The sequence below is a fragment of the Mastigoproctus giganteus genome, chromosome 11 (genome assembly GCF_048544385.1).
Source record: "Mastigoproctus giganteus isolate SK-2022 chromosome 11, ASM4854438v1, whole genome shotgun sequence".
In the NCBI taxonomy this organism is placed as follows: domain Eukaryota; kingdom Metazoa; phylum Arthropoda; class Arachnida; order Uropygi; family Thelyphonidae; genus Mastigoproctus; species Mastigoproctus giganteus.
Window position 1 is genome coordinate 47,768,021 of NC_143585.1, and position 72,089 is coordinate 47,840,109.

Here is a 72,089-nt window from a genome sequence, read left to right on the forward strand (position 1 = left end):
CACCATATCGGCCACCAAGACCAAATCCATCTTACTTAAGGGCTACCTAACCCCAACTAGACCAAATAAGAATCAACAATAGAACAATTCAGCTAGCCACAGAACTAAAGTATCTGGGTGTTATCCTGGACCGTAATCTATCTTTCACCCCACATCTAAAATATATGCAGGCTAAGATGAAAAAATATGCTAGCATGCTTGAGAGAGTCACACGTCGCAACTGGGGCCTAAAAAGGCGCACCCTTGCGATCCTTTATAAAGCAGCCATTATTCCAGCAATCACATACGCCTCCCTCCGGTGTTTGGTTCCACAAAGCCTCAACAGTGGTAAACCGCAGACGACTGGATATTATACATAGACCCATCCTATTGACCCTCACCCGAGCATGCAAGACAGTCTCTACCCACGCACTACAAGTGATCACGGGTGCTCTCCCTCTTGATCTTGAGGTGACTCGCACCGGCATGCTTCAGCAACTCAGACGCGGCAAAGCCACAACCTTCCAGGACCACACCACGAACCCGGCAAATAATTGTAAAGCTGAGAAGTACAAGCTACAAACCTACTTAACATCAATATGGCAACAATGCTGGACGATGTCTGACAAAGGAGATGTCACCCGAAGGTTCCTCCCAAACTTGCAACGAATATACCCAAAATATCCCACATGGCTCTGCCCTGGTCTCCATGTCACCTACCTTCTCACTGGACATGGAGCCATCCGCTATAAGCTTAACCTCTTCGGACTAACAGATAACCCAGCATGTGCGTGTGGCTCCCTTGAAACCTGGAACCATCTGCTGCACGAGTGTGAATTGTATGAAGATCTTCGGGGTCACTTTATCACACGAGTCCGCTTCAACCCTAAACACCAAGAGCACCACCTACTAGAAGACGAGGCAACCTACAATGCCCTCACTAACTTTGCACAGTGCTTATTTGCAAGACGACACACCCTACCTATGCCACCAAACCCAGAACAACCATAATAAAACGGCATACATACTGAAACTGAATACTGATCCATGGATGGGACATTGATCCCATGAGAGAACTGAACCAACGAATGACATAACCTGCATGAACCCCCACCAAAATCCTGGCTGACTGTCCGGATTTCCTACTTGCCGATCTATGGACGGAGTCACCACCGACGAGGACAAACTCGCTGAACAACGGACGGGACTTGTATCCCATGAGTGAATACGTAACCAGAACTTAAATAAATCATTACCAAACTAGACCAAAACCTTGGATGGAAACACCCTCACTGGGTTCGCGGATGGCACAAACCTGTTGCCTCGGCACCTATCCTGTGGCCTCTTGCATCCATGCCCTATTGGCGATCTGGGACATTCCCCTTGACTGGCCTACTATTTTTCCCTCTCCCTGCGTGGGAGGGGGAGGAGATGGTTTTGCTCTCTCTTCTCCCTTCTTCCATCCCTTTTTCCCTCTGGTGGAGCATGGGCATGCCCTACTGTAAACTGGAGTTGCCTTCCCTATATACTAGTGGGTACCTGGTCTGCCTCCACGGGGCGAAAGTGGGGCAACGTCGGGCCTCAGTACGGGTCTGGCGGCTAAACGACCAGAAGAACAACGGTACACAACGCTACACATGTACAATATCCACACATCTCTGGCTTTTCCAGTCAACTGGTTCACCCACCATGTAAACTACGCGGAGATGGGGTGCCGCTTGACCCTAAACACCCTTTACACTTTACGCTTTACCTCATCAGAGGGCCACAGAGTTCTCACTCCTATTCCGATGCCTTGAGGATTCCAACACCATCAACAACAGCGGGAAAGAAACCAATCACAAAGAAACTGCTTCTACCAACGCCGAATATTGTGATATTCCGGCCAAAGGATACAGAAGAAACCTGTACTAGTGAGGACATAAAAAAACAAAATAATAGCCAACATGAAAGAGGACTTAAAGCAAACAAGAATTAAGGGAATTAGAAAGATGAGAAATGTGGGAGTGGTAATTGAAACAGAGAATGAAAAAGAAGTGCAAAGCATCATTAAAAATCCCAAGATTGCAACCCTTGGACTGAAAGCTGAGCCACCCAAAAGAAAGAGACCGTCCATAGCCATTTTTGAAGTCAGTAAAGAAATCTCACCACAACACCTAGCAGAAGAAATATATCAGAGGAATTTGCGAAACACACTTCCTGACACGGAATCGCACAATCTAGTAATACCAAGATACTCTACTAAATCCAGGAATGGCGCAAGTACAAACTGGATCGTGGAGCTCTCTCCGGAAGCATGGCAGATGATAAAAAATCAAGCCAGGATCTACATAGAATGGGGAAGCCACCGCTTCAGGGAGCATATAGCTGTGCCCAAATGCTTTGGGTGTTGCAAATACGGCCACACCTCCCACACATGCATGCAAACCACCCCACCTACGGTCACTGCTCTGAGAAAGGGCATGATTACAATGCTTGCCCCAACAAAGCCAAGGAGCCAGTTTGCATAAACTGCAAGTCACTGAGAATAGACTGCAACCATTCAATCAGGGATCCCAAGTGTCCAACCGACATGAAAGCCAGAAGTTTATACCAAGGACGAATCAATTATGGGGACACGTATTAAAAAGTTTAACACTGCTATGATTAAGTTCTTTCAAGTAAATGCGCAGAGGGCCAGAGCAGTGGCCGACCAAATCCGTGTCAAAGTGCACGAAGAAAATGCTGATATTGTCAGACTCCAGGAGCCATATTTGAACGCAAAAAGTGTTAGGGGATATCCCCTGAACTACAAGATAATTCATACGGATGTAGACACCCCCTGGGCGGCTATCTTAATCAGGAACCAACATATTACTGCTACCAGAATTACACAACTTTGTATGGATTGGGCTGCCTGTGCCCCCATTATTACAGCCCTGGACGCCTTTTACATTGTCGCACTATATTGTAGTCCCAGAGAAGAAATCACTTTTGCAATTAATTACTTACAACACCTCCTTGGTGTACTACCGAATCAAAAGATAATAATTGGTGCAGACGTAAACTGCCGCTCGCCAGCCTGGTTTAGCACAACACCGGACAGACGGGGCAACGGCCAACTTCTTGAGGAGTTCCTCATCGGCTCCCAGATCTCAGTCCTTAATCAGCCACACCAGCTCCCGACCTTTTGCAACACCCATTGGGAGTCCACGATTGACGTCTCTCTTGCTACAGGAAGTATTGCACCGTTCGTAACCAACTGGAGGGTGCAAGACTCATGGACAACATCAGATCACCGTGTCATAACCTTTCAAATTACCAGAACTCTAACAAGAACACCGCCAATCAAGCAACTCCATAACAGATTTGCCATAAGTAAAGCAGACTTGGAGCTCTTCAGGAACACCTTGACTGCAACGGTAGAAAATAACCAACAGATGCTGGACCAATGGAGTGATCCTGACCCATGCCAACGCAAGGTAACAGAAATTATTACAAGTGCCAGTGCAACAGCTATAAAAAGAAAAAAATCCACTGCCTGGTGCAGTTCCCTGGTGGACACCTGAGATTCAGCAGCTAAGGAGAGAAGTAATTAAAAGAGGGAAAGACTTCCAAAGAGCACGAAGGACCTGGCCAGCTGCAGAAGTTGAAGTGCTTAGGCAGCACTACAGAGATGTCAGGAATCGTTATACAGAAACTATCAAGAAAAGTAAAAAGAGATCATGGGAGGGCTTGCTCTATACAACAGGGAATGCTAATCCCTGGGGGGTGGTTTACAAAGTCACCATCAACAAACTCCCCAGAGGCGAAGTTTTTAACATCCACTCGGACACTGCAGGGTGTGCTCACCACAACGTGGGAGCAATCAATGGAAAATATTCTCGGCGTTATTTTCAAGGACCCAGCTATACCAATCCAACAAGAACAGCACCAATTGTGCCAAGAAAACCAAAATCACGACACATCACAGCAGGAGCCCCCTTTCTCACGGGAGGAGCTCCTAGTAGCCACCGTAGAGATCAAACCCAAGAAATGTCCAGGCTTAGATCTGATCGAGCCGGAAATTGATAAAAAGGTAACTGAATATGCACCGAAGCTTCTGCTGGATCTGTTTAACTGCTGTATGGAAGCAGGAAAATACCCAACTGAATGGAAGACAGCAAATATTAAGTTAATTTTGAAGAACCCAACCAAACAGCCAGAGAATCCAGACTCGTATAGACCCATTGCACTACTATCAGTGGTGAGTAAACTATACGAAAGATTGCTGCATAAAAGAATTTCCCAGCACTATGAAGCAGCAGGACTACCAGCGGTGAACCAATATGGGTTCAAACCAGATTCCTCCACGATAGATGCATTGAAAAACCTGCTCACTTCAGCGAGGGAATGCAGCAGGAAATACTTCCTCCTGATCTCCATCGACTTCGCCGGGGCATTTGACTCACTCTGGTGGCCCAGTGTCCTGGGTAGGCTGAGGGAGGCCAGGGTGCCAATAAATCTATTGAATACCATAAAAGATTACCTATCACAGAGAAAGGTCCAGATCAATACCCCGTACAAGAATATAGTAAAACAGATCTACATAGGCTGTCCGCAGGGGTCTGTGCCGGGCCCATTGCTCTGGAACATTGTCTTCGATCAGTTCTTGAGAATGGATCTGGGAAAAGTCAAATCCCACGGTTTTGCAGACGACCTCATCCTTACAGTGGAAGCAAACACAAGAGCTCAGCTTGAGACCCTGGCCAACCATGCCCATCGACTGCTTCAAATTTGGGCAGCAAAGAACTTTCTCACAATATCACCTGCCAAACCCTCATCCGTTCTCCTTAAAGGCTCTCTCGACCTACGTAGACCACCCCAAATTAAAATTGATGAGAGCACTATAAAATTGGCACAACAGCTGAAATATTTAGGCATTCTCCTAGACAGAAAACTATCCTTTCAGCCACACCTTAAATACATCAGAACGAAGATCAGGAACTACTCATCTCTGGTGGCCAGTGTCTCACGTAGAGACTGGGGCCTCAACAAGAGAACGCTGGCACTCTATTATAAGACAGTTTTCATCCCAGCAATCTCATATGCTTCGGCCATATGGTACGATAAGACCACACTAGTAGTGAATAGAAGAATGCTGGATTCTACCCAGCGATCCATCCTCCGCGCCTGCAGTACAGTGAGTACACCAGCCTTACAAGTAATAGCAGGAACGTTCCCATTAGACCTAGAAATCGTTAGAACTGGAATGCTCTATTACCTTTCCAAAGGAGTCCCAGTTACCTTCCTGAATTTTACAACTGATCCCACTAATAATAGGAAGGCAGAAAAAGTACGCTTACAGAACCACCTGCTACAGGAGTGGCAAAACAGATGGGCTGGTACCACCAAAGGAGAGCTCACCCGCAAGTTTTTTCCACACACAAATAGAGTATACCCGAAATCACCATCATGGTTCTTCCCAGGACTTCATACAACGTACTTAATAACAGGGCATGGCCCCTTCAATGCAAAGCTCGCTGGCTTCAGACTCACAGACAACCCAAATTGCACTTGTAGAGAAATAGAAGACTGGAACCATCTTATGTTTGACTGTCCCATATATGAAGACCTAAGATGTATTCTAATTGCAAAAGTGAGATATCTTCCAAGAGGACAAGAATTTCTCCTCCTTGAAACCGAAGAGGATTATGAAGCATTGTCACGATTCGCTCAGGACCTCTTCGCGAGAAGAAAGGTGCAAATTGCCATTCACTGAGGAAAAGAGGAAATGCCACTAACCATGACAACGAAAGACAAAACTTATCAAGACAAAACTTATCACCAACCAGCATTTCTCCTATTTAAATGAAAGAAGATTAAATCCGAAAAACTTGATGATAGACTTGATGCAAGCACAACCTCAACAACCTGAACTGCAAATACAGGACTTGTCCCAGGAAAGACCTACAACCCTAGAAGTTGACATCTCTTTAGAAGGAGTAGAACTCAAATAGAAGACCTACCATGGACTTTACCTCATTGCAGCTCTGCTGCCAACGCCACAGGCTATACCTGTGCTCTCTTGCACGGTACTTTCTTTCCACTTCCCTGGGGAGGGGAGGAGATGGTTTCACTGTCTCTTCCCCTCCTCGCCCTCCTTTTCTTCCTGGTGAGACATGGGCCTGCCCCACTGACCACAGGGGTCACCTCCTCTATCGACCCCTTACTTCCTATTTCCTCACCCTAGCCTTCAGTCTCTTCCCTACTCTGTTCAGTTTCACAGCGTAACCCCACATAGTCTAAATTTAAAACTTTGACCTGGGGTTGCCTTCCCTATTGGCTCCATATTTCTGACTCCCCCTCCCTGTCTTCGGTCTTCCCCCTACTCTGCCTAAACACTAGCGAATGCCCCATACGATGTAAAAATTTAAAAAAAAAAAAAAAAAAAAAAAATTGTCAAAATTCCAAATGCATACGAAAACCCCTTTCGGCCTACCTTTCAGTGACTACTTCCCAATACTATTAAATTATTTTATTTATTTATTTTTATTTTTTTATTTCATTTTATTTATTTATTGTTATTATTATTTTTTTATTTATTTATTATTATTATTTTTTATTTATTATTTTTTTTATTATTTTATTTATTTTTTTCCTTGCCACTGAAATCTTAGGAAATTAGGTGGCAGGACCTGCCAGAGTGAAAACTTAAAATTACTGGGTACCTGGTCTGCCTCCACGAGGCATAGTGTGGACAACGTTGGGCCCCAGCAAGGGTGTAGCGGCTAAATGGCCAGAAGAACAACGAAACACAACACTACACTTACAAAATCCATACACTTTTAAATCTCTGGCCTTCCCAGTGAACTGGTACACCTACAATGAAAGCAACGCGGAGATGGGGGAAACCCCTGGTGCCGTTAGACACGAACACACTATACACTATATACCCCATCAGAGGGCATACCCATACCCCGCTCTTGTGGAACCTGGTCCTAGACGAGTTCCTTAATTTGGATGTTCCAAATGTTAAAACCCAGGCATATGTGGATGACCTGGTTCTGGAGCTGCAGGCTGACAGCCGGGCACGAGTGGAGACCATAGCAAACCGGGCCACTAGCGACTTGCAAAATTGGGCTAGTACAAATCCTCTTACTATCTCCTCAGAAAAAACAAGTTCAATACTTCTCAAAGGATTCCTTTACCCTAGAAGCCCACCGCAGATTAAGATAAACGGGAAAACCATAAAGTTGCTAACAGAAATAAAATACCTCGGAGTGATACTTGACAGAAACCTTAGCTTCACACCACATCTCTGCTACCTGAGAACAAAAATAAGAAGATATGCGAGCCTACTGGCCAGAGTCACTAGGAAAGATTGGGGCCTGAAGAAGAGGGCCCTTGGCGTCCTCTATAAGGCATTCTTTATCCCAGCACTAGCCTATGCAGCTGGGGCCTGGTACACAAAGACTAGCACAGCTGTCAACAAGAAAAAACTGGAGATGACTCATCGGATATTGCTCATAATGACAAGAGCTTGCCGCACTGTGAGCATCCACGCGTTCCAGGTCCTGGTGGGATGCCTTCCCCTGGAGTTGGAGATTGCGTGCTGGGGGTTGCTGTACCAACATTCCAAAGGAAAAATAGTCTCCCATATAAGATGCACCACAGACCTAACAAACTCCAAAACCGTGGAGAACAGACGGATTTTGCAACACGTGAAATCACTATGGCAAAATCGCTGGAACCTCACTAACAAAGGCTCCATTACTAAGAAGTTTATACTGGATGTAGGACAAGTTTATCCACTCTCTCCAACCTGGTTTTGGCCCGGACTGAAAACTACCTACCTATTTATCGGACATGGCTCATATAGAAAGAGGCTATATGACTTTGGAATCGCAGCTATTCCGCGGTGCTCCTGTGGACAGGAGGAGTCCTGGGAGCACCTGGTATACGAGTGTGACCAATACGAGGACCGCAGATGTCAACTATACACCAAGATTCACTCGCTTCTTCGAAACCAGGAGGACATTGTTCTACAAGACGAAGAGACCTACAAAGCATTCACACTTTTTGCGCAAAATCTGTTCACAAGACAACGGACCCTACCCTCCCCTTGAGTGGAGGTGTTCCAAAAGTTCACAAATCACAAGACAACAGCCATCCCTCAATGGCCCAGAGTAATGGAAACACAACTAAGACTCTGACTCAATTTGTTCAAAGACACCATAGAAGGCCAGAAGAACCCCATCTTGCCCTGTTGGGCACCTGGACTAAAGGACATCCAAGGTTGTTGTCATATGACTCAACATACACTGTTTCTCTCTTGAACGGTGCTTTCTTTCCCTTCCCGTGGGGAGAGGGGACTTTGCCCCCACTCCTTCCCTTCCCCAAATATCTTCCCTCCGGTGGAGCACGGGCCTGCTCCACTGAAATCGCGGGATCATCCTCTCTATCGGCCCCATACTTCCTTTTCTTCCCTCCAGTCTTCACACCCCCTTTACTGTTGACTTTCACAGCATTTTTAGCCCTATTAGCCCTACGAGTCCAAATTTAACTACATCAAAATTTCCTGCCCGACCCATTTAGGCATATAGAAAATATTATTTCAGCGTATAGCCCCTCGCAAGCATCTGAATTATTCTAACAAATGCTAATAACTAACCTCGAACAGCACTTTTTTTTTTTTAAGGTTCTAGCCACTGAAATCCCAGGAAAGTAGGTGGCAGGACCTGCCAGAGTACTATATAGGTAAGCCCGGGCGGGCTCCCCGTGGCGAGGTATGGTAACCTCGGGTCCCATTAGGGGCCCGGCGGCTAACAGGCCGAATGAACAAGGGCACAACATGCTAAATACCACATTACCCATATACTTTAAATCCCTGGCTTGTCCGATACAGTGTACATATGCGGAGATGGGAGAAATCCCAGGGGCCGTTAGACCCAAATATATCTATATTTATCTGCACCCCATCAGAGGAGAAAGAGGTGTGGAAGGAGTGCGAGGAGACAGCAGGCCGTCTCCTCCCCCCCCCCTTGCCAGGGAAAGAGGAGTAAAAAGCAGCCTAGGCAGAGTGCCTAGCCGAGACGCCTTATGGCTGTATGGTATCATAAGATGCAATATTCACCTTGTGGTAGTCCAGTGGAGATCCGAGTGCAAGTTGCAATCTTCATCTTTGCGTTACTCTGGTGGAGGTCCAAGTCAGGAAGTCAGATCCAGTTCGTTACGTTCATGTGTTGTATCTACTTTAGATGGTCACTGGTTCACAGTTTTCTAGTCATTTCCGGTAGTCACGTCTGAGTTTTCATAGGTTAGTTATGACGTGGCAGTGATCTTTGTCTTTCAAAGACTTCGCGGGCAAAGTTGGTGAAAGCCCGGTAATTATCTTCTTCTTGCAATATTATTTCTTCTCGGTTCCTTAGCAAGGAGTTGATGTATGTGTATAGGTGATATCTGAGGTCCTTGTGGTTATCACAGTCGTGAATAAGGTGTTCCCAGGTTTCCTTCTGCACGCAGTTACAGCTCGGGTTGTCGGAGATTCCCAGCTCTTAGAGTTTCCTTCTGAAGGAGCCGTGTCCCGTTAGAAGGAAGGTGGTGTTCAAGCCAGGGGAAAACTAGGACGGAGAGATAGGATATACACTGTTGACATCGGGTATACATTTTTTGGTGACTTGCCCTTTTGTGGTGAGAGTCCATCTATTTTTCCAGATAGATTGCAGATATTCCCTTAACCTCTTAATTTCTGAGGATTTGCTTTTCTGTGGATCTGTTGTGTAATCTAGGTAAGTTGTGGTTCTTCCTTTCGAATGTTGGTGCAGCAGCCCACAGCGCACAATCTCCAGGTCCAGAGGAAAGAAGCCCGCCAGGACCTGGAGCGTATGGGTGCCCACCGTACAGCAGACTCTAGTTGTTGTAATTAGTATGGATCGATGGATCGACTCCAGCTTTTTCTTGTTGACTGCTGTGTTTACTTTCTGATACTAGGCGACTGCACCATAGGCCAGGAGGGGATGAAGAGAGCTTTGTATAGAAGGGAGCACGCCTTCTTCTTTAGTCTCCAGTCCGTCCTGGTGTTTTTGGTTATCAGGACAGAGAGCCTCTTTGTTTGGGTTCTGAGGTAACAGAGATGAGATGAAGTTTAAGTTCCGGTTTAGCATTATTCCTAAATATTTTAGTTTCTGTTTGTGTTTGATGGTCGCTCATTTATTTTGATTAGTGGAGGTCTACCAGGGTCAACAGTACCCCTGAGGGGTAATGAGTTAGTTTTTTCGGTTGAGATCGTTAGAATATTCCTCTTGGGCAAATCCTGTAGCATATGTGTGGTGATTGCCTATGCCCTCCAGTTGAGCTCTGCTGTCTGCTTGACGCATCATAATCAGATCATCAACATGTCCCTATGTAGTGACATTTGGAATATCCAGATTTAAAAACTTATCGAGCACCAGGTTCCAGAGGAGCGGCCCCAGGACGGGTCCCTAGTGGTAGCCCCTGTAAACCGGTCTGGATACAGAAGTAAAAGGAGTGCTGTCTGTGATTCATCGGTTTTCCAGGTAAGATTTAAGGCAGCTAAATATATTTGATGGGATTTGTCTCATAAACAGAGACTAAATGCGATCCATCTACTGGACCTGGCCCCACTTCCCGTGGTGTGGACGAGTATCTGGAAGCATTCTTCCCGGCGATCGCTGCTTCTAGGTAGCCAAAAGGGCAGCACATCATAACAACACAACATACATAAAATAGACAAACATGACTCTACTCCAAGTTTGGCCAAGTTTATAGAGTCTGGTAAAACCTACAGTAATGCTAGGCGGATTTAAACTGACATTCTAGGAGTCGCCCTAACAATAACACATGTCCACATTTCCAAGTACTTACAATATGTTTGCTAAGTATTTGACAATATCGTTAGTCTCCACATGAATAATAATGCTTTCTTGACTTCCCTCAATTGCTGCTGTCTGCAAACGCATCCTGGTTCTGGTCCACTTATCTTCCTTGCAAAAAAGTATTGCCCGTTTTCCGGAATAGTCTTCTACTAAATTTCTTTCAACAAGAGCTGTGTGCACTTTACTATTCTTTTCTGGGGACCCGATCGAAGGTATGTCACTTTGCAGGACACGAGATACTTGAGTCCTTGATGAGCTCACATGTACATTAGTTTGTAGGGCAAGCTCTCGTTTTTTCAGTGACTTTATTCAATTCTAGTATTGACAGTTAAAGTCAATACTTTGAATTTTTGGTTAGCTTATTTTTTTTATTTTTTATTTTTCTGTTAGTTGTTGAAGCATCGGCTTCTGTGGCCGTAATGCACCTCCCAAAGTTTTTGCATTTTGCTCTGATCCAAGCCCGAGGCGGGATTCGAACCCGCAACTTTTAGGTTGCCGGACAGGTACATTTCCCACCTGGCTAGCCCGGTCGGCGCTTAGCTTATGGAGAATAATGTAATTGGTAAGCAGAGAGAGAGCAAAAAAGCGATAAACGGTGTATCCGAAACTGAGACAACACCTGTAACTCCTCTCTTTAAAATATAATTTTTTATGGCTATTTTCACTAAGGACTGATTTTAAATTAATTATACTAGTACACCAAGATAAAACTAATTTATTCAAAAGCATATCGTTTCAGAATATATATCACGTAAATTTACCATAACGCAAAATTTAGAGTTAGAATACACCGACGCCTCATGGCCATTGTTTCTTTGGAGCTTACACAAGTGATTGAAATCTGATCGTCACAAACATGCAGCGCAGTTCGAAGGAATGGCGTGTTTCCAGTGAAACTAAGTTACGAAGACTATACATATTCAAGAGAAACATCGGGTCATGTGATAAAGTGCAAATATTGGCTGCACTCGAAATAGCTGCATATTTGTACAAATTTTGTATAGTTTGGCAAGACTTCGAGAGACACTCAGCATGCGCACCACACTGGAGTTTTCATTATAAGTGGGTGATTGATAACTACGTTTTGTTGAGGAAAATAAAATGAAAATATGCCGTATAATCACTCAACAAATAATGCATTTATTTATACAGGTTTTCACAGAATTTTTATTTTCTAATATGCTCAAAAATTACGATTGTTTCACTTAATACAGTAAATAAATCAAAATGTAGTTATTTATCGAATTTATAACGTCCGGATAACACATTCAGATATCAAACAATATGCTGGAAATTCGATTTCGAAACGAAAAATATATTCAAATTTTACCGACATTAGAGGCGTGGCAACAAAACACGACAGCGAAAAGGTGGGACTCGGCAGTTATACGAGGAAACGAGAAAGAAAGAATATGCATTTATATTTCCTATTCATGTAAACGTATGGCACTGCACCAGACCTTCCTGCTTCGCATTGGAATTCCTTTCTGAACTACACGACGCAACTGCAGAAGAACATAATTTAGAAATATTTTTGAACATTGATTTTTTAATGAAAAGAATGGATATGGAATATAGTTTATTGTTTTTTTTTAATTGAAAATCGATGTTTAATTATTTTTAATAAAACTGCATAACGTTCTGCTCCTTTCTAGAATGTCGATAATGGAGTAAATTATCACACCACTATCGGAATACCCTATAACTCCCTCCTAAAATACGGGATGTTCCATCTTCTCATAGAAGATATCATATTTTCACGCTCAGGAACCCTAGACATATTGTAAATTAGGTTTGTATCGACCTATAGGCATTAAATTCATTGGAAATCGATACAAAGACGTGATGTCATAAACTAGAAGGGGAATAAATAAAGAAGAATCGATAGACTTCTCATAGTGTATCTTACCTTGCTTAATATCCTCTGTGACTTAATACAGAGGAGATACTCATCATAGTTATTTTAAATACGACATTGTATAAAGTTGGGTATCATGGAAAAACCGCAACGAACCGCACTGAACCCTTCTTCACAAAGGACAATGACGGAGCGCTCAGTCGCAGAGAATGTAGAGTTTTTCTGAAACATTTCTAAATTCCACGCATCTTTGTAGTTTAGGCGATGCAAGTTCTAGATTAACTTCAACAAACATGTTCATTAAGGAATTGTACATGGACAATCGGGAATTAGTAGTAGACAGTTGAGAAGACAAATTTTTTTATGCAGGTCAAGATTCTTTCTCAAACTGGAAGGTGGATGATTGCAATGTGCTATCACCAGAAAAACTCTCGTTGGGTTTTCGATACATTGGAAGAAGGTCATTATATACAAGAGGAAAAGTGTGGTAGAAAGAACTGAAGCTTTGAGAACACCAGATTAGTGGAAAGGTTAGAAGAAATAGCCATCTACCATCACCCGCAGAGAGCGGTCAGCAAAAGACACTGAATACTCGATTTACCATTCTGAAGAGAGGCTTCTGACATTACTTAAATAATCTTCTGCACTCAGAATATGACTATTATGTGTACATTCTATCCAACTGCATGCTCTTTCCAACAGAGAAGCTATTCGTAAAATATCAAATTGAATCATTAACCAATACACGCTTAATGACGTTCTTTTGGTTGTTGGTGATTGCAGGTGATTGCAGGATAGGATCTCAGCATTAAAGCTGCTCTGTCAACCTTCACGGACAGCGCACCATGGGACCCAACAGAACGAATACTGCACAAAAAGTATTAAAGTTTTGTCTCTGCACAGAAAGCGAATTGAAAAGCCTATGAGCACTACCACCTCCTAAAAACTTCTTAAACAGTATATTAACTCTGCATTCGGACAACCTGAAAAATGAAAATTTTCAGCCTCCACTTATTCTCCATGGGATTGTTTATTGGAGTTTGGCTTATGGTTTGTCAAGCATATAGTAAGCCCTTGACCAACCAAGAGAGTAGCCGCAAAAACACTTAAGAGTCACCAGCAATTGGAAAGCATGGTGGACCCCATCTCTTAGTCAGTCTTCTAGAAAGCAAAACAAGCCCAGAGACACTTAATTTATTTTGCAATTTGTGTAGTTTAAAATTATTTTTTAAGCATTTTCCATTTGGGTTTCGCACAATGATACTGCTAAACGAAAGCAAATTATTTAACCTTCTCACAGATTAGTTTGATATTTTTCTTATTCTTATATATGTTTGAAATTTTGCAAATTTAATTCTCCATTTAGAGCAGAAATAAATTCATACCAAGTGCTTTTAACTAAACTTTACTTTCCACTTATTGTATTCAATTAACGGTAATTCTAAATAATAGAATTGTTATTATATATTTATCGGGTCAAGTACTTTTATACACTTTGCACGCAGTAAATATGTATTACCATGTACGAGGAACTCAGGACACTAGCAGAAGACATACATGAACACAGCTTAGAAATGTACGTACATCAGGAAAATTGCAAAGTTGATAATTTAGTTCCTGTACTCTCTGTATGATGAAAATCAGATGCGAGGTTTCGGAAACATCCGCTAAACTCCAATCTGTGCCTCCTATCTCTAGAAAGAATCATCAATTGCCTCCAATGGCGCATATATTAAATGTAAATAGTCGCAATAAAAGTTCATTTCCAATTCATGAAAGGCGTGTACAATTCAAATGAAGGATATCTTTTCATATCCACGAACGTCAAATACTTCCATTGTTTCTCCATGTATATGAACAGAACCAGTAAAATCAGAAATTTGAAGGATACATAGAAGGGTTATTCAAAAAATATTTCTTTTTTGAATAACCCTTGAAAAACTACAGAAAATATTATTCAAAATGGTACTGGTTTTCGATGCAATACTCATTTTCTTTTCAGTACAAGAGTTTCAACATTGTTGAAGAATTTGTTATAACTTGGACGAACTGTTTATATGTAAAGACAAGTTGAGCAGCTTCGGTCACGTCTTTGTTATGAAAGCGATCCCTTTCAAATGCTTTTTAAACTTTCAGGGTGTGAAAATCAACAGTTAGATCAAGCCATAATGTTCTAAGATTTCAAATATTACTTTTGCAATACTTTTTGCTGGTAAAATATTTTTATTTATTTATTTATTCAGTTTATTGCTTTTTACAAACACCCCTAGAAGAGCATGCAAGCTATAAAGGTGCAAAAAAAGGAACCAACATAAAATAATTACAATTAAAAAAATAATAATGACAGTATTGATCTGTAGAAATATGTACAATTGACATTTACATAAATATAAGGAATTGGACAAACTGAACTTTTGATAGGAGAGTTCACTGATTCCTCGGATCAAGGGAAAAAACACAGTTGGTTCTTTCATACCAGACATCTCCAAGGGGTTAAGGCGTGGCTCATGCTGGAATTATTTTGTTCAGGAAGGAAAGGTTGTTGGGTTTCATTCTTAATGGAAACTGAGAATTCTGTCTGTTTTTTATCGGGATCTGGGCTCACTTTGACAATGGACTCTTTTCCTTTCGAGAGGCAACTGCTAGAGGTCAGCAGCTGACATCCGGTACACAGCATTCCTGAGATGTATTATTAATTGGTCTGAACCTTTCTTTTACCAATATCGATCTGGTAGGTATTGCGCAGGATGGTGTACACGCAATGCACAATCTCAATCTGGTTGTTCTTTTCTTCATGAAATCGGCCACAAATGTCCTTTGTGAGGAACATACCTATGGTATTGGAAGGAAACATCCGGTCAACAGATTTTATCTTGTTCCTGGGTGGCTGCATTGTAGTTTGGATATGTCGACGGGGTCTGCTACAATTTGTGTGGTGAAAGACAATCTCAGCTATGCTAGGGATTTCCATCTTTTTGCTGATGAGTTTTGAGAGGGTAGAAATGTTCACTTTCAATAGACTCAGTTGTCAGGGCACCCAATCTAGAATTTCTTGAAGGGTATTTCTAGAGGTGGTAAACGTGTTTCCCTGGTAGCGGTTAAGCCACCTCATGATCCAATATTCCACAGTCAGGAACCTCCTGAGATTTTCAACTGGCGCGGAAGACCGAACAGGGAAGGCATAAAGGGCGATGGGAGAGACACATCTCACTACATAGCGTGTTACGAGAGTAGAACTTCGAATCCCTTTCAGTTCCTGTTTAACACGCCACAGAGTCCCAAGGGTTTTCTTTCTTGTCTCTGCGAGGTGAGGGGCAAAGGTGAGTTTTTCATCCCATATCATACCAAGGTTCCTTTGTATTGTTGCACACTCTGAACAGGATGCCCATTGAAGAAAATACTGATATCATTCTTCAGCCTCTTCATAGTGAATGACATTTGAGCGATCTTTTTCGGGTTTAGGGCAAGTCCAATGTCATTTAGGAACATGGCAAAGTCTTCAAGTTGTCTGGTAGCAGCAGCATTTGCAATTAACTGTGAATTGCGACCATCATTGGAAGGAATGAACATCTTGAGGTCGTCTGCATACGATAGGAAATTGTCATGTCGTGCCAGAGAGGGGTCAATGGCAACAGCAAAACGTAAAGCAGAAACGATTCCACCCTGAGGGAGTCCTCTGTTCAGGGTGTATGATGGGACTGTATTGTCATGCAAAACTTGTGTTTGCCTGCTGGTGAGAAGAGCTGCAACTGTATCAAGAAGGGGGCTTCTGATCATGTGATAGTGATGCAAGATTTTTAGAAGGGCTTTGATGGGGAGTCTGTCAAATGCACAAGAAATATCCATAAAAATTACATCTAGTTGATCTCCACTATTCAGAGCGCGTTGTATTCTACCAAATGTTTGAAGGAGTTCGGTTGTGGTTGAACCCCCATTATGTGTTGAATGAAAGTATGCTGGGTGATGCCCAAAGCAGTGGGAGCCAATAACAAAAGGTGAATGGTCCGAAGAGTTTTTTGTTTGGGAGGGAGCACTGATCACTCCGACAATGTTCTGAAATAAGAGGTCTAGCCGCTGGGATCCTCTTGTTGGTGATGTTTCAAGTTCTTTCAGACCAATTCCTGATAACAGGTTCGTGAGCTCTTCCTTCTCATTACTGAACTCGGGGAGGGGCAAATTGAAGTCGCCCAAAATGATGATAGGTGAAGTGACTTTATTGTGAGTCATGATCCAATAGTACAGCTCTACTCTATCTTCTGAGCTGTGATCTCGGGGCATGTAGATTACCACAAGCTGCACCTGGTATTCTGGATATTGACTACTTTTATCTAATATTGAGATGCTCAAGGCCTCAAAATGTTTTGAGTCGCTCCTCCACGCATGGGTGATATGAAGCCGCTTGCGGACACATAATATCACCCCACCACCACCTTTCTTGTGGGTTCAGTAATTTGTTATGATATTATATTTATGTGCTATGGAAAGTTAGGCAATTTGTTTGGCTGCATGTAGCCATGTTTCAGATAGGCACAAAGCAATGTATTCTTCAGCTATAAGGAGGGACTGTAAGGTATGCAGCATATTGGCTATACTTCGAACGTTCTGGTAGAATATAACAGCAGGATCAAGTTTCATCAAGATCTGCTCTGTTGAAAGTTCTGAATTTAATTGCTACTTGTCGCTTCTGTTCAGTTAGTAGGGTGTGCGGTTTATCTCGCGAGTAGCACAATATATACAAGAAAAGTCATTCTCACTGCATAGAAAAAGGCGGGATTCTAATCCCATCACTAAAGCGAGAAATGTTTTTTTTTATTTTCATTCCGTGGCTGAGTTTGTTGGTCTCAGGCAAGGGTTGTTTTTCTGGAAACAGATTTTCACCCAATAACCAGGCGAACCGGCCACAGAACAAACATAACATAAACGGTGAAATATGTTTTAAATTGCTGATGCGGCTAAAACACCGTAAAAAAGGAACAACAAGTATAGTTTAGTATTGCCATACCCCATTAAAACTGCTTTGCTCATCACTCCACATATTTTTAGCGCACTGCGTACATTAACTAACTTGCTGTTATCGTATTAGATAAGCCTACTTAGCTGATATCAGCTAGCAGCTGTATTTCCTGCAACAAAACGATTGCAAGTGGAATAAACTCTAGTTAATTTCTATTAACATTGTGGTGGTAAACTGGTGTCTACTTCTAATGCTTAATAGCCAATTGTTTTGAGAAGTTCCTTCCTTTTTTATTTACATTTATTATTATTATTATTTATTATTATTATTATTTTTTTTTAGTTTAAGCACTGAAGCAACTGACGTCATGAGGACTATCTGTATGGTATATCTAAATTGGGTGTGCTATTTGGCCGATTTTATCGACCAAAGATATTCTATTTTTATTAATTTATTTTAAGATCTGTCAACTGCCATTTACATACTTCCTAAACAAAATCATCTGAAAAACTTTTTTTTTCAAATTTTATAAAAACTGTTTTTTATTACGCAGTTGTCATGCTTTTTAAATATTTATATCAGATATAACTGATCCCTGATTTAAAAGTAATAAAAACTTAAATTACTTTATTCTTTTAAGGTATTCAAGTTAAAATCGTAGAGTAATTTCTTCTCATGGAAGCACATTTTATAAAAGAAACAACTATTTGAATAAAGAGACATTTTTAAATAAAATTTGATAAAAATAGTATTATACAGCATTAATATTAGGAACACAATCTTCTTTTATCAGCACTGTATGAAAAAAAAGGCCCAACATATAGGGAACAAATATAAGGAGAGTTTTGTCAGATATTCTCCAAATTTGCTACAAAAAAGAGATGGAGATTCAGTAGAAGGTCAGATCAGAATTTAAATGTTTAGAATATTCAGTGTAAACTCACAACTCGAAATACATTGAAAAACAAAAAAATAAATAAAATAGTACAATCAAAATATGCTGTAGAGAGACAAATTACACCGTTCAGAAATGATAAAAAAATTATACGAAAAAATCCATAAAAATGAAAAAAATGTGTAAGATTCGTAAAATATTTGCACTTATAACTGAATTTACTGAAGTTTCATTCTTCAACTACAACTACTACTTTTAGTTGCAGTTCGCAAAGGAGGAAATATATTGATATACGACAAAACAGATAGCTATCACTCATCATGAGATCCACGTGTTATAAATATTAATGCTCGTCAAAATAACGGTTGGAAACTTGATAACGAAATCTGCGAATCGTTTACAGTTATGAGGGCTGTTTGAAAAGTAAGGTAACAATTTTTGTTTTGAGAAAAAGCTGTGATTTTTCCGCAATAGTGAAATATTACAGAAATAAAAGAGAAACGCTGATAATGATATAACTGGTTAAATGGAAATGTTCCATTCACACAACTGCAGCTATTCTACAAGAATAGCTGCAATCATGATATGTTGGAACAAATGCCTCGATGAGATGGGTGACCATGTCGACTTGTGATATCCTAGTGGGCCTTCATTCAACGTCATATCATTGTGCGGTGATTAAACACCTTTTCACAACCGCCTGTACTGACGTACTTTACAACTAGTCCTAGTATATGACTTAATTTTCATTTAAGAATTTAAGCAGCTTGACAAATAAAATCTGATTGTACAAAATTGTAATGCAATCATCATAATTTGTTAGAAAAATAAATCAAAATTTCCAAATTAAAAGAAAACAGCAAAAGATAGGACCATTTCAGAACGAACATTGTTACAAAGCTGTTGGCATCCTATTAAGGATCTCAACTTTAAAAAAATGCACCTAGAATGGCAACTCAAAAGAAATAAATTATATCTTTGTATTCACTTATTTAAAAAAATATTTTGGAAAAAGAACTCATTCGCTATTAATGTAGATTTTCTCGATACAATTTCGCTGAACAAAAGAAATATTAAACAGTTCTGATTATATAAGACACGATGTGCTCTCTTTAGAGAGATTATAGATCGAATGAGAGAGAGAGAGAGAGAGAGAGAGAGAGAGAGAGAGAGAGAGAGAGAGAGAGAGAGAATGAAAAAACAAAGAGAGAAACATTTCAGATTATATTAAGTTAATTTTATGAATAGAAGAAACTACGTGTCTCGTATGATTCAGAAATTTGTCTTTTCCTCATTACAGCACACCAGAATTATCCAATTGCTTTATGCCAACCCCCTCATTAAAATTCTAATAAAATGCATACGTAGCGTCATTCGGAAGTGGGAGGTGATTTCCCAATGCATTCTATTGGTTTAGGTGTAGCTAGCATTTTCCATAAAATGCAGACTTGAGTACGTACAGGTGGAGTATTCTACACCTGGACCTTCAGTTATGAATTCCGTGTTGATATCAGTTGTCCTGACTCTGTTCCTTGCTGCGGAATGTCGATCCCAGCGTAAGTATTGTCCTCAATAGGTTAAATTGAACTTTGCTTTGTTATACGAATTTACAAATTGGTGTTAATCAGCTGCATTACATAAGGATGGCGCAGATTTAATCTAAACTCTGTTTAATTGAACTAATCTTTTCCAATAAGCGTAATTTAAAGTGGTTGAAATGTCAGAATGAGATTATCCAGCCGGTTCAAAATGAAATGGCAAATTCTTTTGAAAAAATAAGTAATTGCATGTATATATTTTTTATGAGATTAAATCTTATTTTATCTCATTTTTGTTTTAATTTCGAATTCGCATCATACAGGTTTCGGAGATATGAGCGTTTGTGGTTGTACACTTAAGAATGATACTCCCTGCTATGTCGAGCCAGGAACTGATGGCCCTGTCTGTATTCAAATAAGTAAGTAACAAATAATAGTAATTGGTTAGATAAAATAAAATAATTGGTTAGATGAAATAATTTCATTCTACTGGGAAACATTTTCTCAAGTAATTTTGCCAAAACTGAAATTGGGGAAAGTTGTAAATATGGTTCAATTGCATGACGCTGGAATCTAGAATAATAACAGTTTTCCTGAATGAATTCCTTTGCCAAATTGGAAGGAAAACTTAATATATTTTAAGGAGTCCAGAATTGCGATAATATTTGTTTTTTATAACAAAAGAAGTAAAAGGAGAAAAATTATATTGACATGTTAATTCAAAGTTTTTTGAATTAAGAGCCAAGACAGGCCAATTGACTTAGTACCAACGGGGTAATAGAATTAATAAATTTATTAAAAAAATGAAGAGCATCTTCAAAAGGGAAAACGTCCCCAGCAAACGCAATACCAAAAATCAGAGAATAGGATGATACTCAGACAGACTGACGCAGATCATCTTTGCACTCAGCAAGAGACTACGTCGATAGACAACCGAATCTTAATGAAAACCAAATAGTCTTATACAGGAGTATCGGACAACATGGGAAAGGCGAAAATAGGCCACCCGAGCAGTAAAGACAATCCCAGAAATTCTCATTCAACGAATCACATATTTGAAGGCTAAAGACCAAGGTACAAGAAACCCGGCGAAATACAGGCCAAACACCTGCCTCCCAAAGATGTACAAGATCCTGACCGAAGAAGATATCAGACCTCTCGGAGAGCCGGAACATTATGGTCGAACAGAAGGAAGGAATCAGGTAAGGAACAATTAATCTATAATGTGACATTGCAGAGTAAGCACACAAGAAGCGACACAACCTATACACTGCCTACATCGATTAACCCCTAGCATTTTTGCTGTTATGGGCATTACGTCAGGCATACATGTAAAATTTTCGCTGATTGCAATAAAGACATTATAAAATTGCTGTAAGGCCTTCGACTCCATGCCTCATAGCTAGATAATAGACAACTGAAGAGATACAAAGTCAATCCGACAGTAAGAAACTTCCTAGAAGCAACCATGGCAAAATTCAGTACTACGAATAAGGTCGATTATATTACAAACAGAGCGATCCCCATCAAGTGAGGAACATTTCAGGGAGATGTCCTGAGCTCAATGTAATTTGTCTGTGCGGGTAGAGGTATTGTAACCGTCCTCCCAAAACTGATGGAAAATGATCCGGTTCGAATTCCGTCGATGACGCAAAGAACTTTTATGACCTTTTTTCACTCCGTGGATGAGTTAGTCGGTCTCAGGCGAGGCGTAGATTGCAAGATTCCCCCGCCAGGAAAAAAATAGGGTTTTTCTTCCAGCAAAGCAGGCAAATCGACCAGAAAACACCACATGAAATTTACAGCCACAATACACACGGGTAGTTGAAAGTTACTTTCCAGATGACGCCAATATAATAGTCTAGTTTTAGTTTTAGTCCGCTGTCCACCATGTTCAACAACAGCAAAGATGGATATAACCTCAAGGAAAAAGGAAAAATCCTGTACACTCTATCCTACCTGATGTACATGAATGGCATCAATCTCTACGCGGTAACTGAGGAAACAACTCTAGAAATTATTCCGGTTCACCAAAGATTTCAGCAATCACATCAGGATGTAATTTGATCTAAGCAAATGCAAGACCCACGGGTTGCGCCAGGGGAAAATAGATAGAATAGAATAGAATCTTTAATTGCAGCAATGATAGACATACAATTAGTCCCGTCACGGCAAGGTGGTGCCAGGGGTTAACAAAACATATTTATAAAAGAGATACACATGAGAAAAAGATGAGAAAAAGAGGGCTGAAGCTGCTAGCTACAGACTAACTGATAAAGAGATCGAAGCAATGGCAGGGGAAGAGATCTACAAATACCTTGGGATAATGTAGGCTCAGCAGTTGTAGTCCAAGGTCTGCCCGACGGAAAATTACCACCAGATACTCAGAAGCCTGCTCAAAGCAAAGCTGAACGGAGGGAACATGGTTAGAACCATATACACCTATGCAGTCCCAGTGCTAACATACTCCTTCGGGATCATAGGTTATACTAATGCCGAGCTGCAGGATATCATGAGAAAGCCCTTTTCAATATTTCTTTGTATTTTCGGAGTACTTATATTTTAATTATGAAATATACCTCTTGAGCTAATTATGATTCTGTATCTACTTATATTCTGAAAACGAAATACACAAGGCATAATCCTTATGGGTTTTGGTAATTAACTATATAATATCGGTGCAGATGCACCATAGTTAACCCCTAAATTTGAATTACGTATGTAATGTAAAAGGCATCGTTTTAATAGTATCTCATATTGTGGGTGACTTCACAACACCCTTTGGCATTTCTCATATTGTGGATATAACTTCGCAACTGTGATGACATGTTGCATTGCTTCTGGGTGGTGGTTTCTTCTTTAAATAAATAACAGTAGTCTTCTCTAATAGAGAAGCGTTATTTATTTGAAGTAGTGCAATACCAGCTATTTCGTCGTGAAGGCACCCATAATATGAGATACTATTAAAACGATGCCTTTTACACTACATACGCAGTTCAAATTTATGGGTTAACTATGGTGCATCTACACCGATATTATATAACTAGTTATGGCGCCTCCGTAACCAGGCGGGAAGGAGCAGCAGCAGTGCAGAGCACACGTTTCTTGATTAGATCGGGGTTCGAGCCCGTCACCACCAAATACGGAGGATGCGGAAAGGTCAGGGTATGGCCACCACATTTCCCGGAGCAATATGGCCTTTGTTGCTAATGCTCCAAATAACAAACATAACTAATTATATTCGCACGAATGCTGCAGGTCTCCTCAGTATTTCATTTTATACTCATAGTTCTCCACGCTTTTCAAAACAGAGGAGAGAATTAGAGATTTTTAGAGTTCGTGTTCGGCCTTTATAAATACCAAATTACTTTATATCAAAATATGATTCTAAAAACCAGTTGTGTGTTTGTTATGTATGATATTATTATTTTTTATCGCTACATATCACTGTGAAATGACTGAATTATATTCTCGTTTTATGTTATAGTCGCACTCCCTCTCATTAGACTTCCACTCCCAGTAACTGCAGTTTTGAAAATTGGAAACCTAATCTCTGTAAAACTGTCGGTATGCCTTGGTTGCAAATGCACAGTCTCAGGAACGATCCATATTCCTTCCAATTGTTATGTAAGTATTTTATTTGAATTTCCTAAATATACGTAGCGCATTGAAAAAGTTCCGGGAATCAATCGCACCTTGGTGTTAATATGATTTGCGCAACGGCCGTAAGGTTTCGTGGGACGTTGAATTTGGTGCGAACGCACGCCAAGTGAGAAATGCCTCGTCCACTTCACAGCTGAGTGATTGTGGAATGTCGCGGTTTGAACACAGTGCTAACATCAAGTTCTTTAAAGTGCTACAGACACGTGCAAGTATTATAGAAAGTTTATGGAGATGATGCTTTGAAGAAAACAGATAGGAAGCCATTACAAAAAATACAGTGTATTACTAATCTAAGGTAATCTAATAACTAATCTAATGTAATCTAATTATTAAACTAATCTAATCTAATTATTAATCTAATCTGTGTACTAATATCATTGCAGAATATAACCTTGTACAATATGTAGAATTTCCTACATGGGAAAATTCATCCCTATTTAGATATATTTATTTTTTTCTTTCTTTTTTTTCAAATTATACGGAAATGGTATGTAAAGTGATTGATCTTCTAATTTCGATCATGCAGCTTTGCTCTTATATATAAATATAACTTTATGATATGTAACTTAAGAACGTAAATTTTTCTAACTTTCGACTCACTAACTCGACCACTTTGTTAAACAACATTCCTTCAATTGACTGGAACAATTTACAAATAAATTATTCTGTCAATGAAATGTTTATGGATTATTTTTTTGTAAAGTTAAAAAACATTTTGTAAAGTTAATTGGAATTAATGTTACTAAAGCTAAACTACGTTTAGCAGTTTTCCATTTTTCTCCAAAGTAATAGAAAAATTAACAAAAAAACAGGTTTCGCAGAAACCATAAGAAAACACGTTCCAAAAAAGTCCTTTAATGATTATCAAAACTAAAGGAAAGACAAAAATATTACCAAACAAATGCTACAGAATTCCATTGACTCCAAAAGAAAAGTGTATTAACATCAGGAATCATGTAGTTCTTTTGTAAATATGAAAGTTCTCAAATAACACAATTACTGCGAAAATCATGATGATAATAACCTTAAAAGGTACACGCATTTCTGATCATAAAGATATTGCAGATATTTTTGCAAAACACTTGAAGTACTTCGATGGGAAGGTGATTTACCCCTCAGGCTATAATTACCTTAAAAGAGAGAAACATAGGAAAAAAAAAATCTGCAGGATCCGAGCTTTAAGAAAAATTATCACTGGGGATAAAAGTTGAGTGTGAGACCACGAGACCAAGGTGGAATCATGAGAGTGGAACATAAAAATGTCCCCAAGGCCCAAGAAGTCTCATGCAACAAATTCCAACGCCAAAGTCATGCTGATCGTTGTTTTCGACTATAAGGGTATAGTACACAACGAATTTGACTAGGACAGAAGTATTACTGCGGGCGTAGCCAGGTGGGAAGGAGCATCAGTGCGTAGCACACGCTTCTTGATTAGACTGGGGTTCGAGCCCGTCACCATCAAATACGGAGGATGCGGAAAGGTCAGGGAATGACCACCGCATATCCCGGAGCAATATGGCCTTAGTTGCTAATGCTCCTAAAAACCAAATATCAAACAAACAAACAAACAGTATTATTGCTGCTTACTTCTTCGAGGTTGTCACATTCGTGTGAGAGTGCGAGGCGAAGCCGACTTCAAAAATGAAAAGGGCGATGGCTGTTCAATAGACTAATAGGTTTGTTAGTATGCTAATATTCTGTGAGCTGTTCTCCAGTAAGTTCTTGACTGCGAAAAAAATTAGTCACTTAGCAGCCTCCCGACCCTGCAATGTCTGACTTCTGGCTGTTTTCTAAACTGAAAATGGGGTCTCCGGGCCGGCATTTCGCTACAGTGGATGACATCATAACACCGAAGCAGCCCTACGCAAGCTAACGAAAGATTTTAAAGAATGTTTCAAATCTTAGGAAGATCGATGGAGCAAGAGTGCAGGTACGCGCAAAAGGAAGGTATTTTGAAAGTGATTATGTTAATAAGCTCAACTGTTCACTCATTAATAGTTTATAATAAAATTCTGGGAACATTTTAATGTACCTAGTATGTACAATAGTAGAAATCGATATGGAACTAATAATAAACTGAATATATATATATATATATATATTTTTTTTTTTTACTGCTACATACATATGTTTATATTTTCTCATAAAAGACATAAAACTATTGTATTTTTACTACAGGGATTGCAACCAATAGTAGTAGAAGTACATCTTCTCGGAATTAGACTTGTGTCAATAGGCTCATATTCTATGATGTGTCCCCCAGTAAGTGGATTAAGTTTTAATAATAATGCTTTGATTTCTTTGAATTTACAAAATTTTGTTATTATTATTATTGTTGTTTTCTTATATGTTTGTATTAAAGTCATATTAGGGCCACCGGAGATGTTATGTATGTTATTTTTTTTTATGTTTGTATTAAAGTCATATTAGGGCCACTAGAGAACAAACTCATCTGGCAGTGTGTAAAATGAGCGTAAAATGCAAGTGTTCTCTGGTCGATTTGTCATTTCTTTTGGACGATAAACTAAAGTTTCCGGAGGGAGGAGAGGAACCTTGCTCTCCACCACTGAGACCGACTAATTCAGCCACGGACTGAAAAATAAGTTCCTTGTGTCACTGACGGGATTCCAACCTGCGCATTCTCCAATAACTGTGTTTTTTTTGTTTTTTTTTGCTAGTTGTTGGGGCATTGGCTTCTGTGGTCATAATGCACCTCCCGAAGTTTTTGCATTTTACTCTGATCCAATCCACTAACTGTGACAGGATAGTTCATCGTATTAGCTAAATCGTGTCTGGTTCATATTTTATTAAATATTTATTCATGCTAGAAAACAGCTCTGCCAGCAAGAAGACCTTCATACACGCCAGTGACCGAGCAATGAGACAGAGTACGGTGGGAAAACAGAGTAATAACAACTGTAAGTAAAACCACTTTGCACATACCGTCATCAAACTCACCATTTAGCTACATAAAGGCTTAGTTCCCGCAATCAATCAATCACTTTCTGGATAAATGCTAATTTCCGCAGATCTATTCTGCAAACTTTCCTCAATTTGAATCTGAGCAACAGGAAGAATCTCATCATCATTGAGCTTGCTCAAACATTCAAAGCCTTAAAAATCTCAACCAGATCAACTCACTGGTGTCTAGTTTCCAGACGCGGCAATTTGAAGAACTTAAGTCTTTCTTAGTAAAAGCATCCCTTTGTTCCCCTTACCAATCTCGTTTCCCTTCACTGTATTTATTCCAGCAGCTCTACATCTTTCCGAAAATCAGGCCTCCAGACCTGTATGCAGTAATCAAAGTGTGCCTGACCATTGTCTAATACAAGGGGGTAATCAATTCCTTCTCCCTGCTAGCAAAGTTTCTGTATGTCATTGACAAAACCCCATAAGCTGCTCTGGCAGTCCCTCTGCACTACTCTGAAAACTTCATATCTGACTGCATACCTACCCCTAGGTAATTTTCATTCTCCATTAAACTGATTGTAGCACCGCAGACTTTGCATTTGTTAATATAACTTCAGTTACCACCACTCAGCCCATCTGCCCTATTTTTATAGATCCTGTTGAAGCCGCATACCGTCATTAACAATTCTGCTAACTTTGTATCATCTCCCCACTTGGAAATTAAGTCTGTTATACCTTCATCAATATCATTGAAGCGTAAGTTAGTACATCTCATATTGTGAATACCTTCACGACTTACCATAATATTGCATTACTTAGAATAAGTAACACTTCACCAATGGAGAAGACTACTGTTACTTATTCTCGGCGGATACCAACACTCAAACGGCACCGTTTCGGATCTCGTGGGCCCCTCATCGATGGGTGTTCAGATAACCTGGTGATCCAATGATAACAATCCAGCTGCGAAGTATAGCTCCACAATACGAGAGATGCCTAGTGGTGTGCAAGTAATTAAGATCATAGAGCACTTAGTTAACTATTTCGCAACCTGAGGCTTATAGCTCTAAATTGCTCCATGATCACAATATAATTGATCAATTCAGAAAACAACAATGGTCCCAAAACTGAGCCCTTGAGCACTGCACTAATAACATAACTCCACGACAAGCAGTGTCCATTGATTACCACTCTTCCATTTCTCTCACTCCTGCATCCTTTTATCCATAGCAGCAAAATTACTCCAATCTGTATAGCAGCCTTTTATGTGCAATAGTATCAAAAGCTTTCCTGAAATCCAAATATATGATATCAAAATTATTTTTGTATCCAGTTCCTTTGTGACCACATTTTCCTCTGAGCAAACCAATACTTCATCTGTAAGTACAATCTTGTATAGATGATCTATGATGTGTCCACCAATGATGTGTCCACCACTTTAACCAATGACCACATTACTTTCCCCGGAACAGAAGATAAACTAACAGGTCTATAATCATTTGTGTCACCCCTTGAATCCCCTTTGTCAATTGGGATACATTTTTACTTCTCCGGTATCTGGGGACCTCTGGTGAATCCAAGGATGCTCTCATAATTATGGCTAAGGCTTTGCTTACTTCCTTTGCTGTCTCTTTTATTATAACTGGATAGATCCCATCCACCCCGGGTACCTTTCTTATATTTAACGTCAACAATTTCTCCTCCACTTTCCTCTCACTTATTATAAAACCATTTAGCTCCGTAATAGAATTGATAAACTACTGGCCTCCACTTCTCTAGAGAATTCTTCAAGTGTGAATGTAGATGGAAAACACATATTCAGTTTGTCAGTTATTTAAGTAGGATCAGCAACAGTCGAACAATCAATATCAAGTGGAACAATCTGATTCATTCCCTTTATTCCAGAGTTTTCATAAGTAAAAAGTCTTTGCATCCTTTGCCAAAAATTTCTCGCAATCTGACTTTGCCTGCCTAACCTCCTTTGTGGCCTGATTACAGACTAGCTTAGATCTAACATAGACTTTCGCCTATAATTTATATGCAACCCATGTATTTTTCTTTGCTAACATATGCTGAAATCATTGGTTGTCCTTGGAACTATTTCTGTACAGTTCTAACCTTGTGACAAGGCGCATAATAAGTTGGAAGAATTCATTCTCAGATGAATAGGTAGCAGCCACGAAGAGATGTGTCTGCTCAAAACCAAATTCCAGATAACCTGCACTATTCGTATTTTGCTCCACTTAAAGGCACCGCAGGATCATTTCCTACACCATGATATCGCTACTACCAGCCTTTACTATTGATATCTGGCAAAACGGGTTCATGGACTTATGCTGTTTACGTCACATTCTGGACCACCCATTAGTGAGAAACAGAAGGGACGGGATTTTCTAGGCCAGGCAATATTTTTTAATCATCCACTTTCTAGTGTAAATGTTAGTATTCCTGATCTCATTTTAATCTTATTTCTTCTTCTCTTTAGCTGATTCGATCGCTGACTTCAATAGCCCACTTGTGAGAAGGTACGAGTCGAGTTTTCTGAAATGACATTTTATTTGCCACTGCTATATTAGGTTGTTATTTCATTGAATGTAACCTTTCTGTTTCCCTTTACAATTCTTGTCAGCCGTTGGCCTCTCGCTTCAACGAGCTCTTTCCAACCACAGGTTCGCCACTGGATAGATGGCTATTGACTATTGGTTATTGGACCAATCTCGATACAACTGCAACAGGGGGTTACGTGGACTTTATTATAATCTCCCATTTAATTTTGTTTCGTTATTTAGTTTACCTGATGGTCTCTGTTTATTGTTGTTTTTTTTTTTTTTTTTTGGTTTTATAACCAACTGGATGTTGAGAAATAGTAAGCAAGTGAAAATGTGACATCGATGGGCGAGAGCCTGGATAGCGACGGAAATGCAAATTCATATATATGAAAAAAAAACGACACTTGCTACACAGTTTAACATGTGTACACCAGAGGCCGATGTCCTGAGTTTAACATCTGGGTTAAGGAGAATCACTAATGAGTTAGAAACCATATGGCAGAACCAAGGACTAATTCTGAGAACAGAAGACAGACTTTTGCTTTTTATCCGCCGTTCATACTATGGGCCCAAAGCTTCGGCTATTACTCCAGTTTGGGTTATCTGCTTGCTCTGTCCTTACTGGTTGGTATTGGCTGACTTTGATCTTTGCTATTGCGGGGAGCCCTGCTTCCCGCAATAGCTAAGATCGGCAGATCGGCATCCACGTCTGGCTCATTTGTTCAATTTATTTACAATTAAGGGTTCAGATGGAGTGGGGGACGCTCGCTCTCTCCAAATATGTTCTGGGTGGTATCTTCCAGAGTCAACAGTTTTTTTTTTTTTTTTTTTTTTTGGAATTTTGTGTGTGTGTATTAAAAGAATGCTTCAGAAAGAGCACCGCTGGTAAGATACTAGTAAGAAACGGTTTGTACATAAGTTTAATTTGTTAAACAGTTAAAAGCAGCGACTACTGTATAGATAAATGGAAAGTGTTTGAAGAAATTAGATTCTGTTAAAACACGTTAGAGAAATTTGATCACGTACTGTTTAAGAGGACGCTTTCTGCTAATAACAAACCAGCAAAATTTAAAAATAAAATTTGACAAATGAAAAAAATTTAAAAATTCTAAATTAATAAGTAATCAGGAACCTACGCTCATCCAGGAAAGCACAACGACAGTCTAGCGTAAGTATGGGTCATCTGTTGCTGGGAACAAGTTAGGGAACTCCCACTGCGCATTGCATAATTGGCTGATATAGACACACTTAGAAAGAAAAACACAGAAGTAAATTAAGTTTGGGAAAGCCATAATGACTACTTTGTCAGAGGCATCGGCTTTGTGGAAATTCCCCGAAACAACATCTATACACTATTCTGTTATGGCTTATTCACAGCAAAAGAATCATGGATGCCCCTATGCGAACGGTCAAGAGAGGCAGCAGCACAAAATTTAACGTGGGATAATTGGGTGCAATTTTGTAACCCTCATTTGATTATAGCACGTTTAGTTTAATTTAAATTTTAGCAAACTGTTTTTTTTTTTTTTTTTTTTTGCAGATGCCGACCACCATGATGATGACAACTGAAGGCACCGAAAATTGCGTTTCTGACTCTACCATTATTAATGAACCTACTGCCATATTACCAACAACCTACCCAACTGAAACTACCACTCCACCATGCGAAACCGAACCAACTGTCCCAACTGTCCCACCCTACACGCCTGAACTAACTACCACCGAACCCTGCGATGAAACCACAACTGAATCACCAACGACACCTGAACCAACTACCACCGAACCCTGCGATGAAACCACAACTGAATCACCAACGACACCTGAACCAACTACCACCGAATCCTGCGATGAAACCACCACCACAGCTGAATCTACTAATGGGCCATCTTACCCTTAATGGAACTACTGTTTGCGGTTACAGCGGATGATCAAGCTCTATGAAAAAAATAAATAATCGAAATTGATTTTGGATTTAAAATGGATATTTAATTTCAATGTGAAAAGTGAAAGAATAATGAAAGAAATTTATATTCCTTTTCTGGTGAAAGAATGTATGTTGAAATAATAAAATAACATAGGTTTTAAATGTCTAAAATAAGCAGAGAAATTATCGTTGTATTGTCTTTTTGTTATGGACGATAAGCATTTAGCATAGAGCATTAGAGCTGTGTACATTAACATTAGCATTAGCATTAGTTGATGCAAGAAAGCAAGCTTATGCAGCATCAGCCAAAAAAAAAAAAAAAACCCACTTCCACTTCACCCCTCTGTTCGTTCAAAATACCTGTCCAGCTGAGCCTTAAACTTATTTAGGCTATCAACCTCCACCACAAGGGATGGAAGTCTGTTCCACCAACCAACCACCCGCTGGCTAAAGACAAATTTCCGCAAGTCTATCCTACATCTGTCTTTCCTCAATTTGAATTTATGCCCTCTCAGGTGATTATTCGGAGCAAGAGGAAGTATCCCATCAGCATTGAGCATGCTTAAACCATTCAAGGCTTTATACACCTCTATCCAATCACCTCGCTGGTGCCTAGTCTCCAGACACTGTAATTTGAAAAACTTAAGCCTTTCTTCGTAAGAGCACCCCTTTGTTCCATTCACTAATCTTGTTGCCCTTCTCTGTACTCGTTCCAGCAGCTCTACATCCTTCTTGAAATGAGGCCTCCAGACCTGTATACAGTACTCTAGGTGTGGCCTGACCATCGCCTTATACAATGGAATAATCACCTCCTTATCCCTGCTGGAAAAATTCCTGTATATCATTGACAATACTCCATGAGCTACTCTTGCAGCCCTTCTGCACTGCTCAGAGAACTTCATATCTGCCTGCACAACCACCCCCAAGTCCCTTTCATTCTCTACCACTGTCAGTGTAGTACCACAGATTTGATACGTTGCTATGACATCATTTGTTGTATGCCGGTATCCTCTACATAACGTACTGCAAAATAAAATATTTACTAAATACACTATAATATTATTAAAGATGTTATTAAAATAACAGAATAACATCCTAAACATATGAGCAAGTTGTAAATTTATGAGTGAACGTTAAAGTTTTCCTTGTATTTCTTTTGACAAAATAAATAATGTGGATTACGTGATACATAAGAGAATAAGACTAGAGTTTGTAAGTTGATTACTCAAATCAACAAACAATTTTCATCAAAAACTATAGACCTGAACTAGATAGAAGTTTGGACAACATTTCTAATGTTTATCCGGTTTCCTCTAGCACGTCTAGGTTCTGTGAAAAGACAGATTACATGACCACGATGAGTCTGATTATGCCACTCGTATACCTATTGAGGCAACCTAAAATAATATAATTATTTTTCTTTAATACATTCATATTTATGTAATTGTTTGAATTCATCTGCATGTATGTCCTTGTCATTTCATAATTTAATTACATGATTATATTTTTTTTTTCTTTTGATAAGATACGTGAATTACTGAAACAAATTCATTGTGATGCCAAAAAGTGTAAAAGTCACTCCAAAAAAATAAATCTTGCTATGTGCACAGCTCTTTCCTAATTAAATCACAATGGATATTCTGAAAATTGGCCATACTATAATAGGCAAAAATATAGCGTGGATACCACATGTTATTTGTAACGGTTGCTCCAATCGATTACATGATTGTTTGAAGACAAGGAAAGAGTGTCTGTCTTTTGCCAACGATATGAAGGGATCCAAAAGGCAGTGATAGTAGTAGTAGTAGTAGTGGTGGTGGCATGCGATGCAAGAAAGCAAGCATATGAACTTATGCAGCATCAGCCAAAAAAAAAAAAAAATTACAAAATAATCCCCTCTAAATATTTGTCCAGTTCCTCCTTAAATTTATTTAACCTATCAACTTCTACAATGACAAATGGAAGTTTGTTCCAGCAATTAACCACCCGTTGGCTAAAGGCAAATTTCCGCACATCTATTCTACATCTGTCCGTCCTCAATTTCAAATTATGCCCCCTTAGGTTCGCAATCTGAACATATGGAAGAATCCCTTCAGAATTCAGCGTGCTCAACCCATTCAAGGCCTTATACACCTCAATCAGATCACCTCGTAGGGAGTCTGCTTGACACACATATTGAGGACGAGCATCAGCATCATCAAACTGATACCATCAGCCTCCAATCACCAGTGATAAACAATTCGGGAATGCTCATTCCAGCATGGGTCACGAATCAAAAACTCGAAAGCCTGCCTTCAATAAAACTAGAGATACGAGCCTTAAAAATATCCCCAGGAATTATAAAGTCAGAGTCTTGTACCACAAGTCTTGTACACGGTATCACTCCGCAAACATCACTGAAAGGGATCGATATGGCGGTCGAGGTGTTCTCCTCTGGGAGGCGTTATCTTGGATGGACATAGACAACTCCAGATACTGGAAGACGGTACTGTAACCGGTGCACGCTACTGTACTGAGGTAATCCTTTCCCATGTGAATCTGTTCCGAGGTGCCATTGGCTCCGAGTTCGTGTTTATGGATGATAACGCCACACCCCATCGCACTGCAGCTGTTGATATGCTTTTGGAAAGTGAGGACATTGTTCGTGTGGATTGGCCTGCCCGTACCACCTCGATCTAAATCCTATCGAACACATATGGGACGCTCTGGGGAGACGCCTAGCGGCACGTCCACACCCACCAGAAAATGTTCACCAGCTGAATATGGTGAAAGCTGAAGATTTTGAAAGAGTGGTATAAGGTACTGTAGAGTGTCTCCCTTGATCTGATAGTTGTCTGAAAGTAGCTTCAGCATTGCAGGAACGTTTTTAGAGTCGAAAGCTGCTTCAAGGTCTACATAGGTGACTGCACAGAGGAATAGACGATGTTACCACAAGAACCTTTCAACAGCATTGTTCTAAGTATGATAGGCGGTGCAAGTCCTGCATCAACATTAGGGGTGGAAATATCTCTTACTGAGGACCACCTCTTCTCTTTGTCACCATATTTGACAGTGATGCATCTCTATCATGGCAGCCAGTGCTATGTTGCCATTTTTGAATAAAGTCCCTCTATACCGTTTTGTTTCGGTTGTTGTGTCAGTGTTGTTTCCTTCATCATTTCTTTACCTCACGAGGTCCCTTTGGTATGCTTTTCCCATATCCAGGCCACTCCTATGAGAAGCTACAGATGAAAACCTGACTGGTCCTTAAATTTTGCACACCAGTATATATAGATTTGCTTCGAACACTTAACAGTGTCCTGATCTTCATACATCAACAACTAGAATCACGCAAAACTCTCTGTCTGCAGTATCAATCTCCAGGGAAAAGATTATTGCTGCCATTAATTTTACACCAGCTTCTGCTATGGCAGATGCGGATGGAATCCCCCAATTCATTATCGAATGTCTTAGTCCATATATTTTGGTTCCCCTTCTAACTATTCTTTAATACTGTTTTGTCAAGGCATTTAATTCCCCAAAAGCGAAATATCTACGTTGTGAAGTCTATATTCAATCTCTTTCACTTCTTAAGCATTGTCGGCCAATCTGCAAAGCTTGAAGTCTACTAAAACTCATTGAGAAGGTGCTCCTCCCCGTTCTAACTAAACAATGTCTTCGCATCCGCTTCCTCAAATCCACTACTCACTTCCCACATATCCACTGTTACTAACCTCTAAGCCACCACCAGCTCCATCCTCTCTGCGTTTGAATCTTCAGCAGAGCTTGTAGTCACCTAGGTAGACCTTGAAGCAGTTTTTGACTCTATAAACGTTCCTGCAATGCTGAAGCTACTTTCAGACCACTAGCAGATCAAAGGGGACACTCTACAGTTCCTTATATCACACAAAAAAATTTAGCTTACTGGGTACATATACGAGCACATATATGTCCTTAGGCACATATAAGAGCGAAGTATGTCTTCAAGCGTGCAACAGGGTGGTGTCTCATCTGGGTTCTTGTTTACAGCATTTGTCTCCCCACTTGTTGAGTCCAGGCATGATACTTTATGTTATTCAGATGATATGAAGGTTCTCACACCAATTTCTTTATATGAAAACGAGATCATGAGAACGGTTGTAGCCTGTGCGGAGGTAGCATTTTGCCGTTCCTGGAACAGAGAAGTTTTTTCTGATTTATTTACGATACTTAGTTTAAAGTAACTTAGATAGAGATTTTGTAGGTATTACTTAGTATCGGTAAGGGTATCAAATCCACGTGTTTACCGTTCGTAAAGTGCCGCCATTGTTACGCGATACAAAATATCTCGAACTAGATAGCATAAGCTTAATATAGTATAGTATGCTCTGTACCTGGAAGATCGATTCACGGCAATCTACATCTGATCTGAGATCTCCTCTCCACTGCAAACAGCCAAAGAGAATTCCTAGCACTAATTAGCCTTGACCAGAAAAAGGCATTCGACAGCGTAGAACACAGCTACCTATTTCAAACCTTGAAAGAGTTTGGATATGGACCTTACATCATCGGAGCAATCCATCTGCTATACAAGGAAGCCAAATTCTGCCTGAAACTCAACAACCAGCTTACCTGCCACTTTCCGTATTCCAGAGGAATAAAACAAGGCTGCCCACTCTCTGGACAACTCTATGCAATTGCCATAGAACCATTCCTTAATAAAATTGCCACCAGTATACAATCCCGACGAACGCTGCTACCAGAACCACACCTAAATATAACCTACTCAGCTTACGCAGATGACGTCACAATTGCAATACGACACGAGAGTGAATTTGAAGTCATTCAAAAGGCTCATGATCTTTATGCTCAAGCGTCAGGCGCAAAACTCAACCACTGTAAGACCAGCGGCCTGTGGGCTGGCAACTGGAAAACTAGAACCGACTCCCCCATCCCAGGCACATGGTCCAGCGAGGGACAGAAATACCTAGGTGTGTACTTCGGCAATACCCTCCTTTTCTCCCAGAAGAACTGGCCCGAATTGCTGAGTCGTTTCAACAAAGTACTCGGGAGATGGAGAAGCGTGTGCGCCACATCTTCGCTGAGAGGGAGAGTGCTTGTGGTCAATCATATGGCAGCAAGCGTTCTCTGGCACACCTTCAAAATTCTCACTCCACCTGCTGACTTCCTCCACCAAATCCAAGCATCTGTCCGAAGCTTCCTTTGGAACAAAACCAACTGGATGTCCTGCTCCAAACTTAGCCAACTCACGGGGGTCAAGGGTTGGTCTCTTTAGACGACAAAATCACAGCATTCCGGATCACCTTTCTTCTTAAGACGCTGCAAACAAAATACGCACATTCCAACACTACGGATAAACTACTAGCAACAGCCACTAGAGGACTATCCCTTTCAACAATATTGAGAATGGACATGGCACCAGTACCACTCAAACTACCGCCGTTTTATAAAGACGCACTATACCGCTGGAAAAAGCTAAACCTTCACCATAATCTTGAGAGAACATCCCTTCCCGGAATACTTTCAGAACCGCTCTTCTACAATAAAAGAATAATAGACCCTGCAAATGATGATATTCTCTTCTTTCCTACGTGGAACTGGGCAGGAATAAGAACCATAGGTGACCTCCTGACACCAAGCCTTGAATGGAAAGGATCAGAAGATTTGCCCATTAAAACCATTAATGCAAAGCAGCAACACATACATCTAAAATCAGCGATCACACAAGCTCTTCCAGACATCACTACAACTAAAGGGATTGGAAATGTCACTGGATCCTCACTTACACCAAACTTCGTCATCACATCACCAGAAGACACGGTACCTCTGTCTCCTGCACCCTCCAAAAACGTCTATCAGCTAATCATGTCTAGCCATGCAACCACGATTTTCCCGTCATCCACCTGCCAAACTGTCCCTGCACCCCTCTCCACTCACCACAAGCCACCATCAAACTTTCAGTGGAACCTTCCGTACAGGACGAAATGTTCCAAATCAGACGCAGACATCCAGTGGAGACTGTGGCACAACATCCTTCCCACCCCAGTCAAGCTACAAATCTTTGGGTTACGCTCCTCAAACTACTGCCTCTTCTGCGACACCCCAGGTACCCTGGAACACATATACCTGGCATGCCCTGAGAACAAGGAACTCGTCAAATACGCTTTGGATGGAGCAAAGCTTGCCTGCAACCACGCCCACACTCCGGAGGACTACTGGTACCTACTTCACTCTGAGCAGACAGCACACACCACCTGCAACTTCCTATTCATTGCGGCCAAGGCCGTCATTTACAACTTCTACTTGAAGCACACAAGAAGCAGTGACGACGTGCCTCCTGTCGACACATCGGCGCAACATCTGAAGTGGAGCCTACGGAGGAAGCTGCAGAGCAGACTTCTACTCGAATTCCACAGCAAAAAACCAGAAACTGTGGATCATCTTACCAGCGAATGGAACAGTGGCGGTCACCTCTTCACCATCACTGAACAGTCCATCACCTTCAACGTGTGACACTTAACATGAGAACGACCCAACCCCAAGAAACTGTTTTTTTTCTTATTTCCTGAAATTAAAATATTGAAACCTTTGTATTTCTTTCTAAAAAGTTTTCTTTATCTTTCTTTTTTTCTTTGTACATAGAATGTAAATAGTTGTTGTTGAAAATATATCTACTGTTCACGTTTTAATAAATAAAATAAAAAAAAAATAGTATAATATAGTAGATAATATTGTCAATTAATCAGTAAAATCTATTAATCTTGTTGAACTTCATTGTCAATTAAATTGTACTTTTAACTATACATATAACGACTTAGGCTACGTAACATAAATAATTAGTAAAAATAAATAATTAATACTTAACTTGATACGGAATTTTTATAAAGAGATTTCGTAGATAACACTCGACACTGAAACATAAATATAGCTTTATAACTGTGTTGGGATACAAATTTAGGGTTTTAATTTTGTACTGAAATTGGAACTTTATTGAAATTAGATCGAAATCATGACTGAGAACAGAGCAGCAAAGCAAAAGGCTGAAGTTAATGGGAGTGCTGTGGCTCAGGGTAGAACTGAGGGGGACAGTTGCCCTCTGAATCACAGCCTTTCAAAATGTACTACTTGCTTAATGTTTGTGGACAGTCAGGTACGGGACATGATACTGCCATGGGGGATGTCTTTGTGTGTGCGCGATGCAAGGAGTGTAAGGAAATCAGGCGACAACTCAGCGTTGTTATGGGCCTATATGAGAGCTTGAAGGACAGGGTGGATGTCCTCAAAGGATTAAACGTGAGGGGCCCTTCAAGCTCTCAGCTGTCCACACCAATGCCAGAGCTTGCACTTGGTCATCACGCAACACAGCGACAGCCCCCAAGACAGAATGCGCTGGTCCCAAAGGAACTAGTAGTTGTTGGTGACTCTATTGTCAGGGAAACGGGAAACCTGCTTTGTAAAAAGGATAGGTGGAATAGGACCAGGGTATGTCTGCCAGTGGCAAATGCCGATGACGTTTTAGAGCGGATATCATCTTTTAAGGGCACAAAAGGTGATATAGTTATACACGTTGGCATATTAAGAGTAGGAGACCAGCGGAATTACTTAACAAGTACATGTCACTGTTGAAAAAAGCCGTGAGTTAGGGTTGAATTTAAAAGTGTCTGCAATTCTGCCCAAACACGACAGGAGAGAGTATATGATGAGAGCCCTGTCGATCACGGCCCTGGAAAGGTTGTGCAAGGCTCAAGGTGTAGAAATTTTTTCAGCCTGGTCTGTACTTGTTAACAGGAGAGACTGCTTCTACAGGGATGGGATACACTTGAAGAGAAAGGGTGCAAGAATGTTTGCTGATGCTATCGAGGCAGTGTTAGGTGGGTTGGAAAACTGCTAGATTGGGGGAGGATACAAGTACTAATAGATTAACAGTAGCCACTGGCAGAGGTGAAAGTGATTCTTGCACTGCTTCTATTGGAATGAGCAGCAGCCTGGAAAATAAGATGCAGGATATTTCAGAGACTGCTGGGAATCATTGGGGTACAAGAAAACACATGGGTTGTGTTAGGGTAGCTAAGAAAAAGAACAGGTGCTTGCATACTTGCGTGTACACCAATGCTAGGAGTTTAGTAAATAAATTTGATGAATCTGAAATATTTCTCAAAGCATCAAAGGCAGATATTGTTGGGATTTCAGAGACGTGGTGTCACACAGACATAAGGAATGCAGAACTGGGATTTGGAGAGTACAACGTCTACAGAAAGGATAGACAGGATAGGAAGGGAGGGGGTTATGCTATTAGTTAAGAAATACTTAAAATCCAAAGAAGTGAAGCCAGTCGACATCGCTGGACAGTGCAGTGTCGAGTCAGTTTGGTGTGACATAAGCATTGGGAGATCAAAATTGAGAGTAGGAGTGTGATATAGGCCTAATGACCCTGATGAGTGTAATAAGCATCTGTACAGGGAAATAAAGTGGGCCAGTAAATCAGAGAGTCTTATAATGGGAGATTTCAATTTCCCAGATATTGACTGGAATTTGGGGGCCTGGTCACTCACACACTAGCAAGGCTTTTGTGGATTAATTGGATGATTGTTTTCTACATCAGCATGTTCGGGAGGCAACTAGAGGGAGTAATATTCTTGATTTGATTATCAGTAGTGATTCTTCATGCATTAAGAAGCTGCAGATAAATGAACCACTAGGTAGCAGTGATCACAGTGTGCTGAATGGGATTTACTCAAAGAGGTAACTATCATTAGGGGTAAAGGGAAGGGTTATTGCTTTCGTAAAGGCGACTACGATGGACTGAGACGGTATTTAAATTCTATACAGTGGGACCAACTGATGATATTACCAACAGTAAATTCAAAATGGGAAGCATTCAAAGAACTTATCTTGGAAGCTACTAGGCTTTACATACCAACTAAGAAATATTGTTCAAGGTTTAGGCCTAAATGGATGTCAGATGAACTAAAGAGACATATGGCAGACAAGAAAAATGCATGGGATACATACAAATTAACAAGTGACACAGAAGCCTATGATGGATACAAGTTGATCTGTAACCAAGTTACAAAAAGAAATTTAGGCAGGTGATGGCAGATTACAAGAAATCTTTGGCAAGGGATACAAAAAAAAAAAAAAAAAACCAGCAAAGAGTTCTTTTCTTATGTAAACTCTAGAAGGAAGGGGATGAATCAGATTGGTCCACTTGATATCGATGGGTCAACTGTTGATGAACCTGCTCAAGTAGCTAACAAATTAAATGAATATTCACACATGAGGAGTTATTCAGCGAGGGGAACGTCAGAGGGGTATTCAACTCTGGCAGTAAGCTAGAGAATCTTGTAATAACTGAGAGTAAAGTGGAGGAGAAATTGTTGAAGATAAACACAAGAAAGGCACCTGGGGTGGATGGGATCTATCCAGTTATATTAAAGGAGGCAGCAAAGGAAGTAAGCAAACCCTTACCCATAATTATGAGAGCTTCCTTGGACTCAGGGGAGGTACCCATGGACTGAAGATGTGCAAATGTGACGCCAATTCACAAAGGAGGATAAAAGGCTGACAAAAGTAATTATAGACCTGTGAGTTTAACTTCTGTTCCAGGAAAATTAATGGAGGCAATGGTTGAAAAAACACTGCAGGATCATCTAGACAAGAATTCAGTTATAGCTCGGACACAGCATGGTTTTGTTAAGGGGAAGTCTTGCCTGACCAATTTGATTGGATATTATGACGCAGTCACAAAACAACTGGATGCAGGGAATAACTTTGATATTATATACTTGGATCTTAGAAAGGCTTTTGATACTGTTGCACATGGAAGACTGCTGCACAAATTGGAGCAGTGTGGCACTGGAGGCAAATTGCTGCTATGGATAAAGCGGTGGTTGAGGGGGAGAAGACAGAGAGCGGTAATCAATGGACACTGCTCATCGTGGACTAATGTTATTAGTGGAGTCCCTCAGGGGCCAGTATTTGGTCCATATTGTTTTCTGTATTTATAAATGATATTGATGATGGTATATCAAGCTTAATGTCCAAGTTTGTAGACGATAAGTAGGTTGGCAGGGTTGTCAAGGACACTACTGACACTATGCTGCACCAACAGGATCTGGAAAAGTTGAGCAGATGGGCTGAGAGGTGACAAATGAAGTTTAACATTCACAAATGAAAAGTACTACATATGGGAAACAGCAACCCTAGAGCAACGTATCAACTCTGGGTACTACACTGACAGTGGTAGAGAATGAAAGGGACGTGGGGGTGGTTGTGTAGGCAGATATGAAGTTCTCTGAGTAGTGCAGACGGGATGCAAGAGTACCTCATGGTGTATTGTCAATGATATATAGGAATTTTTCTAGCAGGGATAAGGAGGTGATTATTCCCTTGTATAAGGCAATGGTCAGGCCACATCTAGAGTACTGTATACAGGCCTGGAGGCCTCATTTCAAGAAGGATGTAGAGCGGCTGGAACGAGCAAAGAGAAGGGCAACAAGATTAGTGAATGGAACAAAGGGGTGCTCTTACGAAGAAAGGCTTAAATTTTGCAAATTACAGTGTCTGGAGACTAGGCACCAGTGAGGTGATCTGATAGAAGTGTATAAAGCCTTGAATGGTTTGAGCATGCTCAATGCTGATGGGATACTTCCTCTTGCTCCGATTAATCACCTGAGAGGGCATAAATTCAAATTGAGGAAAGACAGATGTAGGATAGACGTGCGGAAATTTGCCTTTAGCCAGCGGGTGGTTGGTTGGTGGAACAGACTTCCATCCCATGTCGTGGAAGTTGAAAGCCTAAATAAGTTTAAGGCTCAGCTGGACAGGTATTTCGAACGAACAGAGGGGTGAAGTGGAAGTGGTTATTTTTTATTTTATTTTATTTTTTTATTTTTTTATTTTTTTTGGCTGATGCTGTATAAGCTTGCTTTCCTGCATCAAATGCCTCTACCAATGCTAATATGATGATCTTCTCATGATAACAGCATCAATTAATAATACACTCATGGAATTTGAAATCTACTTCAACCAGTTCGATTTAAAAATAAACCCAGAAAAATCTCAATTTATGATATTCTCCTTAAAGAAAATCCCTTCTCATATTCAGCGAATTCTGTGTAATTCTCCGATTCCCATCGTCACTAACCATACTAATCGCGGGGTTGTTTTTGATCGTGAGCTTTGCTTAGGTTACCAGCTAGACGAGCTGCTCACTCTGCCAGCTCGACTCCGAAGGATGGCCAAACAGCATTTTTTTTATGTAAACCCCAAACACGAGAGGTATTAGAACCTATAGTACTTAGTACGGTGCATGGGTTGGAGGTTGAGAAGCTGAAAGAAGATATTTGACATTGAACTTGAACTTCTGTAGATTGTAATTTTCAGGAAATACGGATGAAGGAAGGTTGTTCCAGAAGACGGCAGTTGAATGAAAAAACGAGGAAGATGAAAAGTTCGTCCTGTGTGTTTGAAGTTGGACAGTAAATTGATGTTGGCTGGTGGTAGCACGTGTTCGGACTGTTTTGAAAGAGAGGGGAATTCTAGAAGCCTATTCAAAAGAACAGTGGCAATGGAAATTGGCAGAAAACAGTACGTCTATAAGATTACGAGTGGAGAGAATCTGTTAGAGATGAATCATTAATTAACCTAACTGACCTCTTCTGGATAGAATCAGGAAGCCTGAGAGTGGTTGTAGAGGCACTGCCTCAGATTTGGGAGCAATGTTCCATGGTAGGGCAGATTTGCAATTTGTACAGAGTGAACAGCTGTTTGGAAAAAAATAAATGCCGAGAGCGAAAGAAAAAGCCAAGGTTTTTAGGTGCAGAGGAAGAAATACTTGTAATGTGCTTGTGCCAAGCGAGATTACTAGTCAGGGTAATCCCCAAGACAGATATATAATTTTCCCTAGAAATTGGAGTGTAACCAAAGATAAGCATAGGAGCAGAAGAATCCGCTTTGCGAGATATAATACAAGACAGTTTTAGAAGGATTGAAATCAACCAAGTTGTCTTTGCCCCACTGTAGAATTATATGGAGATCGGCATTTAAGGAACTCATAGAAGATTTTCGTGAAGTTGAAGCTGATTGACAGGACAAGCTTTCTCAAAATGGAAGGTGGAATGCAATGTGCTGTCATCAGCAAAATTATAGATAGGATTTCCAGTCAATGGTAGAAGGTCATTAATATACAAGAGGAAAGAGTGGGGGAAAGAACTGAACCCTGGAGGAAACCGACATTAGTGGAGAAGTTAGAACACAGAGAGCCATTTGCCATTATCCTCAGTGAGCGATCAGAGAAAAATTTGGATAACCAATTACAAAAAAAACAGTAGGCAAACCATAAGACGGAAGCTTGTTTAGAAGACCTTTATGCCAAACACAATCGAAAGCCTTTGAGATGTCAAGAGCAACTGTGTTTCACCGAACTTTTCCATTGAATTAGTCCATAAATGGTTAACATAAGCCAGAATATCACCAGTGGATCGGCATTGACGGAATCCATACTGGCGATAGTTAATCAGACGGAAGGTTTCTAGGTAGTTTAAGAGTTGCCGGTTAATTGATTTCTCCATTACTTTAGAAACAGTAGAAGTAGGCAATGGGACGATAATTGGATGGGAGGGATATGTCACACTTTTTAAGAACTGGCTGGATATGAGCAAATTTCCAAGCAGAAGGAAAAACACCTTTGGAATAAGAAAGTGAAAAAAGGCGGCAAAGAATTGGAGTAAGTTCGGGAGCACAGTTTTTGAGAACAAGTGGAGAAATAGCATCGGGACCTGGAACTTTCTGAGCATCAAAGATTCGTCAAAATCCTTCTGACGGAAGACCACAAGAGGAATTGAATGGAGCCTTTTGGGAATGGTGAGAGGTGTCTTACCAAGGTCATTAATACATGAGTTGGAAGAAAAATGGTATGCTAGCAGGTCAGCTTTATCCTTGGTTGACGTGACAACAGAACCATGTGGTTTGGACAGAGGTGGGAGCAGAGATGGGCAAAAGTTGCGGCCAACAGCTTTAGCAAGAGACCAGAATTCTCGGCTATCATTTTTGGGCAAGAAGCAAGTTTTCTACTCTTAGCATATTGAAACTCTAGTTTGGACTGATTAATACCTGCCTTTCAATAGTTGCGAGCCTTATTGTAGGCAGAAAATGAACCTCGAGAATTAGAAACAAGATAATTACGATATGCAACGTTCTTCTCTTGAACAGACTTAGTACATTTATTGGAAAACCAAGATTTAGATAAAGGACGAGATTTTAAAGTGGAGTTTGGGATAAAGGATTCTATTCCTGCAAGAATAATTTCACTGACAAGATCTGAGCAAACACTGACATCAGAAGTTTTGAAACAGTAATCAGACCAAGGAATAGAAGAAACGAAATCTCGCAGGTCATCTCATTTTGCTTCCTTGTAACACCAATCAATACGAGGTTGGGAATAGCCATGAGATAAAGGCTCCACTGGAGAAGAGACAATCACCAAGTTGTGATCTGAAGTGACTAAAGGACCTCTCACTTCCACTGTGTACTTAGAAGGGTTGTTTGTGAGAAAACGATCAAGCATGTTGGCTGTATGGTTAGGATTGTCCGGTATTCTTGTAGGTAAATGAACAATCTGTGCAAGATTATTAATAATTGCAAAAGAATCAGCATCTCGACCAGCTGGGTCGGTGTGACTAGAAACCAGAACCCAGCTGGTGTTGTGAACATAGTGGCATAGTGTTTTGTGGAAGGCGTCACCGGTGGTTTCCCACATCTGCACCATGGTACTTTGTGAAGAATTTACAGAATCTCTGTAAAAGCCAGAAAAAGTGTGGTGTCTGGTTTGTGACAGAGTTGTGCTGTGGTCTGTTGTTCTGTCTCTGGCTGCTTAGCCGCAAGGCCCCTAAGGGAACCCCACGTTGGCCGCCACCACCACTGGAAGGTGAGCTAGGCTGCCCATTATACTCTGGCTGGCCTCCGCCAGGGTAGCCTGAGCTTCTTGACGGAGCCCAAAAAAAATAATAAAATAAAATAAAAAATAAATATAAAATAACAGATTAAAAAAAATAATAAAATAAAATAAAAAATAAATATAAAATAACAGATTAAAAAAAATAATAAAATAAAATTAAAAATAAAAATAAAATAACAGATTAAAAAAAATAATAAAATAAAATAAAAAATAAACATAAAATTACGGATTAAAAAATAATAAAATAAAATAAATAAAAAAATAATAAAATAAAATAAATAAAAAATAATAAAATAATAAATAAATAAAAAATAATAAAATAAAATAAATAATAAAATAATAAAATAATAAATAAATAAAAAAATAATAAAATAATAAATAAATAAAAAAATAAAAAAATAATAAATAAATAAAATAATAAAATAAAAAAAGTAAAAAAAAGTAATAGATTAAAAAAGAGAGAGAGAGAGAGAGAGAGGCATAGAAGAAGAGAAGATTAGAGGAGGAATGAATTTGGGTGGGTTGACAGGGGAGAATAAATCATAAATCCACCCTAATTTAGGCGAAGTATAGGAAAGAGTGTGGGTTTAAAAGTCACAGGGGACAGGTGTCCCTGTGTAATTGCCAATGGCATAGTGCCTGTAGATCCCGCACCGAGGCCAGTGCCAGCAATCCTGCACCTAGATCGGTGCCAGCAGTATATCCTACCCATTTCGGGTTTGCGATGACTTTTAAATTCCGCACTCCGAGGAGTGCAAGCATCCCGCACCTTAGATGGTGCCTGCAATAGATCCTACCCTATTAGGGTTTGCATGATTATGTCTGCGTTTTTCCGGGGGAATGGAGAGTTATCCCATGCCTGTCCGGTTTAGTTCTTGGGCTCTGAGTTAGCATTAGCATTAGCATTAGCATTAGTAGAGGCATATGATGCAAGAAAGCAAGCTTCTTCAGCATCAGCCAAAAAAAACAAAAAAAAAAACCCTCTCCCATTTCACCCCTCCGTTCGTTCGAAATACCTGTCCAGTTGAGCTTTAAATTTGTTTAGGCTATCAACTTCAACAACAAGTGATGGAAGTCGGTTCCACCAACCAACCACCCGCTGGCCAAAGGCAAATTTCCGCACATCTATCCGACATCAGTCCTTCCTCAATTTGAATTTATGCCCTCTGAGGTGATTATTCTGAGAAAGATGAAGAATCCCATTGGCATTGAGCATGCTCAAACCATTCAAAGCCTTATACACCTCTATCAGATCACCTCGCCGGTGCCTAGTCTCCAGACTCTGTAATTTGCAAAATTTAAGCCTTTCTTCGTAAGAGCAACCCTTTGTTCCATTTACTAATCTTGTTGCCCTTCTCTGTACCCGTTCCAGCAGCTCTACATCCTTCTTGAAATGAGGCCTCCAGACCTGTATACAGTACTCAAGATGTGGCCTAACCATTGCCTTATACAAAGGAATAATCACCTCCTTATCCCTGCTAGAAAAATTCCTGTATATCATTGACAAGACACCATGAGCTACTCTTGCAGCTCGTCTGCACTGCTCAGAGAACTTCATATCTGCCTGCACAATTACCCCCAGGTCCTTTTCATTCTCCACCACTGTCAGTGTAGTACCGCAGAGTTGATACATTGCTCTGGGGTTACTGTTTCCCATATGTAGTACTTTACATTTGTCAATGTTAAACTTCATTTGCCACCTCTCAGCCCATCTGTTCAACCTTTCCAGATCCTGTTGCAGCAGCATAGCGTCAGTAGTGTCCTTAACGACCCTGCCAACCTTTGTATCATCTGCAAACTTAGACATTAAACTTGATATCCCATCATCAATATCATTCATAAACACCGAAAACAACAATGGACCCAACACTGAACCTTGAGGAACTCCACTAATAACATTAGTCCACGTTGAGCAGTGTCCATTGATTACCACTCTCTGTCTTCTGCCACTCAACCATCCCCTTATCCATAGCAGCAATTTGCCTCCAATGCCACACTGCTCCAATTTGTGCAGCAGTCTTCCATGTGCAACAGTATCAAAAGCCTTTCTAAGATCCAAATATATAATATCAAAGTTATTCCCTGCATCCAGTTCTTTTGTGACTACATCATAGTATCCAATCAAATTGGTCAGGCAAGACCTGCCCTTAACAAAACCATGCTGCGTCTGAGTTCTGCAATCTTAGCTCGCCTAAGTGCAAATGTTTCTTGCGCGTAGTTGGTTAATGCTTTATAGGTATCTTCCTCGAGTAGCAGAGTGGATTCTTGATTGCGAGGGTCTCTCTGTATTGTGGTGAGGAATTGTGAACATTAAAATCACCAAGGAAAATTACCTCACTGTTAGGAAAGTTGGACTGCAGAAAGTCAAATTACAAAGAGAGGAAGTTAAAGACCGCCAAGTGATTAGTGGAGTTGGGAGAACGGTAGAGACAACAGATGAATTTGACACAATGAAGTGAGATTTTAGGCCAGAGAAGATCGAAAAGAGGAGATTCCAAATTACCAAATCTCTGACAGGAAATATTGGAACGAACATATGCACCAGTACCACGTTTGAGGCGAAAGGAGTGATACAGCGAATAATTTGGGCAACTGAGTTGCGCAGAAGTTGAATCAATCGATAACTGAGATTCTGTCAGGAAAAGTAAATGGGGTTTGGCAGACTGAAACTGGAAATGGCCATTGTTGAGAATCGAATTGAGACCACGTATATTTTTTTAAATGAACTAGAAAGCGTTTGGGAAGTTTAGATCTTTTCGCAGATAAGCTTACTCTATTAATTTGACAATTCATGGTGTATTCAATAATAAGAAAAAGTGGATGGTACATGCTGTATTAGTATTAGTATTAGTATTAGTATTAGTATTAGTAACGGCCGCATGGTGCAAGAAAGCCTATGGCTTATGCTGCACCAGCCAAAAAAAAAAAAAAAAAAATCCGAACAAAACAATGATAAAAACAAAAAATAAATAAATAACTAAATAATAATAATTAATAAATAAATAAAAAATAATAAATAAATAAAATAAAAAATAAATAAAAAGGAAATTAAACCTATCATCCTATGCGCTTCCCTTACCCGAAAGTACTATCCAGATGACCTTTGAATTTCCCCAAACTGTCGGCCTCTACCACGCATGAAGGCAACTTATTCCAGTAATTTATAACTCGCTGGCTAAAATAGAACTTCCTGCAGTCCAATCTAAACATTTCCCCCCGTATGAAGTAATGAAATTTTTTTAGTATCGCTACACATGGTAAGTATATTCCCACAACTTAACATAACGTGGCTTCGACAATGCCTCCCGCATACACACTACTCGGACTTCCTCCAGTCACTATCTGGCAGAGTAGAGGTAGATACATTATTCACTAGCTAATCCGGAAGCCTCCTAGAGAGTTACCAATAGGTTCGGTCCGGTGTACTACCTAGCGGCCGGCCTGAGAACACCGTTTTAGAGCTGTACCGTCGAAATGTAAGGAAGATTGGAACTCCCCACGATGTTCATCATAACCTCAAAAGTCATCAATCATACTGCATGATGGAAGAGATGGGGAAGGGTTGACCGGAACTTAGCTCTGGAGACTAAACCTGGGTTCCACCACTTCAAGTCCCCAATAAGCAAAATGGTGGTATTGCACCGTTCGATGAGAGTCATCTACGGCCTAGTACTGCCTGGTAACACAGAGCGGCTGCATTCCGCCAAGTGGTGTGGTCGACACACCCCTGCTTACATTGGTTCAGACCTGGGTAGTTACCCACCGTGTGTTTGTGCATGGCGGTTGTACCCAGGATTACTATCAGTCCCTCCATCGTGAAGATGCTACCAGAGGATTTGGTTATCATAGGCCGTCCGGAATTCGCCAAAATTGGTTTCACTTTACTTGAGTGTCACCCGAATATCAGTTCCATCAGCGTTATAGACTCACAGGTAGCAAGTACAGCTTGTCTGGTATAGCTGAGAGAATGTCTGTGACAAGCTCAAGACCTGAAGTCACAATTACTATAAAATATGTAAAAACTACAGTATACTCTCCGCTTTTATATGTTGCAGAGGTATGGGCATCTGCTGGCGCCAGCGTAATCAAGCCACATTTTTCTGCGGAGTTTTGGCTCTTAAAATGGTCCATAAACAAACATAAACTTCCTCCACAGCTAAGGACAACTTCACACGCTGATTAGGCAGAAATGTCTTACCAAGACTATCAAAATTATCGTTGGGGAGATTTCTGCACCATCATTCTGGAACTGCTCATTGAGAGTCCCTCAGCCTTCCCTCAGAGTGACTCCAACTCTGTGCCCAAATACTAGGGCAAGTCAGCGCGGTAGCACAGTGGTATCGTCACCGTCCTCCCCACACCGGGTGGAAAAAGGCTCGGGTTCGAATCCCGTCGTAGACGCGAGCAACTTTAATGGGCTTTTTTCACTCCGTGGCTGAGTTAGTCGGTCTCAGGCGTAGATAGCAAGGTTTTTCTCCCCAGTAACTGGGGTTTTTTCGTCCAGCAAAACAGGCAAATCGACTATGGAACATAAGCAATTTACTGACACAAATACGGGTTAATGTATTTAATTACGGGCAACCCTAAAATAATAATAATAATAATAATAATAATAATAATAATAATAATAATAATAATAATAGGACAAATACATATCATATCAAAATTCTTGCCTGAACCTATTTGGTTTTTAAAACTCACTTTCACCGCACAGCCCCACGTCGCATACTATTAATGCTAACTTGTTAACTATCCCTAATATCAACCTCGATTTGTTTTTTTTTTTTGTTTTTTTTGATCCTAGCCACTGAAATCCCAGGAAAGTAGTGGCAAGACTAGCCAGAGTACAAATATTGGTAACACCCGTCCGGCCTCTCTGTGGCGGGTATTGGTAACGTCGGGTCTCACTAGGGGCCCGGCGGCTAACAGGCCGGACGAACAATGGGCACAACAAACTACATAGTACATATCCCACACACTGTCTGCGAGGGTAGCACAGTGGTATCGTCACCGTCCTCCCCACACCGGGTGGAAAAGGCCTGGGTTCGATCCCGTCGATGACGCGAGGAACTTTAATGGGTTTTTTCACTCCGTGGCTGAGTAAGTCGGTCTCAGGCGTAGATAGCAAGGTTTTTCTCCCCAGTAAGTGGGGTTTTTTCGTCCAGCAAAACAGGCAAATCGACCATAGAACATACGCAATTTACAGACACAAATACGTGTTAATGTATTTAATTACGGGCAACCCTAAAATAATAATAAAAATAATAATATCCCACACACTTTTAAATCTGTGGCTTGTCCGATACAGAGAACATACGCGGAGATGGGAGAAATCCCAGGTGCCGTCAGATCCCGAACATATCTAATACCTAATACTAGGATGGTTAACTGATTCGGCGAACGATCGTAAACTCGAGAAGAAACCCCTTCTCACCCACCTGCAGCAGGCCCGACAAACCCGCTGGGCGACTTCGACAAAAGGGGAAGTCACCCGAAGATTCATACCGGATAATCAACTAGTGTTTCCCAAAAGTCCAAACTGGTTTTCACCGGGACTGTCGACATCTTACCTACTCACGGGACATAGCGCAATAAGAGAAAAACTCTCGAGTTTCGGTTTGAGTGATACCCCTCTCTGCCACTGTGGACAGCCAGAGACGTGAGAGCACCTCCTGCACCACTGCCAACTATACGAAGACCTCCGCTGCCTGTTAATAACCAGAATACGTTTCTCGCCAATAAACCAAGAACAATATCTCCTGGAGAGCGAGGATAATTTAAAGCCTTAACGCAGTTTGCGCAGGATCTTTTTATTAGAAGAAGAACATACCCACAATCTTAGCAGGAATATTCCTACAAACCAACCACTCGTCATCCACAATAAAGATCTTCAGATGTGTCAACCAAACAAAAACCTAACAACTACAATCTGAAGAACAACTAATCATTAACTTAACCTGGATCTGACCACTGGCTTAAACTGGAGTCATTATCTGAACTTGTCCACTCACACGGACGGGACAATATGTCCCAGAAATAGCATACGAAGACCCGACAAAGACATTGTGCAGTTTGCTGCCGAAACATCATTAGGCGATCTGAGCCGGGTACCCTCACTCGGTTCACTTTCCATCCCTTCCCTTGGCAGGGGAATGGTTACTATGTCCCCTCCCCCTTGCCATCTTCTATCTTCACCTGGTGAGGCATCCTGCCCTACGGACTTTTTGGGGTTATCTTCACTATTGACCCCATATTTCTGTCTATCACCCCCCTCCCAGTCTTCAGTCTCCCTTCCCTCTCTAGCTATCCTGCGAATACAGTTTGACCCTTCTCAAACTACACAAGCCTCACACTCTAAAAAAAAAAAAAAAAAAATTAACTTTTTCCTGCATAACTTATATCTCTTTCGGCCTGACCCAATTTCTAGTGTTTCTTCCCCACACTTTTTTTTATTTATTTTTATTTATTTATTTATTTGGCATTAGCATTAGCATTAGCATCAGTATTAGCATTAGCATTGGTAGAGGCATTTGGTCCAAGAAAGCAAGCTTATGCAGCATCAGCCAAAAAAAAAAAGAAAAAAAAAAAAGTAACCTAAATAAATAAGAAATAACCATTTCCACTTCACCCCTCTGTTCGTTCGAAATACCTGTCCAGCTGAGCCTTAAACTTATTTAGGCTATCAACTTCCACGACAAGGGATGGAAGTCTGTTTCACCTACCAACCACCCGCTGGCTAAAGGCAAATTTCCGCACATCTATCCTACATCTGTCTTTCCTCAATTTGAATTTATGCCCTCTCAAGTGATTATTCTGAGCAAGAGGAAGAATCCCATCAGCATTGAGCATGCTCAAACCATTCAAGGCTTTGTACACCTCTATCAGATCACCTCGCTGGTGCCTAGTTTCCAGACACTGTAATTCGCAAAACTTAAGCCTTTCTTCGTAAGAGCACCCCTTTGTCCCATTCACCAATCTTGTTGCCCTTCTCTGTATTCGTTCCAGCAGCACTACATCCTTCTTGAAATGAGGCCTCCAGGCCTGTATACAGTACTCTAGGTGTGGCCTGACCATTGCCTTATACAAGGGAATAATCACCTCCTTATCCCTGCTAGAAAAATTCCTATATATCATTGACAATACACCATGAGCTACTTTTGCTGCCCGTCTGCACTGCTCAGAGAAATTCATATCTGCCTGCACAACCACCCCCAGGTCCCTTTCATTCTCCACCACTGTCAGTGTAGTACCACAGATTTGATACGTTGCTCTGGGGTTGCTGTTTCCTATATGTAGTACTTTACATTTGCAATGTTAAACTTCATTTGCCACCTCGAAGCCCATCTGCTCAACCTTTCCAAATCCTATTGCAGCAGCATAGTGTCAGTAGTGTTCTTGACAACCCTGCCAACCTTCGTATCGTCTGCAAACTTGGACATTAAGCTTGATATACCATCATCAATATCATTTATAAATACAGAAAACAATAAAGGACCCAGTACTGAACCCTGAGGGACTCCACTAATAACATTAGTCCACGTTGAGCAGTGTCCATTGATTACCACTCTGTCTTCTCCCCATCAACCACCCCTTTATCCATAGCAGCAATTTGCCTCCAATGCCACACTGCTCCAATTTGTGCAGCAGTCTTCCATGTGCAACAGTATCAAAAGCCTTTCTAAGATCCAAGTATATAATATCAAAATTATTCCCTGCATCCAGTTCTTTTGTGACTGCATCATAGTATCCAATCAAATTGGTCAGGCAAGACTTCCCCTTAACAAAACCATGCTGTGTCCTAGCTATAACTGAAGTCTTGTCTAGATGATCCTGCAGTGCTTCTTTAACCATTGCCTCCATTAATTTTCCGGGAACAGAAGTTAAACTCACAGGTCTGTAATTACCTGTGTCAGCCTTTGATCCTCATTTGTGAATTGGGGTCACATTTGCACATCTCCAGTCCATGGTTACCTCCCCTGAGTCCAAGGAAGCTCTCATAATTATGGGTAAGGGTTTGCTTACTTCCTTTGCTGCCTCCTTTAATATAACTGGATAGATCTCATCCACCCCAGGTGCCTTTCTTGTGTTTATCTTCAACAATTTCTCCTCCACTTTACTCTCAGTTATTACAAGATTCTCTAGCTTACTGCTAGAGTTAAATACACCTCTGGCATTCCCCTCGCTGAATAACTCCTCATGTGTGAATGTCGATGCAAAATATTCATTTAGTTTGTTAGCTACCTGAGCAGGGTCATCAACAGTAGACCCATCGACATCAAGTGGACCAATCTGATTCATCCCCTTCCTTCTAGAGTTTACATAAGTAAAGAACTCTTTGCTGTTTTTCTTCGCATCCCTTGCCAAGGATCTCTCGTAATCTGCCTTCGCCTGCCTAACCTCCTTTGTAACTTGGTTACAGATCAACTTGTATCTATCATAGGCGTCTGTGTCACGTGTTAATTTTTATGTATCCCATGCATTTTTCTTCTCTGCCATATGCCTCATTAGTTCATCTGACATCCATTTAGGCCTAAACCTTGAACAATATTTCTTAGTTGGTATGTAAAGCCTAGTAGCTTCCAAGATACGTTCTTTGAATGCTTCCCATTTTGAATTTGCTGTTGGCAATATCATCAGTTGATCCCACTGTATAGAATTTAAATACTGTCTCAGTCCATTGTAGTCGCCTTTACGAAAGCAATACCCCTTCCCTTTACCCCTAATGGTAGTTACCTCTTTAAGTAACTCCCACTTCAGAACACTGTGATCACTGCCACCTAGTGGTTCATTTATCTGCAGATTCGTAATGCATGAAGAATCACTACTGATAATCAAATCAAGAGTATTACTCCCTCTAGTTGCCTCCCGAACATGCTGATGTAGAAAACAATCATCCAATAAATCCACAAAAGCCTTGCTAGTGTGTGAGTGACCAGCCCCCAAATTCCAGTCAATATCTGGGAAATTAAAATCCCCCATTATAAGACTCTCTGATTTACTGGCCCACTCTATTTCTCCGAACAGTTTCTTATTATACTTATCAGAGTCATTAGGCCTATAGCACACTCCTACCCTCAATTTTGATCTCCCAATGCCTATGTCACACCAAACTGACTCGATACTGCACTGTCCAGCGATGTCGACTGGCTTCACTTCCTTGGATTTTATGTGTTTTTTAACTAATAGCATAACCCCTCCTCCCTTCCTATCCTGTGTATTCTTTCTGTAAACATTGTACTCCCCAAATTGCAGTTCTGCATCCCTTATATCTGTGTGACACCACGTCTCTGATATCCCAACAATATCCGCCTTTGATGTCTTGACCAACACTTCAAATTCATCAAATTTATTTACCAAACTCCTAGCATTGGTGTACACGCAAGTATACATGCACCTGTTCTTTTTCTTAGCTACCCTAACACAACCCATGTGTTTACTTGTACCCTAATGATTCCCAGCAGTCTCTGAAATATCCTGCAAGTTATTTTCCAGGCTGCGACTCATTCCAATAGAAGCAGTGCAAGAATCACTTTCACCTCTGCCAGCGGCTATTGTTAATCCATTAGTCCTTGTATCCCCCAATCTAGCAGTTTTCCGACCCACCTAACACTGCCTCGATAGCATCAGCAAACATTCTTGCACCCTTTCTATTTAAGTGTATCCCATCCCTGTAGAAGCAGTCTCTCCTGTTAACAAGTACAGACTTATTTATTTTATTTTATTATTTATTATTTTTTTAAGGTCCTTGCCACTGAATTCTCAGGAAATTAGGTGGCAGGACCTGCCAGAGTAAATAGTAAATCTCTAAAATACTGGTGTACCTGGTCTGCCTCCACGAGGTATAGTGTGGGCAACAGTGGGGAGGTTATATAATGAGGTTATATCCTTCATGTTCAACGTTGAATACATTCTTTTAATGAACGGATATATAACAGATAATAAGAACGGAAAACGGATATAGAGAGGATGAGCAATAACAGGCGGATAAAATATTAAACTGGTATTATATCACTCCCTTTAATAGGTTACCGACTACACAAATCTGTGGCACTCGTCAGGCATGCACTTTGAGCTTGGATTGAAAAGCTGCAATTGTTTAATAAAACTGTAAATCAATCTTAGTGTAATCGACTAATGGTGTAACAAAATTAAAACATACCAAACATAATGACAATCGCAGTTTCCAGTAATATAAGAATTGTTGCAATGTGTAACGGAATAATGCTAGGGAAGTATTAAATGCAGCCTGCATACAAGCACAAAAAGCTGGTTTCTAATCTTAATGATATTGATAATGAATTTGAAAATTATTTCACATCATATACTCTCTTGAATTTAAAATATATTCCTCCTAACCTACTCCACAGAATACTAAATAGAATATTTCATTCCAGACTCTTTTAGGGAACAGTGAAATTGTGATGAAAAGTGGAAGCCGTTTCTGTTTCATAGTTTGCTTCTCCCATGGGATTACCACGATATAAGACATGCATCTTACTATGGATATTTTATAAGATTTCAAGCTGAATAAGCAAGACAGCACATAATCCATAATTAGTCGATCGTGTGCTGTGTGGTGTTTTCACTATGAAATGCACAATAACAGTAATTGAACCAGTTAATTACTATGATATATGTTATTTAAAATTCTAAGTCCTTAAGGAAGCAAATCTTTATATATATATAATATTGAAAATAATAATCGAAAAGGTAAATCAATCAAATAATACCATTCCGGAATTTAAGGAAACGCAAAGGAATTAAAAAAAAAAAAAATGTTATCCCTTTTTATCCACAATTCAGATGACTTCAAATGGGGCAACCACCCAGACTGAAGGCAAAAAACGACAAGAAGTTCCTGTTTCTGTAATGATCAATATATGCTAAGTAATTTAAATCTAACCAAATATATATTAATTAAAAATGGTTAAGAAATTTAAGAATCAAAAGTAAGAAAATATAAGTAAATTATAAATGTATGCATATATTAATCATCGTTGACCCGACAGAGAACGTAATTTAATGATTAAAATAAGATTAAATATAAAATATATAATATATATATACCGTATCCAGGACATAATGTAGTAACAGTAATAGTCGTCAAGATCAAAATAATATGTGGTGCCCCCTATGTGATGGATATGGTAATAATAAATAAAAATAAATAATTAATTAATTAACCAATCAAATTTAAGTTATCGCAAAGAGAACATGCAGATAGTAAGAAGAAAAACTAAAGGAGTAGGAATAATAGAACCTGAATTCCACAAAGGCGAAAAATAGTGGTATAGATAAGAAATAGTTTCTCCTACGTCCTCGGATTGCCCTAATAATTTCAGAGAAATAAAAATAAAGAGTGTAGGACAGCTTAAAGACAATGCCAGATATAAGTTGTGGCTCGGGTATGCCCGGGATCGCAAACGCGTTCCTATAGTAGGACTCTGACCTGAATTTGCATGTTACCTCAGCGTGAACTTAAGTAAACTTAAATGAATTTAACTGTGTAAAAAAAAAAAAAAAAAATGATACATTATAATTTGAAAGCCGGTGGGTACAAGTTTTCTACGCCGTAAGACACCGAGAAAGCAAAGTGTATCCTATGTACATTTTACATGGCTCTAAATCTGTAATTATGGCAATTATATTGAAGCAAAGGGTTCAGAAAACAAATTTTTTAAAATTAATTATGCTTATCGTTTTCCTGAAGTGGTATTTCAGGTAAGCGATGGGGAAATTATTATTAATCAAGTTGTTGTACAATGCAATTATGTTTGCTGAACAGTTTTTTATTATTGCAAATGTAAGCAATCCTCAGACATTGAGATAAAATGATATTAGCATGCATTGATTTTGATATATTAGATCTCCAGTTTGTAAGGCAGACTACATTGAAATTAAATGCGTCTCTTTTATTATATACGTTTACGTCTATATTATTATGGAATATTTCTATATGAAGATCCAGGTAATTTGCTATAGTATCAGAACTATTAGTTTTTTCTAATACAAGTTCTATGGACAATTAAACACACATAGATCATCTACGTATCTGAATATAAGTAGGTTATCTTGGAATGCTCTTTCTGTATAATATAGATAAACGTTTGCAATTATGCTTGATGCTGGACTTCCCATAGGGGTGCCATTCACTTGCAAGTATAACGATGTTCCGTCATATACATAATTATTAAAGATGCATAAATTTATTAGAGTATCCCAATAGGTTAAATCAAACTTTATAGCATTTTTATTTTCCAGATATAGTTTCTGGAGAACGACTTTTAAATTATCAATATTAATACCAGTGAATAAACAGTTAAAGTCAAATGTTTTTATTTGCTGAATATTGTTATTTTTTATTGCATTTATAAATCGGTAAGTTATTATTGATTATAATAGTTTTATTTACGTTATTTAATATAATTTTAAGTAACTTTTAAGTAACACACATAGATCAACTTTTCTAACGTTTTTTTCCTGGAATTTTAGCATAACTGTCTCTACATGATGTTATGAATCTAAATACAATAGGTGATTTATGAAATTTGAGTATACCATATATAAACGGATATTTTAGGTTATTATACTTTAACTTTAATTTTTTATGCAATGCAATTATTTTTTTTTTGATTATTACGTTAGGGGAAGATGCTTTGTATTTATATGTACTACTAGACTGTAGTTCATTTTTAGTAATTCCTATATAATATGACTTACATATAATTGCATAATTGCAAGCAGCTTTGTCAACGGGAGTAATTACAAAATGTTCATGTATTTCTTTGAACTGCTTATTTATTAATTTTGTATTATATAGATTATCCGGTATGAATTTCGATTGATTATATTTGTTAGATATGATATTAAGCTTTGTAAATAACCACATGTGGTATGCCTCAACCGGTATGTTATATTTGTATGCTGATCTTATGCAGTATTTTAATAAATCTAGATATAACAAATTGTTTAAAGGTTGATTTATTAATAGGTAGATTAGGTCGAAATTTAAAACCAAGTGATAAAATATCTCTAAGTTCAGGATATGGGATTATATCTAAATCGCCGGTTATAATGTGGTTATGGTTAGGATCCATGTATCTATGAAATGAAGGTTTGTGGCAAACACATGTATCCTGTCCGATGTTAATATTGTGAAGGTTTGTAGCTATTGTTTTATAGTTACACGCTTTAAGACCAAATGGTTTAGAATATCTAAATCTGATATTAATATGTAAGTTATTAATAGACAGCAAGTCATTACGTAAATTAATAGTTCTATGTATATCCAAATTATCCATCATTTTATTTTGAAAATATAAGACGAGGACAGAGTTTTCTGGTTACTTGTTAATATTCGAAATATTAATTCTGAATTTAACAATGTCTAATATAATGTGCATAAGGTGAAAAGATGCAAAGACTTAATCATTGGCTTTCCTGCTTAGTGCTTTGAGTACACTAAGTTTAATACTGAAAAGTGTGTTATGTATTTTATTAATATTTATAGGATCGGTGTCCCACATTTTGAATAAATCTATAAAGTCCCCTAGATGTTCTCGGTTGCTTTTATATGTTTTGGATTTACTATATTTTCTTTTGCAATTAGATTTATGAAGTTTGGCAATTTGAAACATATTATAAACACATATATCTTTCAAATTATTTGTCATATATTTTTGATTAAATCTATTATTCAGACCGTATGGATATAGTGTTTTATATTGTAACATGCTAGTTTCTTCTTGCGATAATCTTTCATTTGTGTTATTAATTACATGAAGTATTGAAATGAAAATATTACCAAAAGTATGTTTTTGGAAATGTCTGAATTCAATATCATGTTCCAGATTACCTGTTTTCTTGCTGGATTTGTTATTATAAGTATTAATATCGGAATGATGGAGGTTCATTCTGATATGTAGATTATTGCTGGTTTGACCAATATATTTAACATTGCAAGTACGACAAGTGATCATATATATAATATTATTCATTTTACAGAATATTTGCCCATTTATATTAATTGTATGATCTTTATTATAAGGTTCCTAGATACACGCAGTTACACTACCTTTACAAACCCTTCACGGCAGTAAGCCAGGGGTTAACAAGAGGCAGAGATATCATCTCGCCAGAAATGTAATAAATACATAATAGGATAAATAAATAGCATACAGCAGGTTGAATTTAGTTAAAAATAAAATATAATAACAATAGTACATCAGATTAATAGCATGATTTGGATGTATATAGGATCAAGTAAGACATAATTTGTTATTACAAAGTTGAAATTTAAGAATGGTAAAAGGAAATTAGTGCCAGAAGTGCCAGAAATTAGTGCCAGAATTGCTCTGTAAAGTGTGTGATATTGTGTATGTGTCAATGTATTAACATGGTTATGATTACTATCCAGGGCAACAATAGTATCTTCGGTCACTTTTAGCCTACTCTTCCGATGTAGTATTTTATTATTAGAGTTTCTAAGTAGCATAATAAGAACAAAGTTACTGAAAATGTCGAAATATAATATAAAATAAAATATAATATAATATATATAAAACCCAAAATGCGCACTCATAAAGTCCATGAAGGTAAAATTAAGAAAAAAGAAATATAATATAATATAATAGAAAAAGCAATCTTAAGTAGTGCATACTTAACCAAGCAAAGCTTTTGTATATATATTTATTTATATCAGTAATAAGAAAAGGAAGTTAATAATTATAACGACTGTAACTAATATTTATGGGTCAATGCAGTTGCAAAGTAATCATACATTACAACCATAATGTGTATAAAATATTGAAAATAATAATAGAAAAAGATAAATCAATCAAATAATACCATTCAGGAATTTTGAAGGCAAAAAACGACAAGAAGTTCTCTATTTCTGTAATGATCGATGTATGCTAAGTAATTTAAATCTAAACCAAAGGTAAACCAAATATAGTAATTAAAATTGGTTAAGAAATGGTTAATGGTTTTTTTTTTTTTTTTATTCATTTAAGTTCACGCTGAGGTAACATGCAAATTCAGCTCAGCGTCCTACTATAGGAACGGGTTTGCGATCCCAGGCATACCCGAGCCACAACTTATATCTTGTATTGTCTTTAAGCTGTCCTACACTCTTTATTTTTATTTCTCCGAAATTATTAGGGCAATCCGAGGACGTAGGAGAAACTACTTCTTATCTATACCACTATTTTTCGCCTTTATGGAGTTCAGGTTCTATTATTCCTACTCTTTTAATTTTTCTTCTTACTATCTGCATGTTCTCTTTGCGTTAACTTAAATTTGATTGGTTAATTAATTAATTATTTATTTTTATTTATTATTACCATATCGATCACATAGGGGACGCCACATATTATTTTGTCTTGACGACTATTATTGTTACTGCAATTATGTCCTGGATACGGTAGATATGTATTATATATTTTATATTTATTCTTATTTTAATCATTAAATTACGTTCTCTGTCGGGTCAACGATGATTAATATATGCTTACATTTATAATTTACTTATATTTTCTTACTTTTCATTCTTAAATTTCTTAACCATTTTTAATTACTATATTTGGTTTAGATTTAAATTACTTAGCATATATTGATCATTACAGAAACAGAGAACTTTTGTCGGTTTTTGCCTTCAGTCTGGGTGGTTGGCCCCAATTGAAGTCATCTGGATTGTGGGTAAAAAGCGATAACAATTTTTTTTTTTTTAAATCCTTTGCGTTTTCTTAAATTCCTGAATAGTATTATTTGATTGATTTACCTTTTCTATTATTATTTTCAATATTTTATACACATTATGGTTGTAATGTATGAATACTTTGCAACTGCATTGACCCATAAATATTAGTTACAGTCGTTATCATTATTAACTTCCTTTTCTTCATACTGATATATATATATATATATATCAGTATGAAGAAATATCAGTTTACTGATATATATATATATCAGTAAACCTATATATATATATATATATATATATAGGTTTAATTTCTTTTAACGATTTCACTTTTTTTTTAATTATGATGAATGCTATGCCTTATATTTCATGCGGATTCCATATCTTTTCTTATTTATTAAATTAAATTATTGTTAATAGAAATTAAAAGAATATGACTACTTGATTTTTTATCAGTTGATTCATAGCGTGGCTAAATTAATCTCTTCCAGCAAAACAAAAAATTAACTACAGAACACACACAATTTACAAAAAAGTATACTGTATACCGAGCAATGTGGCCTTAGTTGTTGTTGTCTTTTTTTAGGATTTTAAGGGAATCACCGACTAAGGCCATATTTCTCTGTGTATATTGTCTGTAAAGTGCGTGTATTCTGAGATCGATTTTCTGTTTGCTAGAAAAAAAAAAAAAAAAAAAAATGTTTCGGGGAGAAAAACCCAATACTTTGAGTTTGACAGAATAACTCTGCCACATTGTGAACAAGGCTTATAAAAATTCCTCCCGTCATTTACAGGGCTCGACTCAGGTCTTTTCCAACGTGTGGCGATCCTACCAACTCTGGCCACAAGGGGCTGCCCTTATTCTCTTATGCTCCTAACGACAACAGCAACAACAGTAGTTAATTATAAGTACATATGTAGTTCTTTTCATTACATTGCATGTACATGATATTCAAAAATCGAATTAAAACTTTTATTATTTGTATCTTCTTTGTTAACGAAATGATCAAATAGCAACACGATTTTGTAATTTACTTTAACTTAATATATAGTCAGCATTTATGCACTTCTTCCTGGATTTAATAAATGAAATGTGCTTTCCACGTTTCATTTATGCTTATGATAATAAATAAAATGATAAAAAAACTAAAAAAAAGCAAAGCCTTTCATGTTAATAAACAGAACTTATCGTTTCTGTGCCTCCGCCATATTGTACACTGCAAGGCAAATAAAATAAAATCGACTGCTTCAGGAAAAATATGAAGTTATGGACAAGCTGCGTGATTTGTATTATAAAAATAACTAAGGCGTTTTGCGCATATGCAAATATGCCTAAAAACATGTGGGATTTTTTCTGCTCCAATCTTCAAGTTAATCCAAAATTATCGAAGTACTTTTCAAACAATAGTAATTCAGGAACTGTGGTCTAGTGGCTAAAAATTTGGGATACTATGATTATCTGAGAAAATTGCATCCACCAATATGATTTGCATAAATTGCTCGTGTTCCCTAGTCCATTTTCTTGTTTTTCTACACGAAAAACTTTAGTTTCCGGGATGAAAATCTTGGTGTCCACTGCCGAGACCTGCTACCTAAAAAAAACGCATTATGGCTACTGGAAAATTATCTCATCTATCAGTGCTTATGATGACTGCTAACTGTGTGTGTTCCTGGTCGATTTTCTTGGAACAAAAACAAGTCTCTGGGGGAAAAGAACTTTACTGACTACTCCTGAGACAATATCGGCCATAGATTGATAAAAACTATGAAAGTTCCTCGCGTCACTGACAATATTCGAACACGGGAATTTTCCAACCGTGTGGGAAGATCGGTGATTATAACCTCCGTACTACCTCAAATACTGCAACAGTGGTAAGTGTGTCCAACAAATAAGGAGGTTGCGGTTGTAAACCGAGCTCTGCCACGAAAAATTAACCGCCTATTGGGAACTGCGACGCCGAAAATCTGGCTGCCCGTAAGAAATAATTCAATATTTATGCAGGCACAATGAATGTCTAAAACTTCTCACCTCGATAGTCTTCAAAATAAACGAAAATTTGTTTCACTTTCGTAATTCTCATAAAATAATGATTTCTGCAGGAATATATAGTGTTGAGTCCAAATACAATAAACCTTAAAATTATTAGACTATTAATATTTTAATGTTCTAGTCATGATTTGCCTCAGATTCTAGTGTTCAAAGAAAACATAGCACTAAAACAAAGAAGAAACATGTTTGTCCAAAAAAGGAATTAAAAAATAAACAACTACTAGCGCTCTATAGCAAGAGCAGCCAGATATTTAAACTAGTTCTTCCTCTAATTTTTTTTAAAGATTGAATTTCTTTTCGTGGTCTGCTAGATCTGTTTGTTTTTTTAGTGAAGTCACCCCAGAAATGTGATGTTTCTTCTGATATGACAAGAATATAGGAGTCTTCATTGTGCGGTTTATGGAATCCTAATTGCATAAATTCGCAGAGCCGATAAACATGTCTTTAATACTAATAACTAATTCTGATGAAAACATAGCTTCATGCTATATTTCGCCAACCCCTTAAATTGCATAATTAACAATTAGGGTCATCCATATTCATTACATAAACCCGTATTTGTGTCTGTAAATTGTGTGTATTCTCTGGTCGATTTGCCTGTTTGCTGGGCGAAAAAAACCCAGTTTATTGGGGAAAAAAACCTTTCTATCTACACTTGAGACCAATAACTGAGCCACGGAACGAAAAAGCTCATTAAAGTCCTCGCGTCATCGACAATTCAAACCTGGGCCTTTTCCACCTGGTATAGGTATAGATATAGGTATGTTGAGGGTCTGACGGCTCAGGGGATTTCTTCCATCTCCGCGTATGTTCTATGTATCGAGTGACAGTACCCTGTCTATGCCAGAGGTTTAAAAATAATGTATGGGTCATGTGATATGTAGTTTGTTGTGCCCATTGTTCATCCGGCCCGTTGGCCGCCGGGCCCCCAGTGGGACCCGGCGTTACCATACCTAGCGACGGGGACGCCGGCCGTGTGTACCAAGAGACTAACTATACTCTGGCTGGTCCTGCCACTTACTTTCCTGGGATTTCGGTGACTAGGACCTAAAATAAAGATTGGAGCAATCGCTGTTGATTTAAGTAAAATTGCATTTGGAAAGCGCTGCGTGGGGTTTTACGCTGAAAGAACTATTTATAGAGAGCCTAAAAGGTCGGGAAAATGATGTGATTTAAATTTGGACATGTACAAGTCGCTGTACAAGAGAAAGTTATGGGAGGGAGGGTGAAGACGGGGGGATGAAATAGGAAGAAGAGGGGTCGGATGGGAAGGTGACCCCCATTTTCAGTGGGGCATGCCCATGCCCCACGATAGTGAAAATGTGGGGAGGCGAGAAGAGGAGAAGAGCAAATAGCCCCCTCCCTCTCCCCGAAAAAAAAAAAAATCCGCACAAGGGAGTGCAGTTTTGGGTCGCCAGTAGGCCATCCAAATCACCCTAAAGTCTTGTCTTTCTGTGGTATGGTGAGTTTTTTTTACTTATTTGATCTCCTGCATTCTCGCCAGCATACAAAATTGTTAGGTAACAGTAAAGGCAATGAAGTCATTACACATAGTACATTCCACTCTGTAAACAGAGGTAGTGATTGATCCGCATTGAAAATCTCTTCTAATGTATAATTGAGTATCAAAAATTTTCTTACTATAAATTTTAATTTGGAGATTGAATAACCTCTCCTCAGCCTAAAATCAGCGTTTGCCAACAGGTTACTTAATATGTTCATTGTATGCCTATCTCCAAATCTATTTAGTACCCTAGGGTGAGTCAAAACAACTGCTTTTTGATTCCTTAAGTTGTGTAAAACATTCCTTTGAAGATTCAACTCTTCATAAATAGTGTTAAGATTTTTAAAGAATAAATTTAACTTCAGTTTTTGAATTGGATATAATATTTTGTATTTTAACAAAAATTGCCTTCTCTTAATCAGATCATTCCAAGAGTTTGGAATGATCATTAACACTCTCCATTAACACTTTCAAAATCCTGTTTAGTAAAGCATTTACTAAATAATACATTTACTAAATAATTGAGTTGGGAGTCCACTAATGCATAATATAAGGTGGCTTTTGTTCTTTGATTTAATTTATATTTAATATAATAAAAGAAGTACCCATAAAATCTCATTTTTTTGTACAAATTTGTTATTTGCATTGCCCGACTTAGATTATAATCTATCCATAACCCAAAGTAACAGTGATTTGAAACTTCTTCAAATGTTAGACAATTGCAATTCTGGAAGTTCTGTTCATGTAGGCATTCGTGTTTATAACGAAACAGGCCTACGCGCTCTGGATTCATTAAGAAATTTATTATAGTTACACACAGAGCGTACAAATAAAGAAGAAATATATGAGCTTTCGGCTATATGGTAGCCTTCATCAGAATTAAAAATACATGAATGGCAGTTGGAATGGAGATGTGCACTGCCAGGTGCGTGAGACGCGAGGTTTAATTGTTTGTTGACGTTTGTGGCTGTGAGGTAGACAGATCCCACCATTACCTAAAGCGTACCTGGTTATAATCGTTAAATATAAAATCTTCGGATAAATCCTTGAACAGGAACAGTGGTTGCCAAGTCAACCCGATCACAGAGTCAGTAGTTCTATCATTGGACAAACGCTGGCCACGTCATCATGCGTCACAGCCACAAACGTCAACAAACAATTAAACCTCGCGTCTCACGCACCTGGCAGTGCACATCTCCATTCCAACTGCCATTCATGTATTTTTAATTCTGATGAAGGCTACCATATAGCCGAAAGCTCATATATTTCTTCTTTATTTGTACGCTCTGTGTGTAACTATAATAAATTTCTTATTCGTGTTTATGTAATTTAATAGAGGATGAGTGTCCAGGGTTTGGTGAGGGGGGTCTAATTACCAAGAATTTGGTTTTTTTCAAAACTGAGTGCTAATTTATTGTCATGCAATCAATTTTGTAAATGTATTACATCCTGCTGTAAATCTAATGCCATTTTTGTAAGGTTCTTTCCAATTGTATATAAGATTAAATCGTCTGCATAAATTTTTAAAAAGGAGTTCTTAATTACTTCGAATATGTCATTTATAGAGATGTTGAACATATTTGGCCCTGCATGGGTGCCCTGTGGTACTCTCTTTATATTGTATGATTTCCCCTTAATAATAATAATAATAATAATAATAATAATAATAATAATAATAATGATAATACAATACAATACAATACGATACAATTTTATTTATCAAGAGAATTCGTTTACAATAAATTAACTTGTTAAGAAAAGTAAATTTCTTGACAACAAGTTGTAGTTCTTCCTTTACAAGTTTTGTACAAATTTGTTATCTTACAGAAAAGACTATGAAGTCACTACACATAGTATATTCCACACTGTAAACAGAGGTAGTATATCTGCATATCAATTCTAATCTACTGTGTCATTGAGTATCAAGAATTTTCTTATTAGGAATTTTAATTTGGAGATGGGATAACTTCTCCTGAGCCTGAAATCAATGCTAGCCAACAAGTTGTTTATTACATTCATTGTGTGCCTATCTCCAAATCTATTTAGTATCCTGGGGTGAGGCAAAGTAATTGCTTTTGGGTTCCTTAAATTATGTGAGACATTTCTTTGCAGATTGGACTCTTCAAAAATACTGTTAAGATTTTTAAGAATAGATTTAACTTCAGTTTTTGAACTGGATACAATATTTTATGTTTCAACAAAAATTGCCTTCTCTTATTCAGGTCATTCCAAGAGTTTGTCCCCATTAAAAGTTTCAGAATCCTATTCATTAAGTTGTCTATTGCCCTTATTTCTGTTTTATTTGCTCGTGCCCATATATTTACTAAATAATTGAGTTGGGAGTCCACTAATGCATAATATAAGGTTACTTTTGTTCTAAGATTTAACTTATTCTTAATGTAGTAGAAAAAGTACATATAAAATCTCATTTTTTTGTACAAGTTTGTTATATGCATTATCCAACTTAGACTGTAGTCGATCCATAACCCAAGGTAACAATGATTTGAGACTTCTTCCACAGTTAGACATTCGCAATTCTGGAAATTCTGTTCATGTAGGCAATCATGTTTGTGCAATTTGATAGAGGGTTGAATGTCCAAGGTTTGATGAGGAGGCCTTATTACAAAAAATTTAGTTTTTTCAAAGCTGAGTGCTAATTTATTATGGTGCAGCGAAGATTGTAAATGTATTGCATCCTGTTGTAAATCATTCGCCATTTTTGTTAGGTCCTTTCCTATTGTATATAAGATTATATCATCTGCATAAATTTTTATAAAGGAGTTCTTAATTGATAATTTATTTATCCCTATAATCACTTCGAATATGTCATTTATATAGATGTTGAACATGATTGGCCCAGCATGAGTGCCCTGAGGTACTCCTCTCTTTACATTATAAGATTTCCCCTTTGTATTTTCTACTTCTACTGTTATTTTTCTCTTGGTTAAATAATTTGCTAGTAGTTGATTGAGTCTTCCCCTTATACCATATTTCAGTAATTTCTGTTGCAATATTGGGATATCAATTAGGTCATATGCTTTGGTCAAATCTATAAATAAAATCAATATGAAGTTATTGTTGTTTAAATGTAAGTTTAGAGAGTCTATTAAGTTCTCTAATAATGTCTGTGTGCTCTTGCCCTTCTGATATGAGAATAGAGAGTTGTTTAACAGTCCATATTGATGTAAATATTTGCTTATATGGGAAAATATATAATTTTCTATTATCTTATTTAAAACTGACTGTATTGTTATTGGTCTGTAGTTGCAAAAGTCATCTGGTGGTCCCTTTTTATATATAGGAATTATCTTAAATGACAGTAAGTTTGTAGGATAGCTTCCCGACTCTAACATCCGTGCTATTAGCTCTACCAAGAGAACAGAGAACTGTTCTTTGTTTCTCTTTACTTCTGTTACTGTAATACAGTCCAGTCCGTAAGATTTCTTGTTCTTTAATTGTTCTATAATTTTAAGAATCTCAGTATAATGTGGAGCTAAGACTACACAAGAGTTCATTATCTGAGGAAGCCTGTCTTGTTGAGTAAAGGAATTTTGGCAATAATGTATTAAATATCTGTTGAGATCTAATACAGCTTTGGCAAACCTATTTGCAGCCTCATATTGTTTGTTTGTACCAGAAATCTGTTCTACTAGTGTTTTAATGTGGTTTCCCCTTGACTTTTTCTTCCTTGTACTTAACATGTTATTTATAATGCTCCATTTATCCTTTTGTGTTATCTGCTTATCCATGAAAAGATGATTGTAATAAGTGTTTTTTTGCTTTTTTATCATACCTGTCACTTTATTTCTGAGTGTTTTATAATTGTGATAATGTTCTTTCTTTGATGGACAATTTCTATACTGCCTGTAATATTTATCCCTTTGTACCATTAGTTCTTCTATTTCTTTAGTCATCCAAGGTTTCCTAAGCTTAATCCTGCTACTCCCAGTGTTTGTGTTGTTGGCTGTGTGATTAACTTTTCTCTCGGTATTAAACCTCGAATTGTTTATAATTTGTATTATCTTATTTGAAAAAAACATTTACATTTGTTGTGTATGATGCTTGCTCTTGTATTAACAAGTTTCCTATGTTCTGTTTCAGTTTCCCTGTTGATAAATAATTTTTCTTCATAGCATTTGTTAATTTTTTTTCTTCACATGGGTGTTGTTTTGAATACATATCTACTATTAGTATACATGTTCTGTGATCTTTATTGAATAATAATAATAATAATAATAATAATAATAATAATAATTTAACATTAGTAAATAAAAATAAAAAAGCATTAAACCTCCTGCTATCCTCTCAAAACACCACTAACCATTTATTTTTTCTGTTTTATTTGATTTAAACATTGCCTTAATTTTTTTTACATACTTAAAAAGAATAAACATATTAGAAAAAAATCTTCTTTATTCTCAGTAAAGCAATAATTACTTATTCGTACTGGTCGCGGTGCCAGTGTTGGGGGAGGGGCTTGGTGTCTGTGCATCTGGGGCTTCACCACGTGCCCAGTGTTGGAGGGTTCTGTTGAACCCCTATGTGTTGCTTAATGAAGATAGGGAGTTCAGGTGAACCTAATATTTTTCACTATCAGTGCACTTAAGTTCTGAACATTCCTCTACATTAATACATCCGTCTAGTGGTAAAATTGGACAATAATCTAGTATATCATGAATATTTAAAAGGGGAGAATCACTCCACCAATAAAATATCGCGATTTGCATTAGCGTTGTGTTACATTAGAGACTTCAGTTATGCAAACTTGACAGAAAATGAATTATGCAAATTTGATAGATTTACTAATTTGATATGCTAATTTGCTAACAAATTAGCATATAAAATACTAAAGCAGAGGATGCTTTATTGGACTTTTCAACACGCATCGAGAGTTCTGCTTCAAAGTATGAATTAACCGTTTTTGTGGATTTTCAGGGTGTCTTTAACTCAGTATGGTGGGAAGCTGTTCTTGTTCAGTTGCGGGTAGCTGGATTTTCTTAAGAATTATATGCACTCTTTGGAAATTATTTTAGTGACAAATACGTAATTGTTAAATCTAAAGCATTTTATATTAAAAAGCAGGTTTATCGTGGTTGTCCCCAAGGTTCAGTCGTAGGTCCCTTCATATTGAACCTTGTCTTGCAAAATTGGTTAGCTCGCACTTTTTCCATAGGACAATAGCTTTTGCCGATGATTTAACAATTATAGTGACTGGGAATTCTAGGAGTAGTCTTAAACATAATGCCGATGTTCTATTGGCTGATTTACATCTCTGGGCACAAAACTATAACTTAATTATTAATCCGTATAAAACTAAAAAGCAAATTGGACCCTAGTCGACCTCCACAAATAAAATTAAATGGTATTCAGCTTCCAATGACATCTGAAACTAAATATCTAGGAATAGTAATAGGTTATAAACTATAATTTTTTACACATCTAACGTTTTTAGGAGTTTAAGTTTAAAAAGTTCTCCGGTGTTGTTATTCGTGTTATTAAGTCTGACTGCGGCTTATAAATAAAATAAACTTTCAGTTTCTTCTCCAGGACGACCAAACCATCAGAGAAGTTTATATTATAGACAGAATACAAGAAACAGCACCGTATTCAGCAGTCACAGGCTTGAACCCTGGTCACTCAAGGCACATGAGTGACCAGGGTTCCCTGAAATACCCCCACAGAAATCTGCTCCGTTCTGGGAACATCTCTTAATTTGACTGTTCCCCCCCCCCCCACACACATATCTGTATCAGTGGGGGATAGCCCAAATCTGCTGCCAGCTGTAACTCAGCTACTATTATAGCTACGGACTTGTGGCAACTTCCATTCATCATCAACTTGGCAGTCCTTTCTAACTGCTGACCCAGTACCCGGTAATCCGAAGTTTTTCCGATTATCCGTAAAACCCGAGAACTATAGAAGGAAAAATGGAAAAATCACCTGCAGATGCCCAAATGGGACCGGGAATCGACCCAGGCAGCGTGGACTTGCAGGAAAGCCCAGACAAGGTGAGGGCCCACCACGCGTCTCCCACCCCAGCACCTTTTGGTGCTGGGGTGGGAGACGCGTAGCCAGACAGAGCAAAAAGAGCAACAAGATCCTGCAATACCACAGATAGACCTGGCAGGTGATAGTAAAAAACAGGACAAACATGTCCTGGACCCTAACATCCCTGAGGGCCCTGTTCTCCAACAAATACTTGTGCTCCGAAAGGCACTCGAAACACTCTTTAAAGAACAAACAAATAGAATAACAACATAGTGTGCATAGTGTTAGGGTCGGGCGCCACCTGTGGTTTCCCACATCTGCGCCATATGTACACTGTGAAGAAATACAGAACACTGTAAATGCCAGAAAAAGTGTAGTGTGGTGAATGTGTAGTTTTGTGTTGGGTTCTGTTGTATGTCCTGGCATTTGGCCGCAGGGCCCCTGGTGGAACCCCACGTTGCCCGCACACACCACTAGGAGGTAGCCAGGCTGCCCATTATTCTCTGGCAGGTCTCCGTCAGAGTTGCCTGAGCTTCCTGAACGGAGACCAATTAAAAAAAAAAAAATAATAAATAAATAAATAAATAAAAAAAAAAAAAAAAAAAAAAAAAATAATAATAATAATAATAATAAAAAAAAAAAAAATAATAATAATAATAAAAAATAATAAATAAATAAAAAAAATAATAATAATAATAAAATTAAAAAAAAAATTAATAATAAAAAAAAAAAAAAAAAAAAAAAAAATAAATAAAAATAAAAATAAAAATAAAAATAAATAAATAAATAAAATAAAAAAAATAATAAATAAAATAAAAAATAAATAAAATAAAATAAAATAAAAAAAAATAATAATAATAAATAAAAAAAATAAATTAAATTAAGTTAAAAAAAAAATAATAATAAAATAAAAAAATAAATAAGTAAATAAATAATAAAAATAAATAAAAAAATAAGGTAGAGTGCGGCAGTACAGGGTGTACGGAAGAAGATGGGGGATGAAAGTAAGAGTAACGGGATGTAGGTAAGGGCATCCCATAAATTGACAGTGGAGCATATGCCCCACCAGGAGAAAAGGGGGAGAGGATAACTCCAGAAGGGTAGAAAAACCACTCAGCGAGAGTGCTGAGTGTGACTTATATTTTGCGGTGGAGTGGTCAAGACCACTGGAGCCTACCAAACCATATGGAAAGTTAGCAGGTAATCCTACTTTGGATGTTCCAGGGTTAGCAAGTCGATGCTGGTAAAACAGTCAAGTACAGATTTTTTTAGTTCAAGTTTGAGTAAGTCCTTTACAAGTTTCTATCCCTGGCTTGAGCTGGTTGTAGAGTCCTGCGCCTAGAAAAGAGGTTCTGTGCGTACTCAGTTAATGATTTATAATATTGTTCTTCAGAAATTAGCAGGTGCTCCTGTCCTTGAGGTATGTGTTGTAGCCTGGTGTACAGTGTTCCTCGAAGATCGTTATAAATTGGGCAGTTATAAAGAAGATGGTCCCAATCTTCAATTTCTCCACATGTACAGTAGGGGTTATTGATGATTCCCAAGGTAGTCAACTTATGATTTATAGAGCCGTGTCCAGTTATAATATATGTACAGTAGAGGCCAGGAGAGAACCAAGGCGGCGACTTTGGATAAACTAGTTTGACATCTGGGATGAATTTCTTAGTTATCAGGCCCTTGTCCGTCTCCTCCCATCTTGTCTGCCAGATTTGTACTAGCATGGCAGCTAGTTTTTTCTTTTCTTGCTTGCAGTCAGTGCGGGTGTCGATGGTATGTCCAAAGATGGTA

At 38.7% G+C, this 72,089-nt stretch overlaps 1 protein-coding gene across 1 annotated transcript; it reads left to right on the forward strand.

Moving 5' to 3' along the window:
- Nucleotides 1-20,011: 20,011 nt before the first annotated feature.
- On the forward strand, nucleotides 20,012-31,136 carry LOC150077978 (uncharacterized). Its single transcript, XM_090384303.1, has 5 exons — nucleotides 20,012-20,098; nucleotides 20,404-20,499; nucleotides 23,568-23,707; nucleotides 25,922-26,005; nucleotides 30,743-31,136. The coding sequence occupies exons 1-5, from the start codon at nucleotides 20,035-20,037 to the stop codon at nucleotides 31,097-31,099; spliced, it is 741 nt and encodes a 246-aa protein (XP_090240429.1). The 5' UTR covers nucleotides 20,012-20,034; the 3' UTR covers nucleotides 31,100-31,136.
- The last annotated feature ends 40,953 nt before the right edge of the window (nucleotides 31,137-72,089 follow it).

Coding starts and splice junctions, on each gene's coding strand:
- LOC150077978 (XM_090384303.1), top strand. CDS start 20,035: ATGAATTCCGTGTTGATATCAGTTGTCCTGACTCTGTTCCTTGCTGCG. Junction 20,099..20,403: donor TGCGGAATGTCGATCCCAGC/GTAAGTATTGTC, acceptor CGCATCATACAG/GTTTCGGAGATATGAGCGTT. Junction 26,006..30,742: donor ATTCTATGATGTGTCCCCCA/GTAAGTGGATTA, acceptor TTTTTTTTGCAG/ATGCCGACCACCATGATGAT.